At 44.9% G+C, this 72,089-nt stretch overlaps 1 long non-coding RNA gene across 1 annotated transcript; it reads left to right on the plus strand.

The window, feature by feature from the left end:
* Nucleotides 1–14,188: 14,188 nt before the first annotated feature.
* Nucleotides 14,189–44,927, plus strand: LOC140493965 (uncharacterized). The gene is made up of 3 exons (XR_011963809.1): nucleotides 14,189–14,384; nucleotides 39,191–39,318; nucleotides 44,740–44,927. It is a non-coding gene; the product is annotated as an uncharacterized lncRNA (long non-coding RNA).
* The last annotated feature ends 27,162 nt before the right edge of the window (nucleotides 44,928–72,089 follow it).

Raw genomic sequence — 72,089 nt, forward strand, 5'->3', positions numbered from 1 at the left:
ATCCCATCTCGAGTTTTTTCCGCACATTCACTCCCTTCATCAAGATCCCTTTGTAATCTCAGAAAACCTCCTTCACTGTCCATGATGCCACCCTCCAGCCTGCCAGCCCATCACACGTGGCTCTGGATTAGTGGTGCTGGAAGAGCACAGCAGTTCAGGCAGCATCCAAGTAGCTTCGAAATCGACGTTTCGGGCAAAAGCACTTCATCACACGTGGTTGTTAGTAGTACAAATACCTTTGCTACGGGCTCCACAATTTCTTCCCCAGCAACCCACAGTGTCCTGTGATACACTGAATCAGGTTCTGGAACTTGCCATAGCTTTGTGTTTTAAAACCTCCAGCACCACCTCTTCTATAACATGCACTCTTTTCAAGTCATAGAAATATACAGCATAGAAACAGAAACTTCGGTCCCCAACTCGTCCAGGCTTACCAGAAGATCTAAATAAATCCATTCCCTTTTCCAGCATTTGGCCCATATACGTCTACACCCTTACTATTCAGATGCCCATCCAGATACCTTGTAACTGTTGTCATTGTATCAGTCTCCATTACTTTCTCTCTCAGCTCATTCCATACACACATCACTATGTGTATGAAGAAGCTGTTCCTTCAGTCCCTCTGTTAACCATTCACCTCTATCCTTAAACTTATGCCCTCTAGTTTTGGACTCACCAACTTCTGGGAAAAGGCCTTGAATGTTTACCCTATCCATGCCCTTCATGTTCATATAAACCTCTGTCAGGTCACCCCTCAGTCTCCGATTCTTCAGTGACAGTAACCCCAGCTTATTCAGCAACAACCCGGGCAAAATCTTGTTAATCTTTCCTGAGCCCTTTCAAGTTTCGTGACATCCTTCCTGTAGCAGAGAATTGCAGAGAACTCCAATTGTGGTCTAACATATTATTCTTGTTCCCTGAGTTCCCCAGTCTTTCTCCACAGTAAGTTCTGGAGTGAAAAAATGTTTAGGATCTTAGCAAATATCCTGCAGTTCCAAACATCGATGGCCTCATTGATCTTTAATGGACACTATTTTGTCCCGAGTTACTTATGCACTCTTAATATACAGATACAATCACTTTTGGATTCCCCTTTCCTTCTCTGCTGAAGCTATTTCATTTAGCCATTCTCCATTCCTGTTTTCTACTCAAAGGTATTCCTACAGCCCCTGTATATCCTCAGGGATTCCCTTGATCCAGCTGGCTATACCTGACACGTGCTCCCTTTTCCTTGACCAGACACTCAATAGACAGCCAGTGTTTCCGAATGCTGTCAGCATTGACCTGCACACAAACAGGAACATGCTGGCGCTGATCGAACAGTTTATCTCACTTTTAAAATATTCTCACTTGCCAAACTTCAATTTCCCTGTAAATAATTCCCATCCCCAATCACATTTTGAAAGTTCCTGGCTAATACAATCAAGATTGGTCAGGCTCCATTTTATAACTTGCACTTGTGGACCAGGCCTGTCCTTTTCCAAAGCTCTTTTCAAACTACTAGAACTGTGGTCCCTTTGGCAAAATGCTTTCCCACTCACATCTCAGTCCCTTTTCCTACCTTAATTCCCAAGTGGAGGTCAGGTTTTGCCCCTTTCTCTTTTCAGGCCATTTACATATTGATTGGGAGTTTTCTGGAACACAATTACCAAATTCCTCCCTTGCAAACACTGAACACTGGCAGTCCCAGTCTAGGTTTGGAAAGTTCAAAAACCCTACCATAACAGCCCTATTATTCTGGTTGATATTTAAGATGTCCTGACATATTTGTTCCTCAGTCTGCCACAGATTATTCGGGGTCAGCAGTCCGATCGTATCAAAGTGATGACCCATTCTTATTTCTCTGTTCCACTAACATAGCTTCACTGGGCGATCCCACAGGAATATCCTCCCTAAGTACTGCTGTGATGATTCATGCAATCAAAACCCACCACCACACGTTCTCTCTTGCCTCCCCTTCCTGTAGCATCTCTACCTTGAAGCAATGAACTGCCAGTCCTGCCCCTCTCTCAGCTGTGTTTCTGTAATAACTATAATATCCCAGTCCCATGTTCCAATCCATGTCCTGAGTTCATCTTCCTTCGCTGTCAGGCCCTTGCATTGAAATAAATGCAGTTTAATCATCAGTTTTCCCCCATTCCCTGCTATGTTCTTGCCTGCCTTGTCTGCTGAAATTGCTGTCTTTAACTTGTGTACCAGCCTCAATCTTCTTTCTGGCCTTACGTCTATTTAAGGTCCAACACCCTGCCAGACCAGATTATATCCTCTCAAGCAGCTCTAGCAATTCACCCCACCAGGATATGGGTCCCTCTCCCGCTCCCAGTTGAGGTGCCTTTCCCACCCTGTCTCCCTGTGCTGACACCTTCAGGGATCTATGGACTTGTCCACCAAGGTCCCTGTATTCCTCAGTACTCCGCAAGGACCTACCGTTTATTACGTCTATCCTTCGCTTATCGTACCTCCCACAGAGTATTACCTCACTTCGATCAGAACTAAACTCTGCTTAGATTATCATCCAATCGACATCGGACTGCAGACAGAGACCATCCTCCTCACTGTGAACAACGCCCTCACTTTTCATGTCACCTGCAAACCGACTAATGATACCTTCTGCTTTCACATCCGTGTTATTAATGTTCAATGGTTCCTGCACAGATCTCTGTGGTACATCCGGTGGTGAAAATATTCTATCCACCAATTTTACATGCAATCTGCCAACTTGCCTTGGAACCCAGTCCTTTTGGACCAGCCTTCCATGTTGGATCTTGTTTAAGGACTTATTCAAGTCCATGTAAACCACATCATCTGCACTGCCTTCATCAATATACTTAAGCAACATTTTAAAAAAACTGAACTGAATTCCTCAGACAGTATCTCCCTCTGCCAAATCCGTGATGACTAAACCGAGTTGATTCTTACCTTTGCAAGTGTTGATTCATCCTCACAATTGTTTCCAATAATTTCCCTCCCCCCTGCTTTCAGACTATCTGCTCTGTAATTACCTGGCCTATCACTGCTGCCCTTCTTGAACAAAGGAACCACATTAGTGATCCTCCAGTCATTCAGCACTTCACCTGTGTCCAGCAAAGTATTATATTAATCCACCAGGGCCCCAACAATCTCTGGGTAATTTGCATGGGGTCAAAGAATGCTGGTCCAAGCAGTGACACTCACATCCCATGTATGAATAAATAAAAATACATATGTCCCTTCCTACCTCTGCAAACCCCTCCAGCTGCAGCAATTCGTCCTGGCTTTGTAACACCGTTCGGGCCCTGACCACTCTCTGTAACTCTCTCACCACCTCCAGCACCTTCACCTCTCCCTGTTCGTATCGTGTCAATAAACCCTGACAACGATTCTCCTTCCCATTGCCCTCCTCCTGCGAGCAGACCCATTGCAATCCCTTTAAAACTTACTCTAAAACTCTCTCTCACTTCAGGATTTTTTGTACTTTGTGGTGATCTTCTCAGCCTCATAATCTAATATGATCAATTTTGTCCTGAGTGAGGGACCGGTGGGGATTTCTTGCTGAGTTTTTGTCTGTTTCAGTGGAATGTCCTCTTGTTGAGTATTTTACACTGTTCCTTCAAATGTTTTCCACTGTTCATTTACAGGCACATGTTTCAGTCTGTTTAGCCTGTTTATCTTGGTCAGTTCTCCTCTCAAACTCATGTAATTGGCTATTTTTGTTTCTAGTTGTAGCTTGTCCTTTCTGTGATTCACTTTAAAACTTTACATTTCTTTAAACTGCACTTTATCACAATTTCCCAGAGGATCTCTCCAGGTGACATTACTCATTCACGAAGTTTTATCGCACAACAGTCGCTCTGAGACAGTTACGTCCCTCGCCAGTTGCACAATGTGTTATTCTAAGAAACACTGAAAAAAATTCTCTGAACTCCTCTTCCAAAATCACTGTTGTCAGTGTGATTGTCCCAGCCTTTGCGAATATTGACGTTTCACTCAGTGTTCACCATGCCTGTATTAAACATTCGAATGAATTCCTGTTTATTGCAGTGACGAGCCATGAAATGCTGTTCGGTGGGTGGTCGAAAACTGTTCTGCTGCTTGTGTCCTTGGCAAGTAGGAGCCAGAGTTTACATTCAGACTGACTCTACTTCATGATCTGATGCCAAATGCTTTCTCTGTCATGCCTTTCTTACCCATTATTGTTAGCATCGTCCATTTTGCCTGAATTTGCACAAGGTTGTGAACCATTGAATATTTACATTCCACCTTTTGTTCGCCCTGTAACCACATCTCTCTGGTGTCTAAATCTCTTTTATCTCTGTGTCACAAATCCATCTACCTTGTGCAGAGACTTTGTCCATTAATAAAAAACATAAGTTACTCGTTCCCACAATTTCCTGTCACAAATGGATTTGCTGATCGACAGTTTTAGTTAAACTTTGTCCCATCCTGTTCCTTTCTGTTGTCTTCAGTCACATTCCCACGCTGCTCTGATGCTTCATGTTTTCTCTTTGGATTTGGAAAGCTCCTTTCACCTGAAGCATGTCCCTGCATCCTCTCTGTCAGTTTAAAGCCCTGTCCATAAATCTACCAATGTGATTGGCCAGGACATTGTTCCACTGGAACTGTGCTGGGACCAATCTGAATGGATTTTTTAAAAAATCAGGTATGGGAAGTGGGTGTCTCTGTCTGACTAGCCTTTATTGCCCATCCCTTGCTGCCCTTGAGCGAAGCAGCTGGCTCGCCCATTTCACAGGGTCATTGAGAAGCAAACACTTTGCTGTGGGGATGTCCTGCAGACCACATGAGAGTGAACTGTTGTCTTTCTCTGTGTTTGGATTTTTATCAATACTTATTTATGGATTGTTAATTCCAATTATTAAAACATATATTCATTTAAAATTCCACATAGTTAGAAGTTAGAAAGAAGAAGGGGGGTGGTCACTTTGTTGGGACTGTATTGTAGACTGTTGTAGACCCAACAGATACCAAAGGAGCAGATGTATAGAGAGATTGCAGATAACTATAGGAATAATAGAGGAGTGCAGGCTGGAGATTTTAATATTCCCTGTATTGACTGGGCCACCTAGAATATAAAAAGACCTGGACGGAGAGCAATTTTTCAAAGGTGTCCAAGGAAGGTTCCTAAATCAATATGCAGAGGGCCCTACTCTACTCAGGCAGGTGCAACAGTGGACCTCCCCTCAGAAAACGAGGTCGGGCAAGTGACTGAAGTGTCATTCAGAGAGCACTTTGGGTCCAGTGCCCACAACTGTCTTCGTTTTAACATAGTTATGGAAAAAGATCAGCAGCTCCACAGATTGAAGAGGAATACTGGAACAGGGCCAGGTTTGGGGCCATTCTGCAGGATCTGGCCAGCGTCAATGCTGTGAAATTAAAATTGCACAACGCCCAGTTATAATCCAACTCGCTTTGGAAGCGCTGGTGATCACTGTAACAGATGAAAGGCTTAAACTAATTTTTTTTGATATTATGTTCTATGACACTGCCATCCTGTTGCTATAAATTCTGTACCTTAGGATTGTGCTCCACAACCACCTGATGAAGAAGCAGTGCTCTGAAAGCTAGTCCTTTCAAATAAACCGGTTGGACTGGAACCGAGTGTCGGGTGATTTTTAACTTAGTACACCCCCAGTCCGACACCAGCACCTCCACATTATGATTCCAATCGATTGGGTGAGTCCGTTTGAAGGAAAAGGAACAACTGGCAAATGGGAGGCTTTTCAAAGTGTGATTTGAAGAATCCAGGACCAGTCCGCCCCATTGGGATAAAGGGAAAAGCTGTCAGGGTTAGGGATCCTTGGCTGGTGAGGGATAATAAGGCTCTGGTCTTGAAATGAAGACTGCATACATTGGGTTTAAGAATTTCGTATCTATATATTCTTAAAGACACGATCAATCTGTGGAGACCCTACAATCCTCTCAGTCCCTGTAATACTCCCAATCTGCAGAAGTCATTCTAATGCCTGTGACTCTTTCAATACAGTTCCTCCAAGACCCTCTATCTATGTGATATCTTTTCATTGCCAGCACCCACCCTGTCAATGTAAGCTCCTCCAGTGTCTCCATCCATCTACTCATTTCCACAATCTTCTCCAGCTCTTCCATGTGTAAACATCACCCTCCCCTCCAACCCTTCCCACTCTGACCAAACTGGAGGAGGTTACTAACGCTCCCTAATCTGTGAAACTGTCTCCAACCAAAATTGCTGTCTTTGTCACTTGGAGAATCTGTCTGACTCCACACCCCCTTTATCTAAATAACCTGCAGCACCTAAGCCTTCCTGTGTCTATAAACATCTTCAGTGATGACTACCCTCCATACGTCTATTTGTTTTTCCAATCTGTACAACCCACTTTATCTCTGTACCCAGCTCCATTCACCTGAAACATTCCTGTCTGTGTAAAACACCCCATCCTACCAACATCCTTATCCCTGTAAACTGCTCCATTCCTCCCAACCTTCCCATCTCCATGTCCTCCTGTCGGCCCGACAGCTCTCCACATTTCTGTAACCTCCTGTAGCTCTATGCTCCTCCCTCCCTGTGAAAGCCCCTCCAGTCCCCACAATTCTCCCAGTCTGGTCATCTGCTCCAGATCAGAGCATTGCTGTCTCTGTTACCTCATACACCTTTAGCAACGCCTCCTATTTGTGTCACTTCATTCAGATCGCATCCTCTCCCGCTTCCCGAAACCTCTTGCTGCCATCATAACCCTTGCTATTTAAAGCATGGAATACCACATTCCAGTACAAGTCCTTCCGCCCTCAATATTGTGCTGACCTTTTATCCTACTCTGAAGATGAAACGAACCTACATACCTTACATTTTACTATCATTGATGTGCGTATCCAAGAGTTGCTTAGATGTCTGTAATGTGTCTGAATCTATTACCATGGCTGGCAGTCTATTCCACGCACCCACTACACTCTGTGTAAATAACATACCAGTCCCATCCATGCCGACAGGATATCCCAACTCAATCTAGTCCTACCTGCCAGCACCTGGCCCATATCCCTCTGATATCTGAGCTAAACCTTCCGCCAATTGCCTTAAACTTATGTCCCCTTGTGATAGCCATTTCGCCATGGGAAGTAGTCTCTAGTTATCCTCTCTATCTATGCCTCTCATTCCCTTGTAAACCTCTATCACGTCACCATTCATTCCTCCTTCGCTGTGATCAGAAAAGCCCTAGCTTCCACAACCTCCCTTCTATGGGCATGCCCTCCCGTCCAGGTAGCATCCTGCTCAATCTCCTCTGCACTGTCTTTAAAGCTTCCACGTCCTCCCTATAATGAAGCGAACAGAACTGTTCACAATATTCGAAGTGTGGTCTAACTGGGGTTCTGGAGAGCTGCAGCAAAATCTCACATCTCTTAAATTCAATCCCCCTGCTAATGAAAGCCAACACACCATCCGCCTTCTTAACAGCCTGTCAACTTGGGTGGGAACCTGAGGGACACAGGATCCCTTTGTTCCTGCACGCTGCTAAGAATCCTGCCTTTAACCACGTAAAGGTTTTCTGCAGAATCCTCCAATCTAAAACTATCCCTATCTTTGCAATTTCCTCCAGTCCCTACAACATTCATAAACTGTGAAACCTCCTCAAGTCCATATATTCCTAATGTCTGCAAAATCCTCCCGTCCTGATGTCCCTCCATATCTCTGTAACCCACACCATCCTCCAGTGCCCTTCTGGGGAACATTGCAGAGGAAGGAGGAGTTGGAGAGTCTGGGCCATGTTACGAGGTATGAAGGACTGCAGAACCTGGAGGATGGTACAAATGTCGGAAGGGACGTGGGACTTGCAGAAGGTTAGAAGTTCCGGGATTCATTGAACCTGCAGGATGGGACAGGGGATGGCTTGTGGAACCTGGAGGATATTATGATTTGAACCACAGGTAATTTTTGATTGGACCATTCAGCCAATCTTACAGTCATAGAGATGTACAGCATAGAAACAGACCCTTCATTCCAACCCAGCCATGGCGGCAGGATATTCCAACCCAATCTAGTCCCACCTGCCAGTACCTGGCCTATCTCCCTCCAAACCCTTTCTATTCATATATCCATCCAAATGCTTCTTAAATGTTGCAATTGTACCATCTGTAAGATTGGCTGAAAGATCCAATCAAAAATTACAGGTGGTTCAAATCATAACATCCTCCAGGTTCCACAACCCATTCATGGTCTCATCCTGTAGATCAGATACCCCAACCCAATGTAGTCCCACCTGCTAGCACCCGGCCCATCTCCCTCTAAACCCTTCCTATTCAGATACCCATCCAGGTGCCTTTTAACTGTTGCAATTGTACTAGCTTCCACAACTTCCTCTGGCACCTCTTCCGTACATACACTATCCTCTACGTGAAAAAGTTGCCCCTTAGTTCTCTTATATATCCTTCTATTCTTACCCTAAACCTCGCCCTATAATTCTGGAAACACATACCCCAGGAGAAAGACTTTGTCTATTTACCCTATCCATGCCCCTCTTGATTTTATAAATCTCTATAAGGTCACCCTCAGCCTCCGACACTCCAGGAAAAACAACCATCACCTGTTCAAACTCTCCCTACAGCTCAGCCCTGGCAACATTCTTGTAAATCTTTTCTGAACTCTTTCAAGTTTCATAACATCCTTCCGATATGAAGTAGAATAGAGTTGCATGCAGTATTCCAAAAGTGACCTCACCACTGCCCTGTACAGCCGCAACATGACCTCCCAACTCCTGTACTCAATACTCTGACCAATAAATGAATGTATACCAAGCGCTGCCTTCGCTATCCTAACTACCTGTGACTCTACTGTCAAGGAACTCTGTATTTCATTTGAAAAATTGCATAGACGGGTAGAGTGGCCCGAGGTCTTCTGGGTAATGCTAGTTCAGTCTAAGCTGGTAGGCAGAGCCAGTGAAATATTTGCAGCGCTGTCTGATGAATGGTCGAGAGATAATGCACATGTCAAACAGGCTGTTTTAAGTCCTTATGGATTGCTTATGAAAGGGAAGCCACTACAATTCCCTTTACCGTACCATCGCTATCTGTCAAAGCTCCTTCAGGTCTATATCCTCCGAATTGTTGAAACCTGCTCTTACCTTTGCAACTCCCATTATTTCCTAACATTGTTGTGTCTCTTAAACCACCCCTATCAGTTTAATCTCCTCCACTGCATACAACACTCCTAGTCTGTGTAATCTCTTCACATCCTTCAGTTTCTATATTCCTATGTATTGGTGTGATTGCTTTGTGGCCATTGTATTCTCGTTTATATCTGCAAAAGGCTCCGCTCACTGCAGTACATCCTAGCTCATAAGTGAATCTGGTCTCTTACAAGCTTCTCTACGACTCTCTCCTCCAGTATCTATAAGCTTCCCTATCCCTGTCGTAACTTGCAGCATGTACACCACTCTCTCTCTGACATACCTTCCAGTGCATAAACTCATCTCTCCTTCTAACTTTATCCAGTCTACAACTTCCTCCCTATCCGTGCAACATTATCCAGTCTATATCATCTTCCATGTGTTTGCAACATTCTGCAGTCCAGACCACCCTCCCTTTCCCTGTAATATTCTCCAGTCCATACCATCCTCCCTCTCACTGTGATATTCTCCAGATCCCACACCTGTTGTTAAATGTACGACATCCTGGAATCCTGTGAATGTTTCTACGCCCTGATCAACATAGTCCATGTAACAATCCACAACCCTATACACATCCCTCTCTCTGGAATATCATCAAAGACGCTTTATCTCTCTAACTTCCTCCAAGCAATAAAATGTTTTCTCCTGCGAACATTCTGTAGCAACTGTAACTATGTTTAACCCTGCGACATTGTCGCGCCCTCAAACTTCTCTCCCACTCTGTGGCCTCTATCCATCCCTCAAAGGCCCTCTCTCGGTGACACGTGCCATGCATTTGCAACAAGGCAGATGGAATGACAGCATTAACTGAAGGGAACAGATATGATCGAACTGTTATTGTGGAGGGGTGGCTGCAGAATGACCGTGGCTGGGATGTGATTATTGAGGGGTCGTAGGGATTTAGGCAGGATCAGCAAAAAACCAAACAAGGTCCTGTTTTGTTGTGAAGAAAGAATGCAGTCAGTGCATTAGTGAGAGAGCCAATTTAATCTGGGAATCAAAATATCGAGTCATTTTGAATGGACAGCTTCCAAATAGCAAGGGGGATCTGGAAGATCAAATCACAATCCATGCTCGTTGTTAAGTTGGTTGCAATATTTTCTTGGTGATAGTAGACAGAGGTACGTGGAGTGGTCAATTTCTGATTGGACGTCTGTGGCCAATGCTGTTTCACAAGGATCAGTGCTGCGATGTCTGTGTGTAATTTATATCTGTGATTCAGATGAAAAGGTCAGCAGTTTGAGTGGTAATTTTGCGGACGACATTTGGAAAGGCATGTAATGATTAGGGATAGTTAAGGGAATTGTGGATAGTGAGGAAGAGTGTTAAAGGTTGCAGTAGTATGTAGATCAGCTGGAACGCTGGGCAGAGATGTGGCAAATTGAATTACATCGGGACAGGTGTGAAGTGATGCATTTATGAAGCCAAATGGAAGAGAGTAGTACACTAATTGACTAGTTGGAAACATTGATAAACAGAGAGACATTGGAAGCAAATCCACAGCTCCCTCAAAATAACAACACAACAGGATGTGGTGATAAAGGAGGAGTATGGTAGGTTTCCCTTCATTGGTCACAGTATTGAGTACAGATGTTTGCATGTCATGTTGTGACTGAATGAAACTTCAGTCGGCCATGTTTGGAAGGTTGCTTGTCGTTCTCATCGACACACCATAGGAAGGGTGTGGAGGCTTTGGGGAGCGTGCAACAGAGGGTTGGCAGAATGTTGCCTGGATGAGAATGTGTTTACTGTTAGGAGGTTGGACGCAGTTGGATTGTTTTGCGTGAGTATCGGAGACTGAGGGGTGACCTGGTACAGGTATATAGCATTAGGAGAGACGTGAATAGTGTAGATAATTGGAATCCTTCTTCCAATGTAGAAATATCAAATATTAGGGCGCATCGGTTTAAGGTGAGAGTGAGAAGTTTTAAGTGAGATGAATGAGACCAGTTGTCTTTACCGAGAGGGTGGAAGCTGCTCAGGAGGTGGGAGAGGTGGAAATAAGAGCAAAGTTTTGAAGGGCATGTAGACAGAAACATGAACAGGCAGAGAATAGAGGGATATCGCCCATGTGCAGGCAGATGGGATTATTTAGAATAGCATCATTGTCAGCACAGCCATGGTGGGCCGAAGGGCCTATTACTCTGCTGTACTGTTCTAGTTTCTAACTTCACGGCATCTACCCTATCAAAGCCCCTCAGAGTCCTGGATGTTTCATTCAATTTCTTTCCCATTCTTCAAAATCCCATTCGGTTCAAGGGCAATCTACTCCACCTCTTCACATTGGAAAATCCCCCATCTCCAGAATCAGCCGAGTGAACCTTCCCTGGCCTGCCTCCAACACAAGAATGTCTTTCCTTAGGGCACACATACTATTCATTATAATCTAGGTGTGGTCTGACTTGTACCTTGCATCGTTTTAGCAAGACCCCCCTATTTTTAGACTCCATTCCCTTTGTAATAAATGACAACATTTGATTTGCCTTCTCTATGACCTGCTGATCCTGTAAGCTACCTGTTTCAGATTGATACACAACGATTCCCAAAATCCTTTGTGCAGTCAGTCTGAAACCAAACCTTGTTAGTCTGACAGTAAGTCGGGAACGTGCTGGAATGTGTTTAAAAGGATATGACAATAATTGATAACTGGATGTTTAGAAACAAAGGGAGCTGTATGATTTTATAAAAGTGGAATATTTTTAAATCTTTTGGATTCTATATTTTGGTGTGACCATAAATGCAGAATAGATAAGGTTGGGGGAGGCTAGTTGCGGTAGAGGGATATTTGAAATTTCAGAAGCATTTTGACAAGTTTTCACAGGGGCAAATCTTAGCTCGTGAGAGAATAGGGCCCCTGAAAGGTCAATGAGGCTGTCTGTGTGGAATCACTGCTGATGGGTGAGATACTGAACACATATTTTGTTTTTGGATTTACTGTGGTGAAAGACATGGAAGCTCGGAAACTTGGGAAAATACATAGTGATGTCTTGAAAAGAGTGCACATTGGAGAACAGGAGGTGCTGGATGTCTTAAAATGCAATAAGTTAGATAAAACCTTGGGACATGGTCAGATGTATCCCAGCGCCTTGTGAGAAGCGAGGGAAGAAATTACAGGGCCCCTTCCAGAGATATTTGTTGCATCGACAGCTACTACGGACCAGTGAGACTGATGGCAGGGTGATAAGGTGTTGGACGAGATTCTGAGAGAAACGATCATCGTGCATTTGGAAAGGTAAGGACAGATTAATGATCATCAGCATGGCTTTGTGCACGGGGAATCATGCCTCAAACCTGAGTGTGGAGGTAGACAAGTGAGACGTCAAAGCAGAGCAGTACACGATGTCCACATGAAGGTTATCAAGGCCTTTGACAAGGTTCTGCATGGCAGACTGGATCGTAAGTTTAGATCACACATAACCAGGGAGCGCTCACTAATTGGATACAAAACAGGATTGACGGTAGGAGACAGAGCATGTTCATAGAGGGTTGCCACTCAAACTGCAGGCCTGTGACCAACGGTGTACTATAGGGTTCGGTGCTAGGTCACTGTTGTGCATCATTTGTATAAACAGTTTGGCTGATAGTACAGGAGTCATGGTTAGCAAGTTTGTGAGTGAGACTGAAATTGGTGATAATGTGGACAGTGAAGAGGGTTATCGAAGAGTACAATGGGATCAACACTACTGCTGGACCAGTGAGGTTAGGAATAACAGGTGGAGAAATCCAAGAAGTTGTATTGTGGTAAAGCAGACCAGGCTGGACTTGTACAATTAATGTTTGGGCCCTGGGTACTGTTGTCAATCAGTGACCCAGGGACGCAGGTACACAGTTTTTTGAAAGTAGCGTCACAGGTAGACAGGCTGGTGAAGCAGGTGTTTGGGAGGGTTACCCTTCATTGGGCAGAGCATTGAGAGTAGGAGTTGGGATGTCATGGTGTATCTGTACAGGACATTAGTGAGGCCTCTGTATAAACATTGTTGATTATCTGGTAAAAATCAACTTGTTCACGTATGTCCTTTAGTGAGGGATATCTGACATTCTTACCTGGTCTGGCTCACATGTGACTCCAGTCACACAGCAATATGGCTGACTCTGAGCTGCCTCTGGGCAATTAGCAGGAGGGCAATGTATGCTGGTCCAACCGGTGACATCCTCATGCCGTGAATGAATCAATGAAAAAATACATATGTCTATCCCTACCTTTGCAAACAGCTCTAGCTACAGCAATCCGTACTGGCTTTGTAATGTTGTTCAGGCCTTTGCCCCTCTCTGTAACACTCTCACCACCTCCAACACCTTCAATCCTCCCTGTTCCACTACTCTGATTAAACACTGACAATGTTTCCTCTTCCTACTGCACTCCTCCACATTTCTAAATGTTAGTTACTTCAGAATTGATCGGTTCTTTTTCATCTCTTAATCAAATCGGCCAAGACCGTCTGAAGTGGGGAAAGAGCATTGGGAAGGTGTTGAGCACCTCGAGACTTTCTGTGGGGAAAACGGGAATCCAGGAGAAAACAGCACAAGGAGCGCGCTGTCACACCTCCACCCCACCCACCCCCTTTCCATGTCCACCTTCTGCCTCAACTGTAACAGAGTCTGTGGAAGGCCACATCGGTCTGCACAGCCAACTCCAGACTCCCCCATCCCCACTGAGAGTGGGAGAGAGTCAGCCTCATCTGTGAGCCACTGCCAAAGAGATGATGAGATCGGAAGGTTGAATCCCCTCACAATTATCCCAGTGTGTTTGTTACAAATTCAAATAATTCCCTGTTAATGCACTGTCTAATAATGTGCTATCACTCAGTATCTCTCCATCTGGTATCCCTCGCTGTGTGGGTCTATTTACTGCCTCTGTCAGCATTTCTCCCTCTTACAGATGGTCTGAGATCCTGAGTCAACAGAATTGTCCATTCCAGAGAGATGCAGCAGCACAGGCAAGGGATGGAGACTGGGATTATCGAGATCTCTGCTGCACTCAGCGCCACTCTGCATGTGTTCTCCTCATTGCATCAGTCTAATTTCCCATTCTGTCTATTTCTGTCTCATGCAGGTCATCAGGATGTTCCTAACTCCTGTCTCATCCATCACCTCATTGAAACTGGTTGGTCAGCCAGAGAGAGATGGAGAAGGAGATCTGGAACCTTCAGTAATTCCTGCAGTTGTTAAGATCGCTCACAGTAAACAGCACAGGGTGGAGGTAGTAGACTTCTATATTCAGACTTGGAAGACCGGACATAGATACAGAGCTGGGTAAGGAACAACAACATTCTAGGCTTCATTCCCACCATCTTGTGAGGGTCCTGCTTTCATCTCTTCTGTACTGGTCCTCAATGCGACAGCACAGGGGATCGCAGGCATCAATCCTGGCCTATGCTGTTTTAGTGATCTCTGTAATATTCTCCAGTCCCGATAATGCTTCCTCTGTTTGGAATCTCCTCTATGCCGCATCATTCTATGTGTCTTTGTCTCTGTCTCTGTCAGGTTCTCCAGTCCCTAACACCCTAATCCCTAACCTTCTGCAGTAGATACTAAATTCCTTCATCCCTGTAAACCCTAACAGGCCTGTCTATCCCTGTAAGCTTCTCCCACCAATACCACCCTCCATGTATTTGTCTTTAACCACCCCATCGGTACCTACCTATGTAACCTTCTCCAGCTCCTACAACCCTTCCTTAGCTGTGAAAAATTTGTAATCTCCTTATCCTTCTCCAATTCTTTGATCTTTATCTTGTTAAATTTCACCCTCATTCCCGACACCATACCCCTCCCGACCATAGGAACCTCTTTCAGTTTGTGCAACGCTCCCCATTTGTGTAACTGTCTCCAACCCAGTAACCTGGCATTCTCCATTGCCTTCCTATCTATGTAGCCTCCAGAGCCCAGAAGCCTTCTTATATCTGTAAATGTCTTCAGTCAAGACAACCTTCCATATCTCTGTTAGTATACACAATAATCTCCGAGATGAAACAGCCCCCTGTCTGTGCTTCTCAGTCTGCCTGCCTCTTCCTATCTCCATCCCTATCTCCAGAATCTAATCCAGCTCCCTCGATCTCTGTAAATTCCTTCAATCCCCAAATCCCTTTGTCCCACTGACATTCTTGAACAGATGTAACTCTGTATAACTCTTAACATGCTTGAGCCCCCGTAAGCCTCCCTATCTCTGTAAACTCTACTCTTCTGTTCAACCCCCCACTATTGAGGAATGACTCCCTGTATTCGCCATAAGGAAGATGGAATGACAGTGAACAGATATGATGGAACTGTCATTCTGGAAATGAAGCTGCAGAATGACCATCGCTGGGAAGTGAATACTGAAGGGTTGTTGGGATAGAGTCATAGAGTCTGAGAGATGCGCAGCATGGAAACCGACCCTTCGGTCCAACCCATCCACGCTGTGCAGCTATCCCAACCCAATCTAGTCCCAATAGGCAGACTAGGCAAAAAGCCAACACGTTATGAAGGAAGCATGAGGTTAATGCATTAATGAGACAGTCATGTAGATCTGAATATGAAAAGTAGAGCTGAGAATAAGCAAGTAGCAGCAACCTCTATCAGGAATTCTTTTGTAGGCTCCAAACAGTGATGGGAATGTCAATATAGTGACAGTCGGGACACTGAATGTACTTATGGCAAGGGCAATACAGTAACTGTGTGTGACAGTGGTCTCCATGCCGACTGATACAGCAACGAGCCTGTTGGATTGAATTTGTTGGTGTGAATATAAATGGCAGAATTGTAAGGGTGTACGAGGGGTGTACTGGTATAGGGGATATGGTGTATTTGAATTATCAGAAGCCTTTATGAAAGTTTCAATAAGGGCGAAAGAGTAACTTGGGAGAGAATAGGGCCCCTTAAAGATCAATAATGTCACCCATGTGTGGAACCAGAGGAGATGGGTGAGATATTAGACAAAATAGTGTTGTCAGTATTTACTGTGGAGAAAGACATGGAAGCTCGGGAACGTGGGGAAATAAATAGTGATGTCTTGGAAAGAATCCTCAACAGAGAAGAGAAAGTGCTGGAATCTTAAAACAAATAAAGGTAGATCAGTCCTCAGTAGCTCATTAGGTCGATCCTAGAATATTGTGGGAAGCTAGGGAAGAGATTGCAGTATCCCTTACAGAGATATGTATATTATCAACAGGCACAGATAGATGTTGGAAGTCTGGAGGTTGGCTAACGCTGTTCCATCACTGAAGGACTGCAGGGAAAAGCCAGGAAATTACAGCTCAGTGAGCCCAGTGATGGGGAAGTTGTTGGAGGAGATTCTGAGGGAAAGGACCTCCTTACATTTACAAAGGCAAGGGCTGATTCGAGATGGTCAGCATGGCTTTGTGAGTGGAAAACCACGTTTCCCAAACAGGATTGACTCTTCGAGGAGGTGGCCAAAGATAGATGAAGGCAGAGCAGTCAACGTTGTCGACATGGACTTTAGCATCTAATCAAGAGGAAGAAGGAAGCTTACTTAAGGTCGAGGAAGCAAGGATCAGACAGGGTTCCAGAGAGTTACATTGGATGGCACGGTGTCTCAGTGGTTAGCACTGCTACCTCATAGCACCACGGACTCCATTTCGATTACAGCCTTAGGCGACTGTCTGTGGGGAGTTTGCGCATTCTCCCTGTGGGTTTCCTCCAGGTGCTCCGGTTTCCCCCCCACAGCCCAAAGATGTGCCAGTTTGGTGGCTTAGCCTTGCTAAATTACCCATAGTGTTTAGGGATGGGTAGGTCTGGTGCATTAGTCAGTGCAAATGGAGAGTAATAGGGTGGGGGAATGGGGCTGGGTTGGATATTGTTTGGAGGGTTGATATGGAGGTGTTGGGCCAAATGGCCCGTTTCCACACAGTAGGGATTCTCTGAAGGTACCAGGAAAGAACCAAGAGATGGACTTAGGGCAACTAGAAGGGTGCATGAAAAAGCATTGTTGGGAAGGATTAAGGAAAACCGTGAGGCATTCTCCATTTATGCGAGGAACAAGAGCAAGGCCAGAGTGAGGATAGGGCCGGTCAGGGATAGTGAAAGGAACTTGTGCCTGGAGTCACAGGAGGTAGGGGAGGTCCTTAATGAATACTATGCCTCAGTATTCACTGCTGAGAAGGGTCTTGTCGTTTGTGAGGACAGCGTGAAACAGGCTAATGTACGTGAACAGGTGGATGTTAAGAAGGAGGATGTGCTGAGAATTTTGTAAAAGATAAGGACAGATAAGTCGCTGAACCAGACTGGATGCGTCGAAAGTTACTACAGGAACCGAGGGAGTGGATTACTGAGCACCTGGTGATGACCTTTGCAGCCTCACTGTCCACTGGAGTCAGACCAGATGATTGGAGGCAGGAAAATATTATTCCCTTGTTCAGGAAAGGGAATATCCTGGGAATTGCACACCTGTCAGTCTTATGTCTGTGGTATGCAGATTATTGGAGAGGTCTCTGGGAGACAGGATTTATTATTCCTTGGAAAACCATAGTTTGATGAGAGATAGTCAGTATGGATTTGTAAGGGGCAGGACATGCCTTACAAGTCTTATTGAATCTTTAGAGAATGTGACAAAACATCTTTATGGCTCATTCAGAAAGTATAGAGGCATGGGGTACAGGGAAACCTGTCTGTCTGGATACAGGATTACTGGCCCACAGAAGACAGAGGGTGATGATAGATGGAAAGCATTCATCCTGGTGCTCAGTGACCAGTGGTTTTCTGCAGGGAGAGGTTACAGGACCTCTGCTGTTTGTGAGTTTAGGAATGACTTGGACGTGTGATTAAAAGAGGGGTTAGTAAGTTTCCCAATGACACAAAGGTTGGTGGAGTGGTTGATCGTGTGGAGGGCTGTTGTAGGTTGCAACAGAACATTGACAGGATGCAGAGTTGGACTGAGAAATGGCAGATGGAGTTCAATCTGGGAAAAGTGTGAAGTCATTCATTTTGAAGATTGAATTTGAATGCAGAATACAGAGTTAAAGGCAGGATCTTTAGCAGTGTGGAGGAAAGAGGGATCTTGGGTTCCAAGTCCATACATCTCTCAAAGTAGCCACCCAAGCTGATTGGCTTGTTAAGAAGCAATATATTGTGTGGGATTTCATTAGTTTGGGGATTGAGTTTTAAAGCTGTGAGGTTATGCTGCAGCCCTATAGAGACCTAGTTCGACCCCACTTGGAATATTGTGTTCAGATTTGGTCCCTTCATTGCAGGAAGGATGTGGAAGTTTTAGAGAGGGTGAAGAGGAGATTTACCAGGTTGCTGCCTGTACTGGAGGGCATGTCTTATGAAGAAAGGTTGAGGGAGCGAAGGCTTTTCTCATTGGAGTGAAGAAGGATGAGGGGTGACTTGGTAGAGGTGAACAAGGTGATGAGAGTCATAGATAGAGTCAATAGAGAGAGATTTTTTTAACCCTCATATAAATAGTCATTACAAGGGGGTATAATTTTCGGGTGATTAGTTGATGGTGAAGGGGAGAATTCAGATGTAGGTTCGTTACATACAGAGTGGTGGCTGAGCGGAATGCACTGCCAGCGGTGGCGATAAATTAGATGCATTAGGGACATTTAATATACTTCTGGATAGGCACATGGATGATAATAAAATGAAGGGTATGGAAGTTAGAGTCGTAGAGATGTACAACATGGAAACAGTTCAGTCCAACCTGTCCATGCTGACCAGACATCCCAACCCAATCTAGTCCCACCTGCCAGCACCCGGTCCATATCCCTCCAAACCCCTACTATTCATATACCCATCCAAATACCTCTTAAATGTTGCAATTATACCAGTCTCCACCACTTCCTCTGGCAACTCATTCCATACACATACCACCCTCTGCATGAAAAAGTTTCCCCTTAGTTTTTTTTATATCTTTCCCCTTTCATCCATAACCTATGCCCTCTAGTTCTGGACACTCCAAACCCAGGGAAAAGACTTTGTCTTTTTTTCCCTATCCATGTCCCTCATAATTTTGTAAACCTCTATAATGTCACCCCTTCGTCTCCGACGCTCCAAGGAAAACAGCCCAAGTCTGTTCAGCCTCTCCCTATTGCTCAAATCCTCCAGCCCTGGCAACTTCCTTGTAAATCTTTTCTGAATCGTTTCAAGTTTCCCAACATCTTTCCGATAGTAAGGAAACCAAAATTGCACGCAGTATTACAACAGTGGCCTATCCAATGTGTTGTACTGTCGCAACATGACCTCTCAACTCCTGTACTCAATACTCTGACTAATAAAGGAAAGCATACCAAACGCCTTCTTCACTATCCTATCTACCTGCGACTCCACTTTCAAGGAGCTATGAACCTGCACCTCAAGGTCTCTTGGTTCAGCAACACTCCCTAGGACCTTACCATTAAGTGTATAAGTCCTGTTAAGATTTGCTTTCCCAAAGTGCAGCACCTCGCATTTACCTGAACTAAACTCTATATGCCACTTTTATTTTTGATCTTATGGTCGGATAAAAGATTGGCATGTCATCATGGCCGAAGGGTCTTGTTCTGTACTGTTCTGTGTTCTACATGTCGGATGGTAAGCTGGGTAATTAGCTCAGATGAATGTAAAACGTTATAGCGTTCAGGAGGAGTTAGTCAACTGGACAGAAAATTGGGCTTGATGGTTGTAGACAGAGGGTTGTGGGAGAGCTGTTGTTTTTCTGACTAGAGGCATGTGACCAGCGGTGGAGTGGTTCCACTGTTGTTTGTCATTTGGATAAATGGTTTGGATGGGAATATTGTTAAGTAAGTTAAATAAGTTTTTTGGGTGACACAGAAATTGGTGGTAAACAGGACAGTGATGAAGGTTATCTGTGATACAACAGGATGGACAGTACTGCTGAGATAGTGAGCTGAAGAATAGCTGATGGAGTTTAATTAGATAAACGTGAAGTGTTCCATTTTGGTGAAACAAACCAGGGTGGGACCTGTACAGTTAATGTTCGGGCCCTGGGTAGTGTTGTCAGTCAGTGACCCAGGGATGCAGGTACACAGTTCTTTGAAAGTGGTGTCACAGGTAGACAGGCTGGTGAAGCAGGCGTTTGGGGTGGTTACCTCCATTGGGGAGAGCATTGAGCATAGGATTTGGGATGTCATGTTGTATCTGTACAAGACATTGGTCAGGTCACAATAAAAGCGTTGTTGATCAGTGGGAAGAACACATCTGGTTCACTGACCTCCTTTTGTGTAGACCATCTGACATTTTAAACTGGCCTGACTAACATGTCACTCCAGACCCATTGCAATATGACTAACTCTGAGCTGTCCTCTGGGTAATTAACAGTGACTCCCACATCCCATGAATGAATAAATAAAAATACATATGTCCCTCTCTACCTCTACAAACCCCTCCAGCTGCAGCAAACTGTACTGGCTTTATAACATCGTTCAGGCCCTGACCACTCTCTGTAACACTCTTACCACCTCCGGCACCTTCACCTCTCCCTGTTCCATTTGTGACATTGAACCCTGACACTGATTCCCTTTCCCACTGCTCAACTCCTGCTGGCAGACCCTTTGCAATCCCTTTAACTCTTACTCCTAAAACACTCTCTCACTTCAGGATTTTAAGTACTTTTTGGTGATCTTCTAAGCCTCATAATCTAATATGATACATTTTGTCCTAAGTGAGGCGCCAGTGGGAATTTCTTGCTGAGGTTTTGTCTGTTTCAGTGTAATGTTCTTTTGTTGAGTGATTTACACTGTCCTTTCAAATGTTTTCCACTGTCCATTTACAGGCACATATTTCAATCTGTTTAGCCTATTTACCTTGGTCAGTTCTCCTCTCAAACCCATGTCACTGGCTGTTTTTGTTTCGAGTTGTAGCATGTCCTTCTGTGATTCACTTTAAAACTTTATATTACTTTAAACTGAACTTTATCACAATTTCCCTGAGTATCTCTCCAGGTGACATTACTCATTCAATAAGTTACATCACACAACGATCGCTCTGAGATAGTTATGTCCCTAGCCAGTTGCACAATTTATTATTCAAAGAAACACTGAAAAAAAAATTCTCTGAACTAATCTTCCAATATCACTGTTGTTAGTGTGACTGTCCCAGATTATGGGAATATTGAAGTTTCCCAAAATTATCACAAAGTGTTTGTTAAAAAATTCCAATGAGTTCCTGTGTAATGCAGTGATGAGAAATGGAATGCTGTTCGATGGCGTAAAACTGTTCTGCTGTTTGTGTCCTTGGCAAGTAGTAGCCAGAATTTACATTCAGACTGACTCTACTTCATGATCTGAGGTCAAATGATTTCTCTGTACTGCCTTTGTTATCCATTATTGTTAGCGTTACCCATTTTCCTGGGTTTCCACAAGGTTGTGATCCATTGAATATTTATGTCCACCTTTTGTTCGCCCTGTAACCACGTCTCTCTGGTGTCTAAATTTCTTTTATCTCTGTGTCACAAATCAATCTACCATATTGAAGAGAGTTAAAAATCACACATCAGGTTATAGTCCAACAGGTTTAATTGAAAGCTTTCAGAACAACGCTCCTTCATCAGGTGAGAGTGGAGGGCTCGATCGTAACACAGATTTATAGCAAAAATTTACAGTGTGATGCAACTGACATTATACATTGAAAAATTGATTGTCTGTTAAGCCTTTCATTGTTTAGAATACAGTGACAGTTTCACTTCTTTCATGGGTAAATCACAAAACATTTTTTTAAAGTTGCATTCTCGGGTTAGCTGTTAACAATGGTGATAGCTAGACAATATGTTGAAGGTGTTAGCCCCCTGTGTTCTCTGTCTATGCCCTGATATTTAGATTGATTCTAATCTAAAAAGTGAGATAAGAGTTTGACATAAATTCATGCAGTTTTTGAGCTCAGAGTTCTCCATGAATGCATGCAGTTTTTGAGCAAAGTACAATGTAATTCTGCAAGTACAAATTCACCCCACAAAATATGTGTGTCTGTGGGTCTTTGTCTGTCTGTGTGTGTCTGTCTGGGTGGGGGCTGTGAGTGTGAGAAAGTGTGTGTGTAGGAAGTGCAGAGTGTCTTAAGTCTGTGAGAGTGGGAGTGTGTGTGGGTGTCTGTGTACCCGTCTGTGTGTACCTGTCTCCGTGTGTATGTGAGTGTGTGTGTGTGTGTGTGTGTGTGTGTGTGTGTAGGAATATCTGTGTGTGTCTCGTGCAATCGTGATCACCTGTAATGTGACATGAACCCAAGGTCCCGATTGAGGCCCTCCCTATGGGTACCGAACTTAGCTATCAGCCTCTGCTCAGCCACTTTCCTGTGCTGCCTGTCCCGAAGTCCACCTTGGAGGATGGTCACCCGAAAGTCCGAGACTGAATGTCCTGGACCACTGAAGTGTTTCCCAACTGGGAGGGAACCCTCCTGTCTGTTGATCGTTGTGCGGTGCCCATTCATCCATTGTCGGAGCCTTTGTTTGGTTTCCCCAATGTACCATGCTTCCGGGCATTTTTGCCTGCAATGTATAAGATAGACAATGTTGGCTGAGTCACATGAGTACCTGCCATGTCCAAGGTGGGAGGTGTTCCCACACGTAATAGTGGTATCTATATCCACAATCTGACACGTTTTGCAGTGTCCACCGTAACAGGGTTGTATGGAGTTGTCCTGAGGGCCATCCGCTTTATCCTCGATTACAACGTCTTCACTGTCCACTATGCCACCCTCCAGCCTTTCCAGCACATCACACATGGCTATCAATGGGACAAATATCTTTGCTCGGGGCTCCACGATGTTCTGTGATGCACTTAATCAGGTCCTGGGTTTTTCCATAGCTTTGTGTTTTAAAACCTTCTATAACATGCACTCTTTTCAAGTCATAGAGATGTAGAGCATGGAAACAGACCCTTTGGTCCAACTCGTTGATGCTGACCAGAAGATGTAAATAAATCCATCCCATTTACCAGCATTTGGCCCATGTACTTCTAAACCGTTATTATTCATATACCCATCCAAATATCTCTTAAATGTTGTCATAGTATCAGTATCTGCTACTTTCTCTCTCAGCTCTGTGTGTATAAAAAAGCTGTCCCTTCAGTGCCGTTTAAACCTTTCCCCTTTAACCTTAAACCTATGCCCTCCAGTTTTGGACTCTCCAAACCCTGGGAAAATACCTTGAATGTTTGCCAAATCCATACCCCTCATGTTTATATAAACCTCTGTCAGGTCACCACTCAGTCTCCGATGCTCCAGGGAAAATAACCCCAGCTTATTCAGCAACAACCCTGGGAACATCTTGTAAATCTTTTCTGAACACTTTCAAATTTCACACCATCCTTCCTATAGCAGGGAGACTGGAATTACAGAGAACTCCAAATGTGGTCTAATGTATTACTCTTGTTCCCTGAGTTCCCCAGTCTTTGTCCACAGTAAGTTCTGGAGGGAAAAATGTGTTTAAGGTCTTACCCATATCCTGCTGTTCCACACATCAGTGGTCTCATTGATCTTTAAGAGACAGCATTTTGTCTCGAGTTACTCTTTTACTCAATATATTTATACAATCACTTTTGGATTCTCCTTATCATTCTCTGCATGTACACTTTCTGCAATCCTGATTTCTACCCAAAATGTATTCCTAAAGTCCCTGTGATCCTCAGGGATTCCCTTGATCCAGCTGGCTAGACCTGACACGTGCCCCCTTTTCCTTGACCAGACCCTCAGTAGACAGCCAGTGTTTCCGAATGCTGTCAGCATTGACCTGCACACAAACAGGTGGTGATTGCTCAATTTATCTCACTTTTAAAATATTCCTCACTTGCCAGACTTCCCTTTCCCTGCAAATAGACTCCCCAATCACCTTTTGAGAGTTCCTGGCTAATATTCCTGGCCCCATTGTATAACTTGAACCTGTGGACCAGCCCTGTCCTTTTCCATCGCTATTTCCAAGCTAATAGACTTGAGTCACTTTGGCAAAATGCTTTCCCACTCACACCTCAGTCCCTTTCCCTACCTTAATTCCCAAGGGGAGGTCAGGTTTTGCCCCTTTCTCTTTTCAGGCCATTTACATATTGATTGGGAGTTTTCTGGAACACAATTACCAAATTCCTCCCTTGCAAACACTGAACACTGGCCGTTCCAGTCTAGGTTTGGAAAGTTTAAAAACCCCAACCATAACAGGCCTATTATTATGATTGATATTTGAGATCTCTTGATATATTTGTTCCTCAGTCTGCCACTGATTATTCGGGGTCAGTAAGACAATCGTGTCAGAGTGATGACCCATTCTTATTTCTCAGTTCCACTAACATAGCGTCGCTGGGTGATCCCACAGGAATATCCTCCCTAGGTACTGATGTAATGATTCACGTAATGAAAACCCACCACCACGCGTCCTCTCTTGCCTCCCCTTCGATGCTTCCTGTAGCATCTCCACCTTGAAACAATGAGCTGCCAGTCCTGCCCCTCCCTCAGATTTGTTTCTGTAATAACGATAATATCCCAGTCCCATGTTCCAATCCATGCCCTGAGTTCATCTTCCTTAGCTGTCAGGCCCCTTTCATTGAAATAAATGCAGTTTACTCATCAGTTCCCCCTCCCCCATTTCCTGCTATGTTCTTGCCTGCCTTGTCTGCTGAAATTGCTGTCTTTAACTTGTGCACCAACCTCAATCTTCTTTCTGGCCTTATGACTGTTTAAGGTGCAACACCCTGCCAGATTAGATTATATCCTCTCAAGCAGCTCTAACTATTCGCCCCATCAGGATGTGGGTCCCCCTCCTGCTCCCAGTTCAGGTGCCTTCCCCACCCTGTCTACCTGTGCTGACACCTTCAGACATCCAGGGACTTGCCCACCAAGGTCCTGGTGTTACTCAGTTCTCCAGGAGGACCTACCCTTCATGATGTATATCCTTTGCTTATGAGACTTCCCACAGTGCATTACCTCACAGTGATCAGAGGTAAACTCCATCTGCCATTACTCAGTGTGTGTACAACTCTGAGTATGACTAACTTCATCCAGTCTCCCCAACCGTCCCTACCTGTAATTGTCGAGAGAATGCACAACCCTCCCTATTGCGTTAACCTCCTCCAGTCCCTCTCATGGACACCATCATCTATAAAGCTTCTCCTGTTCCTGACTATAGTTTCCTCCTGTTCCAAAAAACCCTTGTGAACTTTGTGACCTCGTCCAATCTCTGCAGTGCTCTGCATAATCAGCCTCACTGTGACTGGAATCTGGCTTCAATTCCAGCCTTGGCCAACTGTCTGTATGGACTTTGCATGTTCTCCCCCCGACTGTGTGGGTTTCTTCCGGGTGCTCTGCCATAGTCCAACATTTGCATGATACGTGGATGGGCCGTCATAAATTGACTGTAGTATTCAGGCAAGTGTGGTTTAGGTGAGTTCACCATGAGGAATGCAGGGTTTATTGGACAGGGAGAGGGATGGGTCTGGTTAGGATGCTCTTTAGAGGGGTTGGTGTGGACTTGTTGGGCCGAATGGCCTATTTCCAGACTGTGGAGATTCTATTCAGTTTATTGTCCAGTCCTGTCAACCATCCCTGTCTCTTGATCCTTGCCTCATCCCCAATACTCGAGGAGAAAGTGAGGACTGCAGATGCTGGAGATCAGAGCTGAAAATCATTTCCTGAAGAAGGGCTGATGCCCGAAAGGTCGATTCTCCTGTTCCTTGGATGCTGCCTGACCTGCTGCGCTTTTCCAGCAACACATTTTCAGCTCATCCCCAATACTCTCCTTATATGTGTAATCTCCAACAGTTTCTAAAACATTCCTTGCTGATGTAAGCTTCTCCAGTCCTTACCATGATTGCTATGACTGTCATCTCTTCCTGCTTTTAGAACCCTACCTATAACTGTTGACATTTGTTACAGCACTCCCAATCACTGTTCCATCCTGAAAACCCAAAAACCTTTATCTCTCTGTAAACCCATCTGGACTGTCTGTACTTCCTTTTGACAATCCCGTTCTGAGACTTTCTCTATATCAAAAAAGTCATTAAGTGTAGGTAACCCTTATTATTGTAACCTCCCTCCAGTCTTACAGCACTGAGGATCTGTAGAACCTCTTTTCAAACCGACAGCCATCTCTGTGTCTGTAATCTCCTCCAGTCCCCATAATACATTCTCTCTGAGCTCCTCTGTAGCCCGTTGAACACTCCCTAACACTGTCTGTATCAGTGTAACCTTCTCCAAAAACACAACCTTCCCTATCTGTGTTAATCCCTACACCAGTCCCTATCCCTCTAAGCTCCGTCTAACAACACAACCCTCCATGTTTGTGTATTCACCTTCAGTCCGTACTCACCCCCCTATCTGTGTAACCTTCTCCATGCATTTTTTGCTACAGTCTCTTCAACTGCCCTTTTAAGTTTAATATTTTCCAGTCCCGAAAACTCCCCTCTCTTTAACTTTCTCAGGCCACACATCCCTCACTATCTGTGACCTACTCCTGTTGGAGAACCCTCCCTCTGTGAACTGCTCCAACTCTTCAACTCTCCATAAGCTCCTGCAGCTCTTCCAGCCCTCCCTATCGACCAAACCTCTTCCAGTCCCTAAAACGCCATCAGTCTGTGGAGACCCTACCACCATCCCTATCTGTGTTATCCTCTCAGGTCTCTGCAACACTCCCGATCTGTAGATCCCACTCCAATGCCTGTGCTCCTCCCAGTCCTGTTCCTGCAAGACTCATTAACAATGTAACATCCTCCCGTCACTATCACCCACCCTGTCAATGTAAGCTCCTCCTGTATCTCCAAACGTTTACTCATCCCCATAATCTTCTCCAGCTCTTACCCCCATCTGTGTAAACATCACTCTCCACTCGAACCCTCCCTACCGCAGGAACTTCCTTCTGTTTGTGCTATGCTCACTTATCTGTGAAACTGTCTCCAACCAAACGTGCTACTCAATCTCAAAAAAAGAATCCAGATTCCACAGCCTCCATGTCTAAATAACCCCCAGAACCCATGCATTCCTATATCTATAAACATGTTCAGTCACGATGACCCTCCATATCTCTTTTTGATCTGCCAGGTGATACACATCTTTTTATCTCTGTAATCTGCTCAGCTCCCTAAAACAGTCCCTGTCTGTGTAATACAGCCCTGGCCTACAAACATCATTATCCCTGTAAACTTCTCTATCCCTCCCAACATTCCCAACTCCATGAACCCGTCAGCCCTACAGCGCTGCATATTCCTTTAGCCTCCGATGGCTCTATGGTCCTCCTTCCCTGTTAAACCACCTCCAGTCCCCACGTCCCTCCCAGTCTGGGTCCTCTGCTCCAGATCAGACCATTGCTGTCTCTGTAAACACCTCCACTCCTGACAACTCTTCCCATTTGTGTAACTTCGTTCAGACCACATACTCTCCAGCTTCCTGAATTCTCTTCCTGCCATTGCAACCAAAACCACATGTTTATGTAACAACCTCCAGTGCTTAAACCTCCCCGACTCAGTAACCTCTTGAACTCTTAAGGAAACACATAAACTGTGAAACCTCTCATTTCCCTACAATCCTCCCTCCCTCCTGAAATGCCTTCATCACCACGAAAACTCACAATTACTGAAGCCTCCTTTTGGCACTGCAACCCTCCTAATGTCTGCAAAATCCTCCTGTCCTGATATTCCTCTCTATCTCTGTAATCCCCACCAACCTCCAGTGCCCTTCTGGGGAACATGGCAGAGGAGAGAAGATTTGTAGCGTCAGGACCATATTACAGAGGTAGAATTCTGGGAATTACAGATTTAGTCTAATGTTTGTGGTGTGCAGATTATTGGTGAGGACTCTAAAGAAAGGATTTTTGACAACTTGGAAAGACATAGTTAAATTAGAGACAGCATGGGTTTGTGAGGGGCAGGTCATGCCTCACAAACCTTATTGAATTCTTTGAGGATATGACAGAATACGTTGATGGCTCATTCAGAAAAGAAGGATGATTGGGATGCAGGAAAATCTGTCTGTCTGGATACAGGATTGGATGGCTCAGAGAAGACAGAGTGTGGCAGCAGATTGGCAGTATTGAGTCTGGAGCTCAGTGACCAGTGGGGTTCTGTAACAATCAGCTCTGGGACTCTGCTCTCTGTGATTTTTGTAAATGACTTGGATGTGGATCTTGGAGAGGGGGTTAGTACGTTTGCCAATAACACGAAGGTTGGTGCGTCGTGGGGAATGTGGAGGGCTGTTGTAGGCTGCAATGGGACATTGGTAGGACGCAGAGCTGGGCTGAAAGTGGCAGATGGAGTTCAATCTGGAAAAGTGTGAAGTGATTCATTCTGGAAGGTCAATTCTGAATATAGAATCCAGCGAAATACTTGGCATTATGGAGGAACAGAGAGATCATGGGGTCCATGTTCATAGATCCCTCAAAGCTGCCACGCACGTTGATAGGGTTGTTAAAAAGGCATATGTTGTGTTGGCTTTCCTTGGCAAGGGGATTGATTTCAAGAGCCGTTGAGTTTTACTGCATCTTTATAGCGACCTGGTGAGACCACACTTGGAATATTGTGTTCAGTTCTCGTCCCATCTTTACATGAAGGATGTGCAAGTTTTAGAGAGCGTACACAGGAGATTTACCAGGATGCTGCCTGGAATGGAGGGCATTTCTTATGGAGAAAGTGTGAGGGAGCTAAGGTTTTTCTCATTGGAGTGAAGAAGGGGGTGGGGTGACTTGGTAGAGGTGAACAAGGTGATGAGAGGCACAGAGAGAGTGTATAATCAGAGACTTGTTCTCCTATGGCATAAATGGCTATTACAAGGCGGCATAATTTTAAGGAGATTGGAAGATGGATAAGAGGATAGAGAATATTAGGTGGTTGGATGGACTGCCAATGGTGGTAGTAAAATTAGACACATTCGGGACATCTAATAGACTCTTTGACACACACATGAATAGTAGTAAAATGAAGGTATGTAGATTAGTTTGATCTTACAGTCGGATAAAAGGTTGGCATAGCCTCATTGCCAAAGGGTCTTGGGCTGAACTGTTGTGTGTTCTGTGTTTTGTCGAGTAAACTGGGTAATAAGCTCAGATCAGTGTAAAAAGGATATGGCATTCAGGAGGAGCTAATGAACTGGATACAAAAATTACTTGATGGGAGGAGACAGAGGGTGGTGGGAGACATGTTTTTCTGACTGCAGGCAAGTGACCAGCGGTGGAGTGGGTCCACTGTTGTTTGTGATTTGGATAAATGGTTTGGATGGGAATATTGGTTTCCTGGTAAGTAATTGTTTTGGGTGTCACTGAAATTGGTGGTAACGTGGACAGTGAAGAAGGTTATCTATGATACAACAGGATGGACAGTACTGCTGGGATAGTGGGCTGAAGAATAGCAGATGGAGTTTAATTAGATAAAGGTGAGGTGTTCCATTTTGGTGAAACAAACCAGGGTGGGACTTGTACAGTTAATGTTCGGGCCCTGGGTAGTGTTATCAGTCAGAGACCCAGGGATGCAGGTACACAGTTCTTTGAATGTGGTGTCCCAGGTAGACAGGCTGGTGAAGCAGGCGTTTGGGATGGTTACCTTCATTGGGGAGAGCATTAAGAGTAGGAGTTGGGATGTCATGTTGTATCTGTACGAGATATTTGTTGGGCCACCATAAAAATATTGTTGATCAGGAGGAAGAACTCCTCTCGTCACTTACTTGCTTTAAGGAAGGGCATTAAATATTCTAACCTGGTCTGGCCAACATTTGACTCCCGACCCACAGCAATATGGCTGACTCTGAGCTAACCTCTGGGTAATTAGCAGTTGGGTCAAAGAATGTTAGTCCAGGCAGTGACACCCACATCCCAGGAATGAATAAATAAAAATCCATATGTCCCTCCCTACCTCTGCAAACCCCTCCAGCTGCAGCAATCCGTCCTGGCTTTGTAACACGGTTCAGACGCTGACCACTCCCTGTAACACTCTCACCATCTCCAGCACCTTCACCTCTCCCTGTTCCTATCGTGTCAATAAACCCTGACCGTGGTTCCCCTTCCCACAGCCCTCCTCCTGCGAGCAGACCCATTGTAATCCATTAACATTTACTCCTAAAACACACTCTGACTTCAGGATTTTAAGTACTTTTTGGTGATCTTCTCAGCCTCATAATCTAGTATGATTCCTTTTGATCTGAGTGAGGGATCAGTGGGAATTTCGTGCTGAGGTTTTTACTGTTTCAATGGAATGTTCTTTTGTTGAGTATTTTGCATTGTCCCTTCAAATGTTTTCCACTGTTCATTTACAAGCACATATTTCAGTCTGTTTAGCCTGTTTACCTTGGTCAGTTATCCTCTCAAACTCATGTCATTGGCTATTTTTGTTTCTAGTTGTAGCTTGTCCTTTCTGTGAGTCACTTTAAAACTTTATATTTCTTTAAAATGCACTTTATCACAATTTCCCGAAGGATCTCTGCAGGTGACATTACTCATTCACTAAGTTTCATTACACGGTCGCTCTGCGATAGTTATGTCCCTTAACAGTTGCACAATGTGTTTTTCAAAGAAACACTGAAAAAAAATGAACCGAAGTCCTATACCAATATCAATTTTGACCGTGTGATTGTCCCAAATTATAGAAATATTGAAGTTTTCCAAAATTATCACAATATCTTTGTTAAAAAATTCCAATGAGTCCCTTGGTAATGCAATGATGAGCAATGGAATACTGTTCAGTGGCTAAAACTGTTCTGCTGCTTGTGTCCTTGGCAAGTAGTAATTTACATTCAGACTGACACTACTTCATGATCTGCAGCCAAATGCTTTCTCTGTAATGTCTTTGGTATCCATTATTTTTAGTGTTAATCATTTTTCCTGAGTTTCTGCAAGATTGGGAACCATTGAATATTTTTGTTCACCCTGTATCCATGTTTCCCTGATGTCTAAATCTCTTTTTTCTCCGTGTCACAAATCCATCTACGTTATTACAGTGACGTTGCCCATTAAAAAAACATAACTTACTCTTTCCCACAATCTTCTGTCACAAATCTTTTCGCTGATATACATTTTTAGTTAAACTCTGCCCCTTCCTGTTCCTTTCTGCTTGTCTTCAGCCACATTCCCATACTGTTCCATTGCTTCGCCTTTTCTCTTTGGATTTGGAAAGCTCCTTTCACCGGAACCCTGTCCCTGCATCCTCTCTGTCAGTTTAAAGCCCTGTCCATAAACCTACCGACATGATCAGCCAGGACCCTGGTCCCAGCACAGTTCCAGTGGGACCATCCGAATGGATTATTTATTAAATCAGGTATGGGATGTGGGTGTCTCTGGCTGACCAGCCTTTCTTGCCCAATCCTAGCTGCCCTTGAACTGAGTAACTTGCTTGGTTTTTGAAGAGGGTAATTGGGAGTCAAATACTTTGCTGTGGCTATGTCGTGCAGACCACGTGATGATGGGCAGATGTCCTTCTCTGAATGACATAGCAGCCTGGGATACCAGCAGCGGTGTTTGTGCAGTGTGTCCAGGAAGCTTTTCCAACTCAGTATGTAGATTGTCCGACCAGAGGGGAGGCCATATTGGATTTGGCACTTGGTAACGAACCGAGACAAGTAATGGGAGAGTTAGTGTGTGAACATTTTGGTGATGGTGACCACAATTCTGTGACTTTCACCTTGGTTATGGAGAGAGATAGGTGTGTGCAACAGGGTAGGTTTTACAATTGGGGGAAGGGTAAATACGATGCTGTAAGACAGGATCTGAGGAGCATAAGATGTGAACATAAGCTGTCAGTGAAGGATGTCGTGGAAATGTGGAACTTTTTCAAGGAACGGATATGACGTGTATGCACCTGTCTGGCAGTGAAGAGATGGTAGTGTGAGGGAACCTTGGTTGACGAGGGAGGTTGAATGTCTTGTAAAGAGGAAGAAGGAGGCTTACATAAGGTTGAGGAAACTAGGTTCAGACAGAGCGTTGGAGGGATACAGGATAGCCAGAAGGGAGCTGAAGAAAAGGATTAGGAGAGCTAAGAGAGGGCATGAAAAATCTTTGGCGGGTAGGATCAAGGATAACCCCAAGGCATTTTATGCGTATGTGAGAAAGATGAGAATGACGAGAACGAGGGTAGGTCCGATCAAGGACAGTAGTGGGACACGGTGTATTGAGTCGGAAGAGAAAGGAGTGGTCTTGAATGAGTACTTTTCTTCAGTATTTACAAACGAGAGGGACCATATTGTTAAAGAGGAGAGTGTGAAACGGACTGGTAAGCTAGAAGAGATACTTGTTAGGAAGGCAGATGTGTTGGGCATTTTGAAAAACTTGAGGATAGACAAGTCCCCCGGGCCTGACGGGATGTATCCTAGGATTATGTGGGAAGCAAGAGAGGAAATTGCAGCACCGTTGGCAATGAACCTTTCATCTTCACTGTCAACAGGGGTGGTACCAGAGGACTGGAGAGTGGCGAATGTTGTGCACCTGTTCAAAAAAGGGTATGGGGATAACCCCGGGAATTACAGGCCAGTTAGTCTTACTTCAGTGGTCGGCAAAGTAATGGAAAGGGTACTGAGGGATAGGATTTATGAGTATCTGGAAATGCACTTCTCGATTAGGGTGAGGCAGCACGGATTTGTGAGGGGTAGGTCTTGCCTTGCAAGTCTTATTAAATTCTTTGAGGAGGTAACCAAGCATGTGGATGAGGGTAGAGCAGTGGATGTGGTGTACATGGATTTGATAATGGTAGGCTCATGTGGAAAGTCAGGAGACATGAGATAGAGGGAAATTTGGCCATTTGCGTAGATAAATGGCTAACCGGTCGAAGTCAGAGAGTGGTGGTAGATGGTAAATATTCAGCTTGGAGCCCAGTTACAAGTAGAGTTCCGCAGGGATCAGTTCTGGGTCCTCTGTTGTTTGTAATTTTTATTAATGACTTGGAAGAGGGTGTCGAAGGGTGGGTCAGTAAATTTGCAGATGATACGAAGATTGGTGGAGTTGTGGATAGTGAGGAGGGCTGTTGTCGGCTGCAAAGGGATTTAGATATGATGCAGAGCTGGGCTGAAGCGTAGCAGATGGAGTTCAACCCTGTCAAGTGTGAGGTGGTCCATTTTGGAAGGACAAATAAGAATGCGGATTACAGGGTTAACGGTATGGTTCTTAGTTAGGTGGAGGAGCAGAGGGATCTTGGGGTCTATGTTCATCGATCTTTGAAAGTTGCAACTCAGGTGGATAGACCTTATAAGAAGGCCTATAGTGTATGAGTGTTCATGAGCAGAGGGATTGAATTCAAGAGTCGTGAAGTGATGTTGCAGCTGTACAGGACCTTGCTTAGCCCACATTTGGAGTACTGTGTGCAGTTCTGGTCGCCTCACTTTAGGAAAGATGTAGAACCCTTGGAGACGGTGCAGAGAAGATTTACCAGGATGTTGCCTGGAATGGAGAATAGGTCGTACGAGGATAGGTTGAGAGTGCTAGGCCTTTTCTCACTGGAACGGTGAAGGATGAGGGGTGACTTGATAGAGGTTTATAAGATGATTAGAAGAATAGATAGAGTCAGAAACTTTTTTCCCGGGTACAACAAAGTGTTACAAGGGGACATAAATTTAAGATGAAGTGTGGGAGGTACAGTAGGGATGTCCGGGGTCGGTTCTTTACACAGAGAATGGTGGGGGCATGGAATGCGCTGCCTGTGGGAGTGGCAGAGTCAGAATCATTGGTTACTTTTAAGTGGCATTTGGATAGGTACATGGATGGGTGCTTAAGCTAGGAAAAATGTTTGGCACAACATTGTGGGCCGAAGGGCCTGTTCTGTGTTGTATTGATCTATGTTCTATCTATGTTCTATACATTTCATTGGGAACTGGAGATTTCTCCACCTTTCTGCCTGTGAAAACATTTAATACCTCCTCCTTATTGATCTTAACATATTCTGGAACCTCAGCATCCCAACTGAAATCCCCAGCTACAATGCCTTTCTCCTGTGTGAATACAGATGGGAAGTATTCTTTGAAGACCTCACCTGCTTTCTCTGGCTCCATGCACAGATTGTCCCTTTGGATTCTCACAGGCCTTCCTCTTTCACTGGGAATCCTCTTACTCTCACGATGCTGATAAAATGTCTGTGGCTTTTCCGCAATCGTATCTGCCAAATATATTTCATAACCATTGTTTGTCCCTCATTTTCCACAATCCCCTTGCACTCTCTATATTTGTGAAGGGCTTCACCTGATTTTATTGCACTGTATTTTCTTTATCAAACTCACGATATCACTTGATCAGTATTCCCTGGACTTGCTGCCTTTAATATTCACTCTTCAAGGAGCACACTACCCCAGCGTTCTCACTGCATCACTTTAAAATACTCCACTTTTCTAACATGGACCCAACTGCAGGGAGTTCCTCCCAGTCTATGTTTGCCAGATCCTCTGTAATGATCGTGATACTGATAGGAGGCACAGTTGTGAGGGGGACAGACAGGAGACTGTGTGCCTCCAGAGGAGAGCTCAGGATGGTGTGCTGCCTCCCAGGTACCAGGGTCAAGGATGTCTCTGAGTCATTATTGAACATTATGAAGGGGGAGAGTGAACATCCAGAGGTCATTGTGCACATTGGTCCACATCACAGAGGTAGTCAAATGGTTGGGGCCCTGTGAAATGAGTACAGGGAGTCAGATGAGAAGTTAAAAAAGCAGGATATTGACCTTAATGATCTTCAGATTACTCCCAGTGCCAAGTGCCAGTGAGGATAGAAATAGAAAGGTAGGCCGGATGGATGTGTGGCTGAGGAGCTGGTATAATGGGCAGGGTTTTCAGTTCTTGGGTCATTGAGATCTCTTCTGGGGTAGAGGGGCCCTGTACAAAGGGGATGGTTTGCACTTGAAGCAAAGGGGCACAAGTATCCCAGGGAGGAGATTTGCTAGTGTTACCCAGGAGGATTTAAACTAGTTTGGCAGGGAGTTGAGACTCTGAGTGAGAGAGGGACCATCGAAAAGTCAGGGGAAATACATCAGCCATCAAGAGCAAGTTACCTATTCAGGATATCCAGGGGTACAGTCGAGGGAGGAGAAAGATATCTAGTTTAAAGGGCATTTATTTCAACACACGAGGCCTGACTGGTAAGGCAGATGGGCTCAGAGCATGGATTAGCTCTGGGGACTGGGATATTATAGTCATAATAGAAACATGGCTGAGAGAAGGGCAGGACTGGCAGCTCAGTGTTCCAGGATAAAGAAACTACAGGTGTGACAGAAGGACAAGTAAGTGAGGAGGGGAGTTGTCCTTTTGATTCGGAAGGACATAACAACTGTTCATCAAGACAATTCTGATAAGCAGTCATCAAATGAGGCCATAAATTTAAAAGTTAGAAACAAAGAGGGGATGATCAGTCTGCTGGGATCATGTTCTCGACCCTCAAATAACCAGCAGGTACGAGAGGAGCAAATGTGTAGTGAGTTTGCAGGTACCTATAAAAATAATAGAGTAGTATTGGATGGAGATTTTAACTTCCCCTGGATTGACTGGGTCACCCAGAGTGTAAAAGGCCCGTACTGGGTGGAATTTGTAAAATGTGTCCAAGAAGGTTTCCTCAATCAAGACGTAGAGGGCTCTATGCTACTCAGGCGGGTGCAACACTGGACCTCTCCTCAGAAAACCAGGCAAGTGACTGAAGTATCTGTCGGAGAGCACATTGCGTCCAGTCACCACAACTGTCTTTGTTTTAACATAGTTGTGGAAAAAGATCAGGCAGGTTGACAGATTTAGGTCTTAAACTGGAACTGGGCCAATATTGGGGCCATTCAGCAGGATCGAGCAGGGGTTGATTGGGTGAAGGTAAAACTCACACGACACTAGGGTATAGTCTAGATGGTTTACAGAGGAACCTCAATTATCTGAACGAGATGGGCGGGCACTATTTCGTTTGGTTAATTGATTATTCGGTTAATCGATTCAATACCTTTCCTCTGGGGCTCGGTGTTTTCAGTTCAGTCTGCTCCCTGTTCAGATGACTAGGCAGCAGCAAGCCATGAGTGAGCCCCCACACCCTGTCAGACCCCAAAAACACACCCCGCTCACCTCCAAACCCATCCAACACCGCCCCCACCCGACTCTCAACGTCACCGACCCAACAGCAAATCCTGCCCCCAAAACCATCTGATCCCACCCTCCACCAGCCACCTGCTCCCACCTGCCAGACACATCCTACATCACCCTCAGCCCATCCCCAAATCCGTTCAACACCGCCCTCCCCGCCCACCACATCCATCGTCCAATCCATGTCCACGCCCATGCCCCCGTAAGTGTTACCTCGGTAAGCGGATAGTGAAGAAGGTGTTTGGTATGCTTTCCTTTATTGGTTAGAGCATTGATTGTAGGAGTTTGGAGGTCATGTTGCAGCTGTGCAGCACACTGGTTAGGGCACTTTTGGGATATTGCATGCAGTTCTGGTCTTTTTCTTATTAGAAGGATGTTGTGAAACTTGAAAGTGTTTAGAAAAGTTTTACAAGGATGTTGTCAGGGTTGGAGGATTTGAGATATCGGGAGAGGCAGAAACGACTGAGACTGTTTTCTCTGGAGCGTCAGAGGCTAAGGGGTCACATTCCTGAGGTTTATAAAATCATGAGGGGCATGGATAGGACAAACAGACAAGGTCTTTTCCCTGGGGTAGTGGAGACCAGAAATGGAGGGCGTAGGTTTAAGGTGAGAGATGAAAGATTTAAAAAGGACCTAAGGGGCAACCTTTTCACGCAGAGTGTGGTTTTGTAGGGAATGTACTGCCAGAGGAAGTGGTGGAGTCTGGTACAATTCCAGCATTCAAAAAGCATCTGGATTGGTATATGAATAAAAAGGGTTTATTGGGATATGGGCCAAGTGCTGGCAGATGGGACGAGATTAGGAAAGGATATCTGGTCGGCGTGGACGAGTTGGACCAAAGTGTCCGTTTATGTGCTGTACGTCTCTCGGTCTGTCTGGCTCTAAATGTTTTCCACTGTTCATTTACAGCCTGACATTTCAGTCTGTTTCCCCTGTTTACCTTGGTCAGTTCTCTCTCAATATCATATAATGGACTTTGTTACTGATGCTCGGGTGTGATTTATGGTCACTTTAAAATGTCATAATCTCTTTGAATTCCGGTATAATTTCTTGGAGGATCTCGGTGTGATATTACTCACTCACTCAGCTTCATCACCCAATGGTCGATCTGAGATAGTTACATCCCTAGCTATTTGCACAATGTGTTATTCAAAGAAACACTGACAAAAACATTCAAGCAGGATTTCGGATAATATCACTCTTGCCAATGTGTCTGTCCCTGATTATACAAAGACTTAAGTCTTCAAAAATTATCACACCTCCTTTGATACAATTTCTAATGAATTCCTGTTTAATGCAGGGATGAGCAATGAAATACTGCAAGGCAGCATCTCCGAGACACCACACTCTGCGTGAAAAGGTTGCCCCTTAGGTCCCTCTGAGACTCCGAGGCAGCATCAATCAACCAAACGACCCCGTGGCCCAACATTTCAACTCCCCCTCCCACTCTGCCGAGGACATGGAGATCCTGGGCCTCCTTCACCGCCGCTCCCTCACCACCAGACGCCTGGAGGTAAAACGCCTCATCTTCCACCTCAGAACACTTCAACCCCAGGGCATCAATGTGGACTTCAACAGCTTCCTCATTTTCCGTTCCCCCACCTCATCCTAGTTTCAAACTTCTAGCTCAGCACTGTCCCCTTGACTTGTCCGGACTTGTCCGTCCTGCCTAGCTCCTTTTCCACCTATCCACTCCACCCTCTCCTCCCTGACCTATCACCTCCATCTCCTCCCCAACTCCACATTGTGCTCTATGCTACTCTCTCCCCACCCCCACCCTCCTCTAGCTTTTCTCTCCACGCGTCAGGCTCACTGCCTTTATTCCTGATGAAGGGCTTTTGCCCGAAACGTCGATTTCTCTGCTCGTTGGATGCTGCCTGAATTGCTGTGCTCTTCCAGCACCACTAATCCAGAATTTGGTTTCCAGCATCTGCAGTCACTGTTTTTACCAGCATAAAAACTGTTCTCCTGCTTGTGTTTTTGACACATAGCACCCAGAATGTGTATTCAGGCTGATTCAGCTGCATAATCTGAGGCCAAATGCTTTCTCTGTAATGCCTTTGTTATCCATTAGTGTCAGGATTCCCATCTTGCTTTTGCATTCTGCCTGAGATCCTGTAAGATTGTTTACTGTTGAATACTTATGTTCTACCTTTTGTTCACCCTGTAATCACGTCTGTCTGGTGACTAAGTCTCAATTATCTCTGTGTCACAAGGCTATTACGTTATTGTAGATACTTTGTCCATTCCAAATCAAAACAACATTATAATTACCTCTTCCCCACGATGTCCTGTCACAAACCACTTCATTGATGTACAGTTTTAGTTAAACTCTGCCCCTTCCTGTTCCTTTCTGCTTGTCTTCAGCCACATTCCCATGCTGTTCTGAGGCTTCACATTTTCTTTTTGTATTTGGAAAGCTCCTTTCACCTGAACCCTTTCCCTGTATCCTCTCTGTCAGTTTAAAGCCCTGTCCATAAACTCACCGAAATGATTGGCCAGGAAACTGCTCCCAGCAGTGTTGATTTTAAATCACTCATGGGATATTGCTGTCTCTGGCTGGCCAGCATCGCATGCCCACCCTGAGCAGCCTGAGAGCTGAGTGCCTTGCCGGATTATGACAGTGGGCATTTGAATGTCAGTCCCATTGCCCTGGGTCTGGACTCATGTGTAGGCCAGACTGGCAGCCGAAAACAGAATTGCTTACTGAAAGGGTATTATTAAGCGGTTAGATGTGTATCCCTGACTCTGGCATTAAATTCTGGATGAACTGTCTAGTGAGAGTAACACGAGGTCATTGCCTGGTCAACTGATAGCTCCCTTATCCCTGAGTACTGATCCCAGTGCACCTTCTTCCTGACCATGGTTTGATCCTGATACCCCCCTGCTCTCTGGTGATATCACACAGTCTCTCTCCATGTGGTATCTGTCACTGTGAGGGTTTAATTGATGCCGGTGACTACACCTTTTGCAGCTACTCCAGATCCTAAGCCAACAGAATTCTCCACTCCAGGGAGATGAGGCATCTCAGACCAGGGATGGAGACTGGGATTTTCCAGATCTCTGTGGGACGTGGTGCCATTCTCCATGTGTAACCCTCACAGCATCAGTCTAATTTCCCATTCTGTCTGTTTCTCTATCTCCTGTAGATACTCAGGATGCTCTTGACTCAACAGAATTCCCAATTCCTGTCTCGTCCATCACCACACTGAAGACAGTTGGTCAGCCCGAGAGATGGAGAGTGAGATCTGGAGCCTTCAGTAAATCCTTCAGTGAGGTAAGATCACTCACAGTGAACAGAGCAGAGTGTATTTAAGGGATTGAACTTTAGTCCAGAAGACATGACACAGATACAGTGTTGAAGGGTAAACACAGAGCATGATGGTCTCAGGCTCAAACCCCACCGTCTTGTTAATTTACATCTCTGCTGTACTGAGCCTTCCTATGTCAATACAGTAAGTTGACAGTTATCAATTCAGGCCTGTGCTGTCTTAGTGAGGATCAGTACAACAGAGGGGAAAGCAGGCCTCCCTCAAGGAGATGGTATTGAAACCTGGGATCTTTCTGTACTATATTCTCCCTCTCATACTCTCTCTTGTCATGTGATAGAGTCATACAGCAAGGAAACATGCCTTTCGGTCTAACTTGTTTCTGCCAATGTAATTGTAATGCTTGTAATTCCCAGAAATTTTCCTATTTCTGTCACCTCCACCCCTCCCAAATTCCCGCTGTATATTTGACACCTCCTCCAATGCTGACGACTCTCCCTGTATGTAAATTGCTCCAATGTCAATAACATGCCCAATCTCAATGATCTCATCCTGCACTCAGTACAATAATTCCCATTTCTGTAGTTTTGCACAATACTTACAGTAACGCCGTCTATGTAAAATCCTCCAGCCTGGAGCAAAATACCCATCTGTGTACTTTCCTCAAGCGCCAAGAAAACATGATATCACTGTAACCTTCTGCAGGTCCGATCACACTCCTGCCTCCTGGCCGACAGTACCACACGACCACAGTAACCTTCTCCCAACCCTACCGACCTCCTTACCGATATGAACACCTCCAGACCCTGTTCAAGTCACAGCAGCACTCCACATCACTGTTTGCTCGTCCACTCCCTACAGTCCTCCCAGCACCTCAAACACTCTCTCTTTGTGTAATTCTGCAATTTGGGCAGCATGGTGGCTCAGTGGTGAGCGATGGTGCCTCACACTGCCAGGGACCCAGGTTTGATTCCAGCGTTAGGTGACTGTCTGTCTGTGTGGAGTTTGCACCTTCTCCCTGTGTCTGCGTGGGTTTCCTCCAGATGTTCCAGTTTCCTCCCACAGTCCAAAGATGTGCAGTTCAGGTGAATTGGCCATGCTAAATTGCCCATAGTGTTAGGTGCATTGTCGGAGAGAAGTGGGTCTGGGTGGATTACTCTTTGGAGAGTTGGTGTGGGCTTGTTGGGCCGAAGTACCTGTTCTCATGCTGCAGGGAATCTAATCCAAACTCTCCCTCTGCATTCCATATTACTGTCCCTAAATGTATCCATCTATCCATAATCAGCCCTAACCCCTTCAAACCTCCGGGTCTCTGTGAACTCCCACACTCCAACATCCCTCCTTTACTGTGCAACCTTTTCCATTCCTGAAACACTCTGAAAATGTGAACATCCTACAAACCTCCCTATCTGCGTAATCCTCCCAGGACACTGTAAAACCCCCGATCTGTGGAACCAGCTCCAATGCTTGTGACTCTCCCGATCAGTTTCTACAAGACCTACTATCTCTGTAACATTCTCCCGTCACTATCACCAGCCCTGTCAATGTAAACTCCTCCGGTCTCCCCATCAATCTAATCATCTCCATAACCTTCTCCAGCTCTAACACCCCTATCTGTGTAAACGTTACACTCCCCTACAACCATCCCTAAAGCAGAAAGCTCCTCCAGTGTCTGCAATACTCCCTATCTGTGTTTGTGTCTCCAGGATCTATTGCTGTTCCTGTCTCTGTAAACTCTGACAGATTGTACAGCTTACCAGTCCGTATACTTTCCAGAACTTCAGCATCTGACATCAACAAAAGTCTTCATTAACTGCAGCCTTCCATATCTCTGTTCTTTCCTCAATCCTATACAACTCTTTTAATCTCTGTAAGTAGCACAATTCCATAAAATACCCCATGCCTGCGTAAACTGACCCAATCCGACAGTGAGAAGCCTCACTGTCCTTTTGATCACCTCAAGTCCCTTCAGATCTCCCTGTATCTTCCCTGACTCCATTGAATACAGCCCATCTCATGTTATAACTCCGCTAACTCATATGTTACTCCCCATCTCTGTGATATTCTTCAGTTACTGTAATTCTCATTCTTTATCTCCAGAGTTTCCAATCCCCCTGATCAATGTAAGGTTATTGATCCCTTGCAGCATGTTTAACACCTGTAGCAGCCATCAACTCCTCAATGCACCCTGTCGCTGTAACCTCCTCAAATACTACAGCTCACTCTCTTTGTAATATCTTCCAGTATCTGCAACCCTCTCGATTTTTGTAACCCCCTCCAGAACAGCATTCCACATCTCTGTGTAACTGATGGGAATGCTGCAGACCTGCTTTCACAGTCCTCAGTAACTGTCTGAACTCCTGCAGTTCTACAACCCTCAGTATCTCTGGCTCCTCCAATCCCTACACTTCTCCCTGGCTGTTTGAACTGATCCAGCCCCTTCAACCCTCCCCTCCACTCTTGTCCATGTCAGTGTAATTCCCAGCACCAACAATCCTCCCAGTCTCTATAAACTCCTGCAGCTCCAACTACCACCCCAATCCGTGTAATCTCCAGTCCCTCCAGTCCTTCCTTTTCTCTATAAACTCCTGTAGCTCCAAATACCACCCCATCTGTCTATTCTCCAGTGCCTATAACCCTCCCTTTCTCTAAAACTTTTTTGTAGCTCCAACTACTACTGTGTAATCTCTAGTCCCTATATTCCTCCCGATCTCTGTAAATCCTTCAGAACTGATAATCCTGTAACTCCACTTGACATCTTTCAGCCCGACAACCACCTGATCTCTAATCACCAACAGTGATCTCAAACCACTGAACTCCGTAACATCCTCCAGTCTCTACAGCCCAGCTTTTCTCTCTTAGCTTGTCTGGTAACTGTATTCCCCTTCATCTCCGGTTACAGACCCTTGCACAGTGAAACAATGTCTCAGTATCGAATCTGTAAGAACACAAGAATCTTTGGTTTATCAATAAATTTGCGTCATTCTTCTAAATTTTAACGACTGCAAGTTCAACCTTCTCCACCTCTTCTCATCAATATCCCTCCATTTTGAAGACCAGCCTGGTGAACCTTTCTGCAGTTGATCTGAAACCAAGAGCTGACAGTAATAATCACGAAAGTGCTGGGATGTATGTTAAACGATATGCCAGAAATACTAACTGCACACTTAGAAACCTATGTAATAAGCGCAATCCATAAGACCATCATGTATAGGGGTAGAATTAGACCATTCAATCCATGAGGTCTATTCCACTATTCAATTGCGTATGAATTGTTTCTCAACCCTATTCTCTCACTCCCTGTAACCCTTGATCTCTTTATTCATCCAGAACCTGCTTATCTCTGAGTAAGATACACTGAATCACTTAGCATCCACAGCCCTATGAGGCAGTGAGTTCCACAGATCCATCACCCTCTGGCTGAGTAAATTCCTCCACATCTCTGTTCTAAAGGGTGGTCCCTTCACTCTGAAGCTGTGTCCTTGGCCTCTGGTCTCTCCTGCTCGTGGAAACATCTTGCCCACGTCCACTCCATCCAGGCCCCTCAATATTCTGTAAGTTTGAATGAGATTCTGCCGTCGCCTCTGAAACTTCATCAAGTGCAGACCCAGAGACTTCACCTGCTCCTCATATGACACAAATTTCATCCCTGAGATCTTTCTTGGAAACCCATTTCTCGTACCCCTTCACATCCTCTGTCCAGACTCTGAATGAATAACGTGTTGAATGTAGTCCCAACACTGACCCCGTGGAGCTCCCCCATCACCAGTTCCCATCGTGAAAAAGACCCCTTTATTCACACTCTCTGCCTTGTGCCAATCAGACAAATCCTCTATCCATGTTCAGCATGTTGTTCTGAAACGGAAATGTCATTTCACACCCACTGCTGGATTTAATTTTCTGTCTGGGTGTAAACAGCAGAGTTTCCCCATTACCTTCCCATCTGTAATTCCCTGGAGAAGGTGGTGGGGAGCTGCCTTCCTGACCCATTGCAGTCCTTTGGGTGTAGGGACAGACACAGTGCTGGGAGGATGGAGCATGGCCTGGAGGGTACCTTGGAAATGTTGGTGTTCCCGTGCACCCGGAGCTCCTGTCCTTCCAGGGAATAGTGGTTCCAGGTTTGTGAAGTGTTGTTGAAAGATACTTCCTGATGGATCTCAGTGCTACTTGTAGATATTTTATTCATTCATTCATGAAGGTGAGATTTGTTGGCTGAGCCAGCATTTGTTGTTGATTTGGAGTTGTCCCTGAGAAGGTGGTGGGGAGCTGCCTTCCTGAGTCACTGCATCAGCAGTTGGAACTGTTATTATCTGTGTCCCCTCCAGCAGGCGCTACAACACTCCACACGTCTGTAATTGCACACAGACAATGCAGCTCTCCCTTTTATATCTGACATCCATCCCGACTTATAACTCTTGTAGTTCCTCACAATATCTCACCTCATCCATTCCCATCTGTGCCTGACATCTCTAAAATTTCTTTATTCTTGTTTAAACTTCTGATCACCTCAACTCTATCCCCTTTTAAATTTGTAAACCCTTAAGCTTCTGTAACTCTCCACATAACTGTATTCAATGACAGCACAGGTTCCCTTCCTAAATCTCTATAATTACAATGGTTGTGTGTGCTAAATTGGCACTTTTCATCCTCCTTATCCATCTAAGAACTTCCAGCTCCTATAATCCCATATTTGGAATGCTCCCATTCTCTGCACCTCCTCATGTCCTTTTTAGATTACTTACAGTGTGGAAACAGGCCTTTAGGCCCAACAAGTCCACACCGTGCCACCGAAGCGCAACCCACACCATATCCCTACATTTACCCCTTACCTAACACTACGGGCAATTAAGCACAGCCAATTCACCTGACCTGCACATCTTTGGACTGTGGGAGGAAACCGGAGCACCCGGAGGAAACCCACGCAGAGACGGGGAGAATGTGCAAACTCCACACAGTCAGTCACTGGAGGTGGAAATTGAACCCGGGTCTTTGGTGCTGTGAGGCAGCAGTGCTAACCATTGTGCCACCGTGCCACCGTCCTGAGGGTCCTTGAACATCACAATTGCTCCAAAAGATTATATTCCGCCCAGTTGCTGCAAGTCTTCTAACTCTGTAACATTCAACAGTCTCCAGTACCTTACACCACTTGCTGGCTGTCATTTTGCATTTGTTGAAGTCTACACATTTCTGTCAGCAGCTCAAAAAAAGCCTTTTCGGCTCTACAAAGCACCGTCATGAACAAGCCACCATCTCTCTATTTCCTTTGCCTTCTTCAATGTCTGAAACTCTCACTGTATCTTTCAGCAAACTTCTTTAGTTGCTACAGGTCTGCCTAGCTCCCCAGATAACATGTTCCATCCCATACAGCTCGCTCAGTACTGTAACACCCTCTGCTCTGTCTAATCCTCCTCTTTTCCACTGTCTGCCAGGCACAACAGCAATCCTATAAGAGAGCAGTTCGGAATGGGGTGTTATAATCCTCAGCTGAGGCTTGAGGCCTACCATTACCTGGGAGTCACAAATGGATGGAACCTGAGAGAGAGCAGCTCAAACCGGGAGAATATACATCCGTAATGAGGATCGAGGCCAACTGGGACTTGGAGTTGGAGAAACAGCAGAGCAGGAGCCTCGAAATCACCACCGAATCACAGAGGGAGTGACCATGTGATAGAACAACTTGGAGCAGGAGCATGAGGCTAACTCACACCTGGGAGTTAGAGAGGCAGCAAAGTGGGAGGATATAAATCAACACTGAGGATCAAGGCCTAATCGTGCCTGGGAGTCACAGAGACGCTGACCCTGTGAGGGAGAAGAGTGGAGTGGGAGATGGAAGATTACACATACCTGGGAGTCACAGAGATGGTGACCCTGTGAGGGAGCAGGGTGGAGTGGGAGCTGGAGGATTACACATACCTGGGAGTCACAGAGATAACTTTCTGCTGCTGGGACCTGCCTGCACTGAGTTTGAAAGAAGTGCAAGAGCCATCACAGAAAAATCTGCAAGTTCATTGGCTGATAAATACACCGGTATTAGCAACTGTCAGTTAATTGCTGTAAGTTAGCATTTTTTTAAACTTCTGAAATAAGGGTTGAGCACAGAAATAAGAAGGAGAAGTGAAATTGTGAGCCAATAATAAATTCAAAGTTTGGGAGAAGATTTGTAGCTCGGGTGCTCGTTGTTGTGTTTCTGGTTTAGGTAGATGAGAGTGTGACTGGAACGATGGTGCAGCAGGAAGGGCTTCAGCTTCCTGGGACATTGGGACTGGTTCTGTGGAAGGCAGCAACTGGACAAGCTGGATGGGCTAACGTGACAGAGCTGGGACTGAATTCATTGTGGTCTGTGTGGGAGGGATTGAAAATAACTTGATGTGTGCTTAGGATCCAAAAAGGAATAGTAGAGGAGACTACCAGGATTCTCAAAATAATGGGAGCCTCAGTTGGTACTAATTTACAACAACAAGTTTATCAGTGGAAGATGGAGTAAGAAAGGAAGCCTTAATCTGAGGTACTCTGCATGGACATGAATATTCGGAATGTAGGGAGTTCCAGATGTAGATTAGTGTGTGGAAATCTGATGTACTGATCACCAAGAGCTGGCTCAAGGAATGGCAGGACTGTGTGTTAAATATTGCTGAATATAAAGGATTCCAAAATGATTGAAGGGAAGTGAAAGAACGAAGGTAGAAGTATTGGTTTAGATTAGCATTAGTTAAGGCGTCCAAGAGAAAGAGGATCCGTCCAAGGACAGAATTTGGCTGGAGCTACAGAACAAAAAGTATGCAATTAAACTGTGAGGTACAGTCTGTCTGCCAGGACCAAAGAAATGATGGAGACAATAAATACACAGGGTCATTTGAGAGCGATAACAATACTACAGATTAGTTATACTGAGAAAATTAATGTTTCCAGATACAGACAGGGATACTGGTGGTGAAGGGTCACGAGGGACAAGTGTTCCTGGATTACATGGAGGAGAGCTCACTGCAGGAGTATGTATCCAACCCAAGAGAGCATGTACTATTGGATCTGGTCCTTGGGAAAGAGGTGGGGCAAGTGGATCCAGTGTCAGTAGGGAGTGGTTTTGGGGCGCAGCAATCATTTTATTGTAAAGTTCAGGATATTGGTAGCGAATGAAATGCAATAATTGAGAGTGAGAAACATTAGTTGACTGACAGCAGTCTTCAACGGGGCAAGAATGAAGCTGGGAACTTTTCAACAAAGCCAGTGAAATGGTAGCTTTAAATAGTGTGAACCAGATCAGATGGAGATGGGGCTGTAGTGTGACCACGACAGACCTGGATAATCAAATCTTTTCCCCATTTCTACAGGAAGGATAAACAGGCCAACACAGTGAAGTAGCAATGTGTATAAAGGATGGGATCAGTATTATTGTGATGCTCATCAATTTACACACTGCTCCTCTCTGCCCTAACCCCTCATCCCTGCGTATTAATCCTATCAGATATTGGTCACCTTTGCAAACTTCAGAAAATAGCACAGTATAGAGGAAATACCTCTGTCCACTGTCTGCGTTGGACAAGATGTAACGTTATTTTTTAAAGCCCAAGTTCTGTCTCCCCAGACAGTGTAGGACTTCAGGTGCAGATCCCAACACCTTTTTAAAATGGTTTGAGAGTTTCTGCCTTTACTCCGCTTCCATGTGTGACTCCCAGATCCCGACCATACTCTGGGTGAAATCACAACTTTCCTCATCACGTCTCTACTATTTCAACCACATACATTAATTATTCGCCACAGGTAACTGAGCTCTCCAACAGGAACAAGGTATTCTCTCCCTTTCTATCCAGACTCCTGACATTATGTGCACCCCAATCAAATCTACGCTCAGGATCCTCCATTCCAATCTTTCCCCATAACTGCACTTCCACTGTCACAGGGTAACGGATCTCCTCTATTCCCTTTCCAGTACAATTCCATCCTCCCATGTGATGGAGTGACCAGAAATGCACACATTTCCCAAGCTGTGACTCATTATTTATACAATTCCTGCATAAGCTTCCTGCTCTGAAATTCTGCCCTTTGGCTGACAGAGGAAATGATGCCATTTGCTCCATTAATGAGATTATTGATGTGTCCAGCCTACTTCATTTACCTGCTCACACTGACCATACTCTCATTTATTGTGTATTCCTCTCTCTTGTTGATGTCCCCAAATGCTTTGCCTTGCACTTCTCTGGGTTATTTGCTCCATTCCCCTGGATCCTGTAGTTTCTGTTTTTAAACAGTCTGCCATGGGATCTCTCGTCAAATCCAAGGAAGTCACATGCAGTTATGGGTTAGTGCCTCAAACCGACACAGTCAGATTAATTACACATGATATTCCTTGAACAAATCCAGACCGACTGTCCTCGAGTCCCTGGGACTTCCTCAGTGATCGTTTATCCACTGTCTCAGAATTCCAGCCGCGACCTATTCAGTCAGTCCCTTGCTCTACATTAAACAAAGCTGCCGTGTTAGCCATTCTCCAGGCCTCCGGCACCATCCCTGCATCCAGTGAGGATTGGATAATGTAGGTAACTATAAGGCTGGGGATTTTCCCCGGCTCCTTTTAACAGTCTGGAACATTGTGTTGCCTCTTTCTAAGGATTTGAGTCTCCTGTATATTTGTCCGCTCCAAGTTTGTTGCTCCCAATATTTCATCCCTATTTTGATCCAGACAGACAAAGGCCTAACCCATCTTATGATTTGGTCAAGTCTCATTTTAATCAGGTTTTATGGAGGGTTTCTCTCCGCAAGGTGAATTGCATTTTCTCATGATACCAGCCCCAATCTGCCTCATTAATGACTCTCCCTGCTCGCGTGGTCTTCCTCTCATCTGACACTAACGCGATGATTTTTACCCTTTGTCACAACAACTGCCCTCTGCCTGGATATCCCAGAATGCACCGGCCTCCCTGTTTCCCAGAGCCATCTTTAAAAAGTCATTTTACTCTTGGATTGTGAATCTGAAACTGTCCTGGACATGGCAAAGGGGTAAAACTGGGGCCCGACTTTGTGGCCAAGCCCCTGAGTTTCTGGTGAATGGCATGGTACAGGAGAGGGACATTATCTTCCTAAAGGGCTGGCAGGGGAAGCTATGACACCAGACCCTTCCAGCTTTGTCCGAGGCTGACCCCTAGGTCAGTGAGGTACCAGACTTCTGGGTGAATACCTAGCAGTATAGGAAGGAGGTCAGTGACCTTCTCCACTCCACCAGGATAAGTGCCACCATCTGAAATTTGTGACTTCACCCTCACTCTCTCTCTGTTTCTGCACCCACCTCCCACCAAGGCTCATTTTCTTCCACCGTCAGTGAATGCAGCACCTTCTCTCAGTCTCTCTGTAATCTCTTCTCTGCCCCTCTGCCCAACTCTGCCTGGTGTCTGTGCTGCCCCCTCCCTCACTCAGAACACCTCGACACCTTCCCCCCAGCTGTGCTAGCACTAACAGCTGTACCAACTACTTACATTTCCCTAATCCTACTTGGTAATTCTTACATTCCAGAAGGAACCATCACACACTTGGGCACAAAGAGCGATGAGGGATATGGGTCAGCCTAACATTCATCTCCTCACCCCCTCATAGGGGAAGGATCCTGACCCTAACAACCACGAGAGGCTGACTGACCTTGTCCAAGCTCCTGCACTGGGATCTGAGACTCCCCCTGACTCACTGTCCTAGGCACCGTGACTGACCGTGTCCAAGCTCCTGCACTGGGATCTGAGACTCCCCCTGACTCACTGTGCTGGGCACCGTGAATGACCGTGTCCAAGCTCCTGCACTGGGATCTGAGACTCCCCCTGACTCACTGTGCTGGGCACCGTGAATGACCGTGTCCAAGCTCCCGGACTGGGATCTGAGACTCCCCCTGACTCACTGTGCTGGGCACCGTGACAGACCGTGTCCAAGCTCCTGCACTGGGATCTGAGACTCCCCCTGACTCACTGTGCTGGGCACCGTGACTGACCGTGTCCAAGCTCCCAGACTGGGATCTGAGACTCCCCCTGACTCACTGTGCTGGGCACCGTGACTGACCGTGTCCGAGCTCCCAGACTGGGATCTGAGACTCCCCCTGACTCACTGTGCTGGGCACCGTGACTGACCGTGTCCAAGCTCCCAGACTGGGATCTGAGATTCCCCCTGACTCACTGTGCTGGGCACCGTGACTGACCGTGTCCGAGCTCCCAGACTGGGATCTGAGACTCCCCCTGACTCACTGTGCTGGGCACCGTGACTGACCGTGTCCGAGCTCCCAGACTGGGATCTGAGACTCCCCCTGACTCACTGTGCTGGGCACCGTGACTGACCGTGTCCGAGCTCCCAGACTGGGATCTGAGACTCCCCCTGACTCACTGTGCTGGGCACCGTGACTGACCGTGTCCAAGCTCCCGGACTGGGATCTGAGACTCCCCCTGACTCACTGTGCTGGGCACCGTGACTGACCGTGTCCAAGCTCCCAGACTGGGATCTGAGACTCCCCCTGACTCACTGTGCTGGGCACCGTGACTGACCGTGTCTAAGCTCCTGCACTGGGATCTGAGACTCCCCCTGACTCACTGTGCTGGGCACCGTGACTGACCACGTCCAAGCTCCTGCACTGGGATCTGAGATCTGAGACTCCTCCTGACCCACTGTGCTGGGCACCGTGACTGACCACGTCCAAGCTCCCAGACTGGAATCTGAGATCTGAGACTCCCCCTGACTCACTTTGCTGGGCACCATGACTTACTGTGGACAATGATATCAAGCTTCCTGGATTTGTGTCTCTGCTAAACATCAAGACAACACAGCAGATGGGTGAGCCTGGTAGATGTAGCTGAGGAGAAAGGCTGCTAAAGGCAGTGTATGGCAAGGCAATAATTCGGTGAGCATTCACGTCAGTTCAAAGTGAATGTGTACAAACATGGATTGGGCAGCCCATGAGCGGAGTGGGTGTCCCTGAGCACAGTGTCCTTGCAGCAGGATTGCGTGCGTACAAACACGGAGTGAGCAGCCCAAAGGGACAGCCCATGAGCTGGGTGTGTGTCTCTGAGCACAGTGCCCTTGTAGCAGCATTGCAATGAGAGTTGTCAGTGCAGCCTGAGCTGCAGCATTGAAGTACAGAAGTGTACTGTCAGTGGGTTGGAGATGTGCTGGCATGGCATGGTGAAGTTGGCATGTGTCAGATGATAGCATTGGTGGGTGTGGAGGACATGCAGCTTCTGTCAGTGCAGTGTCCCCGGAGACGTTGGTGTCCAAGACAGAAGTCTGCAGGAGCGAGGGTCAAGGTGGCTTTGTGGGCAGCACGGTGGCACTGCTGCCTCATAGTGCCAGCGACCCGGGTTCAATTCCCGCCTCAGGCGACTGACTGTGTGGAGTTTGCACGTTCTCCCGTGTCTGCGTGGGTTTCCTCCGGGTGCTCCGGTTTCCTCCCACAGTCCAAAAATGTGCAGGTTAGGTGAATTGGCTATGCTAAAATTGTCCATAGTGTTAGGTAAGGGGTAGATGTAGATGTAGGTGTATGGGTGGGTTATGCTTCGGCGGGGCGGTGCGGACTTGTTGGCCTGAAGGGCCTGTTTCCACACTGTAACTAATCTAATCTAAAAAAAACCAGGTACCAGCTCTGACATTCATGTCAAATTCTCAATATTCAGTTTCCCCACATTGGGAAACGATCTGAAGCTGCAAGATGATGAGGGGAGGGATCCACAATAATGTGGCTGTTGATAATCAGTAATCATTCAATGAGCATTTCGCCACTCCCGTGCTCAAATCTTGTCTTAAAGAACAGTCCAGCACAGGAACAGGCACTTCAGCCCAGCAAGCCCGCATTGACACAGGATGACCTTCTAAAGTTAAAACAAAAGGTTTTGCTCCAATACCTTCTATGTCATTCTATTCCCTTTTTACCCATATTTGTGCCAAGATCCCTCTTAAACCTTGCTATATTGGCTTCTTCTCCTCTATCAGTGCATTCCAGGCACTTTCACATTCTGTCTGGAACAGCAAAAAAAAACCTTACCTATCATATCGCCTGAACTTTCTCCCTTTTACCTAAAACCTACGGTAATTGATATTTGTACTCTGGGTGGGGGGTGTGTTGGGGGGGGGGGTGGTGTTGGGGGGTGGTGGAGGGAAGCCTCTACCTGTCCTTCTATCTATGCCTCTGATAATTTTGTAAATATCTATCAGGGAGCCCCATAGCCAATGATGCCCAGGTACAAATAAACCATGTGTGTTCAATTTTTCCTTCTGGGTAATACCCTCCAAACCAGACAATATGCTGGTAAAACTTTTCCATACCCTCACCAACACTTCAGCATCGTGTGGCAACTAGTACTGAGCACATAATTCTAAATGTAACTCGAACTAAGTTTCTCTCCAGCTGCAGTATGTCCTGCTAATTTTCATACTGCATGCTCCGATGCCTGTCTGCAAGTTTGCCATCAGTCTTCTTGATCACCCTCTCCACCCGTGTTACCACTTTCAGGGAACTGTGGAGCTGTACACCAAGATCCTTTGGAAATTGATGCAATCAGTAGTTTTTCCATCCACTTTATACTTCTCTCCTGCATTCGACCTTCTAAAATGTATCACGTCGCAACTGTCCAGATAAAGTTACATCAGTGTTTTCTCTGTCCAAGTCTGCAGCTGACCTGCACCCTGCTGTATTCTCTGGCAATCATCCACACAATCTGCAACTCCGCCAATCTATTTACAGATCTCCAGTCACAAAAACACTGTTCCACCACTACTCTGTCTTCTATGACCAAGCAGTTCTCTATCCATCTTACTAACTGACCGCTGATCCCATTTCACTTCATCTTCTGCATGAGCCTGCCATAAGGAAACATATCAAAGGACTTGCTAAAGTCTAATTGACCAACATTCAGCCCCACGCCCTCACAAATCAATTTTGTCACTTCCTCAAAACATTCAATTAAGTTTGTGAGACATGACCCTCCCCACGCAACTGCGTTGCTTGTTGCTAGTAAGTCCATACTAGAGTACTGTTGGAGCTGCACTCATTCAGACAATTGATTATTCCATCACATCCCTGACTTGAACCTTGCAGAGTAGATTAGATTCCCTACAGTGTGGAAACAGGCCCTTTGGCCTAACCAGTCCACATCAACCCTGTGAAGAGTAACCCACACACACCCAATTCCCTCTGACTAAAACACTTAAAAAGTTAGCATGGCCAATTCACCTGGCCTGCGGGAGGAAACCCATGCAGACACGGGGGGGAATGCGCAAACTCCACACAGACAGTCGCCCGAGGCCGGAATTGAACCCAGGACCTTGGCGCTGTGAGCCACCATGCCACTCTTGATGGTTCCCGTAGAGTGGGACATATGATGGGCCGTGATGGTTACTGTACAGTGGGAAGTATGTTAGGCCGTGATGGTTACTGTACAGAGGGAGGTCTGTCTGGCTGTGAGGTTGAAGAGTGAATGAGCTGTACAGAGTATGATTCTGCTGCTGCCGATGGCCCTCTGCACCTCAAGGCTGCATCATCATTAATTATTCAATCTGTTTACAGTCTGTCCCATTCAGTACTCAACTGGCGAGGAGGGTCTGCAAAATGTGAAGGTAGCCCTTGCTCCCCATTGTGGAGTGACCATTCTGACTGATATTTGAAATGGAGAGGCGTATCTGCAGCAGGCAGATCGGTGATGATGTGGTCAATGATATGTTTTCCTTTTATTGATTCCACCATAACCTGCCACAGAGCAGTCTAGCAGCCACAGGATCCAGCATCAATGCTGAGCACTATCATTAGATTGGATTCCATACAGTATGGGAACTGGCCCTTCGGCCCAACCAGTCCACACTGACCCTCCGAAGAGCAACACACGCCTCTCTGACTAATGCATGAACACTTTGGGCAGTTTACCATGACCAATTCACCAGAGCTGCACATCTTTGGACTGTGGGAGGAAACCCACGCAGACACAGGTAGAATGTGCAAACTCCACACAGGCAGTTGCCTGAGGCTGGAATCAAAGCTGGGACCCTGGTGCTATAAGGCAGCAGTGCTAACCACTGATCCGCCATGCCACCCTATATTGACTATATACCAAGGAGCTGTCCCCCTCTGCCTGGCTGTGTCCTGTCAGTGGGACAGAACCTACCAGCGAGGGTGGTGATGTTGCCTGGGACATAGTCCTGTTCACAGAATCCTGCTTTACAGACAATATCTGGCAGTTGCTTGATTGGTTCATGGGAAATATATAACAGGTCACTTTCACATTTTCTTTAATGAAGAGCTAATATCACTTTATTTCTTGCATATTTTAAAATAAACCAAACATCATTATTTTTCAGTTGAGAACTGTTGAAGTGAATGATAATTGAATTACCAGAGCGCATGCCTAACTATTACACGATTCAGTGACTGTAGTAAACAGCCGATTCATGTTCAGATCAGTGAACACACCATCTTGCAGGCAGCAAAGCTGTTGAAAATGACTTTGAGGAAAAGCCTGAATTCAGACACAGTGTTATTGGGCCTCACCACGACCTCCAAAACACTGGCCATCTCCAAAATCTGTCCAGAGAGCTCCCAAACTGGAGCTGGGCAGTTACTCACACAATCCCTCACAATAGACTGGTTAGAGACAGACCTGAACAACAGGGAGATGTGTGTGGGGCAGACTGTTCAATGGACTCGCACATGGTGCTGGTCCAGATGCAGTTCAATATTTATAACAACGACCTGTAAACAGTCATGTCTTGCAAGTATATCTTTTCTGTGTGCCACCCAATCTCGATAATTCTGCACCTTGGACCTGATCCTGAATGAAGGTGTTATAAAGGTGATGGGCTCCTGAAGCACATGGCATCGTACATTGAATCCCTCATAAACCATATCCAGTGTATGTTAGCCCCAAAATGTCAGTATCCAAACAGAATTGTACAGCTCCATTGATGGCCAGCGTGATCCCAGCCCAATGTCCTTGTGTGTGACCTAAGCTGGAAATCTCTGTGTAAATGTTTGCAGCATTGTTTTAACCATTAACAGCCATTAAGTAAAGTCTCTTTACTGAAGTTCCGATATCCTTTCATAATACCAACTTTTAGATTGTTCTATAAGCACAAAATTCACCCATTTATTCAGTACACTGTTATAATAACAATATGATGAAAACTCACAGTAAGTAGCATTGAAATGATGAGTCTCATTGCCACACCCAAGACCAAATTTTTATTAAGTACAAGGACTTTGAAAATACACAATTATTTTCCCTTGTATTAATATTGTATTAATATCCCTTCAGCTGTTCACAAAAAGCAATGTACTGCCTGGACCAAGCAGCCTGAGCTCACAAAATTCAAAACCATGTCCTGCATTGAACAGGTCTAGACAATACTGTTATGTTAATTTATTCATGAAATGTGATTGGGACGGCATTTATTGATCGATAGGGAACTTGAAACAGTGACACTGAAGGAACGGCAATATACTTCCCAATCAGGATGGTAGATGGCTTGGGACAGAAGCGAACATGGTGGAGGTCCCGTGTATCTGCTTCCCTTGACCTTCTCGATGGTCGGGTTTCAGAGGTACGTTGTAAGGAGCCTTGGTAAATTTCTGCAGGGCACCGTGTAGATGGCAGGGATTGCTGCTGCTGAGCGTCAGTGGAAGAGGGGTGAAGCTGCACTCACAGAGGCAAATGGAAGTATTTAATCACACACACATTCAACATGTGTCTGAGCAATAGGGGGCAGGCTTTCAGAAATTTTGAGGTGAGTTATTCCTGAGGAATTTCGAGCCCATGAGATATTCTTGTAGCTAAAGAATTTATATGCGTCAAAAAGTGGCGCTGGAAAAGTAAAACAAGTCAGGCAGCATCTGAAGTACAGGAGAAGGCAATGTTTTAGCATAACCCTTTCACAGGAATGGGTAATGAAATCATATGGTCAGTCCAGTTCAGGTTAACAATAATCCCCGCGATATTGTTTGGTGTGTGTTCAGTGATGGTGGTGGAAATGAACGTTAGAGGGTGTGTCTCAATTTTCCATTGATATCAGTAATCGTTGTCTGGCACATGTGTAATGGAAATGGGATTGTCACTGTTAAGCACAAACCTGCATATTTCCAGGTTCTGTTACATTTGGACAAGGACTGCTTCAGTATCTGAGTAAATCATGAATGGTGTTGAATACTGTCCAATCATTGGCAAACATCCTCACTTGTGATTTTACAGTCATTTATGAAGCAGCTGAAAATTAGAGGGCCTAGGGCAGAGAGCACTCTTACAGCTCACTGATGCTGTCCCTCTCTCTGAGCTAGGAAGCTTGCTTCTTGTTCCACCTGCTCCAGAGGTGTCCAACAACATATCTGAATGGAATAATATTTCAATATCTACCACAGAAGGCTGTGTTAGGATTTGGTTAGCTTAATCAGTTGGATGGCTGGTTTGTAATGCAGATTAATGCCAACAGTGTGGGTTCAATTCCTGGGGTGACTAAAGGACTGTCCTACTCAATCTCTCCCTTACTTGAGGTATGATGACTATCCAGTTAAACTACCGCCAGTTGTCTCTATCATCCTGTAGGAGTATGGTGCCCTACCTTTACATTTCTGATCTACAGGCTTACCCAGAAACCCCGCCCCTGGGGAACTGCGGCGAAACTTAGATGGCTGCTCCCCACCAACCCCAGCCACCTTCCTTTGTACGAGGTATAACTTATGCCAATGCAGACGATTCCTATTTGCTCCAGGTTTGCCGTTAATCCTGGATACGACATTTGGTCAAATGTAGTTATGATCATGTTAAAAGTTCAGTCACTGTCACCTCACCTCTCGAATTCAGCTGTGTGTTCTCTTGTTGTATATCATTAAACCAAGGCTTCAATGAGCCCAAACTGAGCTTTAGTACTAACCGAGCATTTTAGTACTGAGGAAGTGCTGCTTGACCCCACTGTAGATGACATCTGCCATCCCTTTATTCGTGACAGGGATTAGAGCAATGGGGTAGTCACTGATTGTCTAATGTTTTGTCTGTGTGTGTACAGAACACACCCGGATAGATTCCAACATTGTCAGGTAGGTCCCAGTGCTGTATCCCAGCAGGAACAGCCTGAATGGAATGTTATCATGGCCCACAGCCTTTGCATTTTCCAATCCCTCCAGCTGTTTGTAGATACCACACAAAGTGAGTCGGATTAGCTGAAGACTGCCATCTGGAGGAGACTAAAATAGATCATCCCATCGATATTTCTGTCTGAACATTGCTGTGAATGTTTCAGCCTTAGATTTCTATTATTGTGCTAAGCCCTTCCATCATTCAGGAAGGTGGTATTGGTGGATTCTTCTCCTCCAATGAATTGTGCGATTGTCCACCACCACTCACCCAGATAGAGATTAGGTCTTATTCACTGGTTACATCTGTGTCTCATTTGCTATTTATACCATGTGGTGAGTAAGTGGCCCAATTTAGTAACTTCATCTCATTCTGAGGTGTATTTGATGCTACTATAGTCAGGCCTTCCTGTTTTCTCAATTTATCAAGGGTGTATCCCTGGCTTGACGGCCAGGATAAAGTGGAGTATATGCCAGGCAGTGATAGTGAAAATTATACAGGAGTACAATTCTGATGCTATTGGTAATGACTGGAACCGCCTCACACAGGCCAGTGCAAAATTCCAAAATCTATTGGAAATCTGCCCTGTTTAGCACAGTGATGATGTCACGTATACACAGGGGGTCTTCACGATGTAAAAGTGGAACTTTGTCTCCAGAAATACTGTGTGTGGTAGTTCACCATTCCCAATACGGTTATCGAACAATGTGTCTGCAGCCAGTAGGTTGGTGATGGTGAGGTCAAGGATGTTTCTCCCTATCAGTCGTTCCCCCCAACCTGGTGCAGATGCAGTGAAGCAGTTATGTCCTTTTGGACCTGACCACCTCGATCAGTAATGCTGCTGCTGAGCTCCTCTTGGTGGTGGGTTTCAAATGGCCCACCCAGTTGACATTCTCCAGCTCTGTCACTCTCTCAGTGCTTCCTCCAAGTGTTGTTCAATGTAGAGGGACACTGATCCACCAGCTGAGGAGGGGTGTCAGCAGGAGGTTTCCGTGTCAGTGTTTGATCTGACACCGTGAGGCTGAGGGAGGGGAGTCAGCAGGAGGTTTCGGTGTCAGTGTTTGATCTGACACAATGAACTTCAAACTTCCTCCAAAACTACCCCCTTCGCTATCTCTCTCTCCTTCCCCAAACCCTACACTCCTCTCTATCTCTTTACTCTCCTCCAAACCTTCCACCCATCCCATCTATGTAACTTCCTCCAGCCCCTACCGCCTTCACTATCTCTATAACACCCTCCATGCACTGTACCCCTTTTATATATCTCTAACTTCCTGCAAACCCGACACCCCTCCCTATCTCCTTAACCCTCTCCAAATACTGCACCCCTCCCTAGCTCTCTAAACTCCTCCAAACACTACTCCTTTCCCTATCTCTTTAACCTACTCTAAACCCAGCACCACACTCTATCTCCTTAACCCATTCTAAACCCTGCTCCCCTCACTATCTTTCTGACCTCTCCAAACCCTATATCTCTCCCTATCTCAACCTCACCAAACCCTGTCCCTATCTATCTAATCCCCTCCAATCCCTACACCCTTCCCTATCTCTCTAACCTGCTCCAAGCCCTATGCTGCTCCTTATCTCTCTGAAACCCTGTATTACCTCCCTATCTCTCTAACCCCCTCCAAACCTATACATTTCACTGTCCGTCTAACCCCCTCCAATCTGTAACCCTTCTCTCTCTCTCGAACCTCCTCCAAACCCTATACTACTCCATAATTCTCTCAAACCCTGCACGCCTCCCGATCTCACTAATCCACTTCAAACCCGACACCCCTCCCTATATCTCTAAGACCCTCCCAAATCATATACTACTCCCTATCTCTCTCAACCCGCTCATACTACCCGCTAATGTTTTATCACGCCTCATATTTACGCTTCTACTGCCGTTTTAAGTTTAGCCCTACACATATGGTAGTTGCCTCCATTGACCTGCTCAATGTGTACCTGCTTTAAGCTTCTCTTTCCGATTTAATTCCCTTCTTACTGCAGCAACTGACTCCATAACTAATAATGCATCACCACCTCCTCCTTTACCCCTCTCCTGTGCTGCCTATAGTTCTTGTACCGCACAATATTGAGTTGTCAGCCCTGACCTCCTTCAAACACATCTCTGTAATGGCAAAAATGTCACAATTCCACGTGTCAGCTCGTTCCCTTATCACATCTGTCTGTCCGATAATATACCCAACATTAAGGGAAAGCACATCAAGCCTGGAATATATTACCTGGAATACGATGTACCACAGCGTTCTTCAGTCATTGACTGCTCGTTATCAAGCTGCCTAATTCATGAACCAAAACTGTAACTCTGGGACTGAATGAATATTTGTTGTAATTTCATTTTCAGTAAATGTATTCATCAAATGCAATTTTCCAGAACTGAACAGTCAGCTCTAAATACAACGGGTTTCTGCTGATTAATTGCCTGCTCAGTGTGCAGAGGGGACAGCCCTTTGTAATGGAGAAAGTGAGGACTGCAGATGCTGGTGATCAGAGTCGAAATGTGTGGCGCTGGAAAAGCACAGCCAGTCAGGCGACATTTGAGGAGCAGGAAAGTCAAAGCTTTGGGCATCAGCCTTTCATCGGGAAGGCATTGGTGCCTTCCCATGTTTTCCATTCCATGATTAACAGGTTATAGGGAACCATATGTGTTCAGGAAAGCAGCACTGTATAGAGCCCTGAAATGGAAAGCAGTCAATCAGATAGTTGGACAGTGAGTAGACATGGTGAGGTGAAGGACAGACTGATTGAAATACAAACATAGGGATAGATAAATCTCCGAGGAAGAGACGGAAGAGATTACTGCACCTTTGGAGATGATCTTTGCGTCCTCACTCTCCAGTGGAGTAGTGCCAGATGATTGGAGGGAGGCAAATGTTACTCCCTTGTTCAGGAAATGGAATAGGGATAATCCTGAGAATTACAGACCAGTCAGTTTGCATCAGCATTGGGCAAAGTTTTGGAGAGAATTCTGAGAGACAGAATTTATGATTACTTGCAAATCATAGTTTGGTTAGAAATAGTCAGCATGGCTTTGTGAGGGGCAGGTCATGCCTCACAAACCTTACTGAATTCTTTGAGGATTGGATCAAACACATTGAAGAAGCAAGAGTAGTGGCTGTGGAGTACATGGTTTTTAACCAGGCGTTTGGTAAATTTCCCCATGGTAGGTTCATTCAGAAAGTAAGGACGCATCAGATACAGGGAAACCGGTCTTTCTGGATGCAGAATTGACTGGTCCATAGAAGACAGAGGGGGATGGTAAATGGCAAGTATTTAGTCTGGAGCTCGGTGTTCATTGGTGTTCCATTGGGATCGGTTCTGGGACCTCTGGTGTTTGTGATATTTATAAATGACTTCGATGCAGAAGAGGGTAGGTGGATTAGTAATTTTCCTCAATTTAACAAAGCATGGTGTAATTGTGGGTACTGTGGAGGGCTATTGTAGTTTGCACAGGACATTGACAGGATGCTGAACTGGGCTGATAAGAAACAGTTGGAGTTCAACCTGGAAAATTGTAAAGCGATTCAGTTTGTAGTATTCATACGTTGTGGAGTAACAGTGGGATCTGATGATCCATGTCATAGCTCCCACAAAGTTGTCACCCAAGTGGATAAGGTTCTTAAGAAGCCGGATGATGTTTTCATTAGCATGTGGGTTGAGATTAAGTCGTGAGGTTATGCTGCAGCTCTATGGAACCCTGGTGAGATCACACTTAGAATGCTGTGTTCTGTACTGGTCGCCTCATTATATGAAAGATGTGGAAGCATTGGTGGGTGTACTGAGGAAATTTATCAGGACGCTGCTTGGACTGGAGGGCAGGTCTTGTAAAGAAAAATCAGGGAACTAGGTATTTTTTCATTGGAACGAAAAAGAATGGAACTTGACTTGATAGAGGTGGACAAGATGAATAGAGGCAGAGATAGAGTGGATAGCCAGAAACTTTCACCCAGGACGGAAATGGCTATGATGAAGGAACACGGTTTTAAGGTAATTGGAGGAATATTTATGGGAGATGTCCGAGGTAGGTTCTTTACACAGAGAGTGTGGGTGTGTGGATAGGCACATGAATGATCGTATAATGAAAGGTATGTAGGTTAGTCTGATCTTAGAACAGGATAAAATGTCGGCAGGACGTCAAGGGCTGAAGGGCCTGTACGATGATTCCTGTTTCACCAAGCTTGTAGGTTCTCATCAATTCTTGAGTGTGTGAGGGAGTGATGTGTTTGAGATCAGGAAGCTTTGACGAGGTGTTAGGTCAAAACTTACATTTACGTTGTGCATTGTTACAGTCATCTGAGTGTCAGTACAATATGTGTATGTCACCACACACCAAACAGAATCCGCCAAGTTCAGTTATTAACGTGCTTCTTGGCCTGCCATTTGCTGCTGTTTTCTTCAGATATATTCTGTTTCGTGAACCATGTATTCATATCTGGCCATCCACAGAGATGTAAAATTTCATTTTAATACTGGTGATAATGAAGGTGACATTTATTGGGTATGGTTTCAGAGGTTTCTTTGTGAGACTCATGATAGTGCATCAGACTGTCAAATTTTTAACGTCTTTTCCCAGCATCAGGTCCAGGGTGCAGATGTATGGAGTCTGGGAGGTAGGCCAGGTGTCAGCCCCATCAGGAAGTTGTGCGGTGTGATTCTGACACTGCATGGCGACACATCTGCCCACTGGGCCAGGCTCTGACTGAAGATGGTTTTTTAAAACTTGGTTGCTGGTCAGCCATTGATATCTAATTTGGATATTATTTGTAGCTACACTGAGACCAGTGATAGTCTGTTAGCGAGCTCCCACCTTTCCCAGGGTGGATTCCAAATTATTTGTTGTGAAGAAATGTTTGACTGACTGCCCTGACCCAGGTTAGAAACTCTTTGCACAGATTTAGGAGCAGGTCAGTGTGTCACTCAGCATCACAGGCAACTGTGAATTCCAGTAACACTGTAAATGATTCCAAATCTTTTGGAAGCCATTTTTAGCGTAGCTCATTGCAAGGTGTTGAGTTTACTGACCCGAACAATAATCAACTGTTAGCTATGTTTCGTGAATTGGGCAAAAATGAGATATGAAGTATGATTATTCAACTGAACTATAATCTCTGAAAACAATTAGGTCGATTCTATATTTATGGGAGTAAAGGATAAACTCCTATCAATTTTTTGTAACGCAAAAATAAAGAATGCACATTTTATTTTACTTTGAATAAAGAACATGGTACGTAACTGTTATGATCTGAATTATACATTCAATGTCAGGATTCAAAACAATGCATTGCCACTCCAACATTTTGAAAATGGTCGGCTTCTGAATGATTACATGTTCAGAGAGAGTAAACGATTGGACAATCAAATAGAATTAGCATTCATATACATTTATATATAATCAATCAGTTAAATTTCTCAGTGAAATGTACGAGCTTCAGCTAATAGCCAGCAATTTAGAAATGGCAATAATTAAACATGCACTGTGAATGATTACATTATCAAATTTTAGCGAAGAATAATTTCCAAACTTCCGATTTTTAGAAAGAATGCGACTTAATATGAAATGTGGACAGTGAAAAGAAAAAGGACATATTTTGGCGTGAGGGAAAAGTCAGACATTTTCAAAGACATTTGTGCCAAAGCAATGATATATTTGTTTTCGTTATCAGACCATAACATTTAAAATATTCATGTTCTGAGAAATAAATAGACTACATAATGAGACTGACCTTGTAATTTTTTTTGCATTTTAAATGTTTATCCTGCACCAAATAATCAGATATTTGCGAGCACTTAAAACGGGAAATAATCCGATACTGATTTTTATTTGCATCAGACACATGATAGAGTGCAAGCCTTTAAAGTACAGGACGAGGCCATTGGCCGCTGTGTGTGCACCAGCTCCAGTAATGTTTCCCAAGCACCTTCCATTTTCCAGCCCTATCTCTGTAGCCCATTAAATTTATAATTTACAAATATATATCCAATTCTTTATTGAATCGTCATCTACAACTCTCCCAGGCAGTCTAATCCAAATCCTAAGAACTCTCTCAATAAAGAAGTATTTATGTATCTCAGTCCCAGCTCTTTTGCTGACCATATTGAAATTAGAACTCCTTGATGCTGTAATGCCAACTAACGGAAACAGAGTTTTCCTGTTTTACTCTGCAACTTTCTTCATACTTTTGAGCACCGCGATAAGTTCGCATCTTTGTCTGTTCTGCTCCAGGAAGAATAAGCCTTGCAAGAACTGTAACAAGCACTACGTCGGAAAAACAGGCAGAAAACGAGCCATCTGGATGCATGAACAACAACTAGCCAGAAAAAAGACATGACCCACTATCACTAGGTCCTAACATACGGATGAGGAAGTATATCATTTTGACTGGGTCTGCACATCCATCTAGAACCAGCCAAAGAAAGACACGCACGAGAATTCTTAGAAGCATGGCAATCCAACCGGAACTCTATAAACAAACACATCGATTTTGATTCCATCTAACACTCTCTGAGGAAAAGGACCAGGCATGAAATCACCAATCCTGGAAATTACATCACTGACTCAAGGAAACCTAAACACTTAAATAGCAAGTGGGACATAACATTTCACCGGAGTCTCACTGATAATGTTCACGAGGATAGTGATGATCCATCGGAAAATGAACTCTCCAACTCAAACTGACATCCAGAAGAAATGCAATTTCTCTCGTCCTTTCTTTAACTAAATCCTTCATTCAAGTTATCATTCTGATTATTTTTAAAGTTATTGGTATTCTTCTGCAAAGTAACATTGAGTCTGTCTTATTGTGTGTGTGAGTGCGTGAGTGAGAGAGAGAGAGAGAGACAGAACAATCCTCTGTAATCTCTGAATTACTCCCCGTGCCATATGGAAAAGAGGTAAGGATTAGGACGGCGGTATAGTTTAACATGTTGGTAAAAAGCTAGTTCAGGGTTGATGGTTTCAGGTTATTGGATTATTGGGAATTCTTCCAGGACAAGTGGGACTTGTACAAAAAAGACAGAATGCATCTTAACTGGAGGAGCAACAACATCCTTTTGGGGAGCTTTGCTCGTGTTTGTCGAATGGATTTAAACTAATTAACCAGGAGTTTGGTAACCAAAGCAGCGGGTCAGAAACTGAGTAGAAAGTCGAGATGAATAGCCAAATCAGGCATGGCCAGTCGAATGACCATGCTGAGGGAAGGAATCCTATCAGTTCACATTGTGAGATGGAAGTTGGAATAAATGATAGAGATGAGGCTCAGGTTTATCAGCGATTAACAAATGAGGATGGAGAGTATGGGGTATGTGAGGGATTGAGGTGTTAGAGATCAGGAAGACAATGTACAAGAAAATATTAAAGGGTAAATATTGAAGGGATGGAGTGGAGTGGGGAATTCTGTGATAAATAACTGGCAGCAAAACACAGGAAAACTTGCTTTTCATCAAAGTGAATATCTGGGAAGTAATTTATTATGCTTCAGAGAAATAGCACCCTCATTGCTAGAAGTCTGCATTATATTGAAGAAAAATCTGTGTCCATGACATTGCTGTAGCTATAATAGTGGTGGTAAACAGCTGGAAAAATGCTCGTGTTGTTGTTAGACAATGCTTGCACTGAGCATGTGAATTACCCTGGATGTTCCCAGAGATGGCTTGGATGCTGGAACTCCATGAGATGATTCTGGTTTGTGATCGCGCCACTTACTGTGTCTAGTTAAAGGAACAAACCAGCAACTGCCATTGCTTATTGCTTCAGAATATATCAGAGCATTCATGGCTGCCAACGCATAGAATCATGAAACGAATTAAAGGTATGTCATGTCTGCACCAGCAAGTGCACATCCAAAGGCTTTTTAAGTGTTTGTGCGGTTACCTCTCTCAACGGCCCTCCTAGACAATGCATTCCAGATTCACACCACCCTCTCAGTACGAAACACATTCCACAAATCCTCTCTCTAATCCCTGCCTTTCACTTCAAAAATGCGTTCCTTTGTTTTTGACCCTTTGACGAAGAGAAACAGCTTCTGATTGTTCATCTTCTCCATACCCCTATACTCCAGTATACCTGTAGCAGATTCCCTCCTCAACCTTCCCTGCTGCAAAGAAAAAACGAGCAAATTTAGCCCTCCCCATTCATAGTTTGAGTACTCACTTGTCTTATTACATCTGACATGCATCATCCCACATTTATTAGTGTTACATTTCATCGGCCATTCATCTGGCTATCTGAATAATCTATTTATATTCTCCTGATTGTGAGCCACTCAGCTCAGCTTTGTGTCATCCACAACATTGGTCAGCATTCCACTGCCCCCACCCCGCATTTTCCACATGCTCACCATCGTCATTTATGAATAACACAAACAAAACGTGATTTCCTTCCTGTTTCCCAGATGTTATTCAGAGGAAGATTTGAGAATTCCAGTCTCTGTTTTTTTCTTATTTTGGTCAATTTACAGAGTGATTTGGTTAACATCTTTTATGAGGAAGCCAGAAATAACCAGTTTGACACAGAGTTGAATTCATCTTTTACACTTTGCATGTTTTATACATAAAGCTTGGAAATAATTTAGGATGAACTAGGTTTTGGCATCTTGCGCTGGAACATTAACCTTTTGGAGGCACTGCAATAGCCAGAGCTGGAGACATTTTTCATCTGCAGGATGGACACAGACTAATTCATTGTTTGTTTAAATCAGCTAGTGTGATGAGGATAAATACTCAATTAAATTCTATGTTATGGACAAACTGAAGGAGATCAAATCATATTCTCATGTCTACCTTGAATTGGAAGCAAATACATACTGTAAAGAAAAATCAAAAATGTTGAAACACCACACAAGACAAGAAAAAAAAATCCTCTGCACTTGATTCGGAAAGATAGAGTACATGTATCATCTTAACAAGAATCAAGTGATAGAAAAGAAAGAACATGAAATCTTTTCTTAATTTTGAATGGAAACCTGATCTCGATTTTCCTGAACAGTGATGTTTTCGCATCCAATCCCGCTTCCCCAAAAACAAGATTTTCCTTGTCACTAAAACTTCATCCGTCATTCTTCCTCCTTCGTCCTATTCTTTCCTCACACTCCTACTTCCCTTGCACTACCCCTTCTGCTGGTACATGCTCTTCCACTGATTATTTCCCTTTACACCATCCTTCTGTCACTTCCACCGTAAGTTACACCAATTCCCCAATTACTCCCACTTCATCTGACCATCGCATTCCCTTTTTGATTTCCAACTGGGAGGATGGGAGCCACTGGATTCTGTTCTGCTCTTGATCATCAGTGAATGTTGAGCTTGGGATGATCAATGTCCAATTGGAACAGACAATAGTGTGTGTCTGTCACTGTCTGATGCACCATGAACAGGATGGTTTTGTTCCCCATGGTCCAGATTGGAGTATCTTTCTGTCTCGGTGTCACAGTGCATAACCAAACAGCCTCATCACAAATAGGATGAACCTTTCCTCAAAATCAGAAGTCCATGCATCAGTTTTCCCTTAAACATTGTGAGTACAGTGAGCACATTGTTCAAACAAGCCGTGTTTTACACTTTTGCTTCTTATTATTTTAACGGTTTACCTCTTTGAAGGTGAGATCAGAGTAACTTCCCTTGCATCAAAGTATTATTTGATTCATGTGGCATCACGGACCTTGAGTAAACAGGGGTCAATGGGAATCGGAGGAAATTCTGTCCTGGTAATTTCCTCACTGAACGATGACACCTTCCCCAGAGCTTTTGAGAATAACAAATAAACTCTGCCCTTGCTAATACCTTCCAAAACCATGAATGACTTTGTCCTGTTAATAACATCAACATTTATTATGTTTTCACAGTTTTGTCAAAAATCTCAGAAAAGTAAGACTTTGCTGATTGAGTGTCACTCCAATGAAATCAGGGCATTACAATAAGATTACGTTCATTTTCATTCAGTTACTTCCTGAGGACTGATCATGTGATTGCAGTGCCAGTGGTATCAACATTTTATCTGTGCAACAGCATCACATCTCATTGGCTCAAGGCTGCACCACTCCCCAATTCTATTTCTTTCTCCAGCTCATTCGCCATGCTCACCAGATCTATGAGGCACACAAGATGCAATAACACAGAGATGCCTATGACCCCTTGGAACCTGACTCCCCACCCTTGCCCTGCACTCTGACTGCATCCCCTCCCCCAAATGCACCTCCTGTCGTACCTTCACCCTCCCTCCTACCCTTCCACACTCTGATGTTGAATGTTCTGTACTTAACAATGGTCTCAGCGTTATCCCACTGTGCCCCATCTTCAATGAATTTCGGTACGGCATGACGTTGAACTCTTCTCCCAGCATCTTCTCCTCGGTGCCCATTTCTTTGGGCAAAGGTTCTGTTCCCTGTTCCACAGACTCTTCGCCGAGCTCCAATACTCTTCCTCCACCTGGACCTCTCCCTCTGTGGTTTACTTGAACTCAATCTGTTCATTGAGAATGTTCGATGTGACATTGGTTGTCTTAATTTCTCTGCATCCCCTCACCGAATCCAACAAATCACCCTCTGAATAGGCTGTATGCCGTGTGCGTTGATCCAAACCTGACTTTGTCATTCAGCCTGTGCTGGTAAGGGTGATGCTGCTGTAGTCTGGTGGACTGACCTCTACATTGCAGAGACTGAGGGCCAGCTCTCAGTTATCTCCTCATATCACCTGCTGGTCCCGACCATGGCACATCAGGCCATTGTATCAACAATGATAATTGCCCCCACCTAACGGTCCCCAAGCTGATGGTCCTCTGATAGCAGAGCTCACTTCTATCTCCTCCTGAAAATCCACAAACAGAACTGCCCGGGCAGACCCATTGCTTCAGCCTACTCCTGCCACACAGAGGGGGTGCATGGATACACTCGTGGGCTCCAGTCATACCTGTTTCTTCAAGGGGTACATAGACTATTCCCTGTTCCACTTCTATTCCAGACCCATCCACAACTCTTTCTCCAATGCATAGATTATATCATCGATTAAGCTTCTCTGTCTTGTCCTGAATTTGAAAAAAAAATCATTGATCTCACTTCCAATTTGCATCCCTCCCTCACTTTCACCTCGTCTTTCTCTGACTCATCACTTCCTTTCCTCGGCATCTTTGTTTCCATTTCTGGGGATCGACAGGCCACTAATATCCAGTATTAACCAACCGATTGTCACTGCTACCTGGAGTATACACCCTCACAACCTGTTTCTTGCTAATACTCCATTCCATTCCAATAATTTTACTGTCTCCACCGCATTGCGTCTGATGATGTCAATTCCCAAAATGTCCATCTTCTTCCTCAACTGAGAATTTCCCAGCACTGTTCTCGAGAGGGCCCTCAACCAGGTCTGACCCATCTCTTGCATTTCTATTCTCACCGTCTCTCTACCCTCCTGCAACAGCGAGAGAATTCCTCTTGTCCTGGCCTACCATCCCACCAGCATTCAAATGAAGTGGATCATCAGCCGCCATTTCCCCCACCTCCAGCAAGGTGCCATCTCCAGATACATATTTTCCTCCTCAAAATTGTCCGCCTTCTGGAGGGACGAGGACACCCTGGTTCACTCTTTATTCACTCCCATTACCCCACCCTCACCCCCACCACAGGCCCACTTCACTTGCCCCTGCCAAAAGTGTAACATGTTCGCACTTCTGTCCTCCTTTCTCACTATCCAAGGGCCCAACCACGCCATACCGATGAAGCAAAACCTTACTGACATTTCCCACAATTAGTCTACTCGATTCGCTTCTCACAATGTGGTCTTCCCTACGTTGGGGAAACTAACAGTAGCCTGGGTGACCGCTTCACTGAACATCCAAAGTATACCTATACAAATGACCCTGAGCTTCCAGTTGCCTGCCAGTTTAATACCGCATCCTGTTCCCTGGCTAATATCTCTACGTCAGGCTTGCTGCAGTGTTCCAGGAAAAGTCTATGCAAACTGGAAGAACAACGCCTCATTTACCGTGTGAAGACCCTACAGCCCTTCAGACTCAAAATCAAGTTCAATAATTTTCAGCCCAGAACTCCCGAATGTCCTCGCCCCCGACCAATAATACACCAGGCCTAGTTCTCACATCGCCTTCCATTACACACCCTCTATGTTTAGCCACTAACAATCTCCATTAAAAGCTGTCCAGCCCCTTCTGCATATCAACCAACATTTTCCGAGCTCCCATCAGTTCTGATGAAGCGTCACTGAACCTGAAACGTTAACTGTGATTTCTCTTCACGGATGCTGCCAGACCTACTGAGCTTTAGAAGCAACTTCTGTTTTTGTTTCAACATTTTCATGGCACGTTTTCACAATCCAATACGTCATCAATATTTAGAGCCTTGTCAAACATAGGAACTTTGTAATTTTTCATTTAATGTCCATAACAAATTACTCGAGATCCAAGTGAGACAGGGGCTTTGCTGTTAACATTCAGATCAGACAATTTGTCGCAGTTCAGAAAGAAAAAGAAATCGAAAGAGCTGGAGCAAAACTCAACAAATATGGCAGAATTTGAGCAGAGATGCATAGAATTAACCTTTGACTTTTCAGAAATGTCACATCGTAATCAATATGTTAACTCTGTTTCTCTCTGCAGATACTTCTTCATGTTTTTATTTCGTTTCTCCACCATTTTCTGTTTGTATCTCATGTTTGCATATCATTTTATCTCATGTTTCTTGACAGGTCCATACACTGACCTTGGTTATATTTGGACACTGTGGTCCTATTACAGTTGGTGTGTCTGTGACACGTGTCTTAAGGCCGAAATCTGTTTCTTCTATAAGATTCAAAGAGAAAACAAAAACATGTTTCTGAATATCCTGTAAATCTCAGAAAACCACTGTATTAAAACACTTTTCCTTGCAACTGAACTTCATGATATAATAAGAATCGATTTTTGTTGATGGAACAGTCTGTGTCCTTTATTGACCAAGCTTGTCTCCCCCCCCCCCCCCCCCCACCCCTACCCCCACCCCCTCCATAGGGTTTCAATACATATCACAGAATTATTACAGCAAAGGTTGAGGAAACACAACACATTGTCTCTTCCAGCTTAGAATGAGCTGTATCTCTACTGTTATTCTGCATACTGGCAACTGAAAGCATTCTATTCGTGTGATATGGTAACTGCTCTGCCCAGGACCATAAAAAACTACAGACGGTTGTGTGCACAGCACAGACCATTACGGAAGGCAATCTTCCATCCATTTATACTTCTTGTTGTCACCGAAAGGCTGATAGCATTAAAAAAATCTCTCCCAAACCGGTAATGATCTCTGACAACCTATTCCAACAGGAAGAAGATAGAGAGGCTTGAAAACATGGACCAGCATACTCAGGAACACTTACTTCCCTACCGTAATTAGACTGACGAATTGACATCTCTAACTTCAAATAATACTAGTCTTGCTAATAGCGATCTTGTTTTGCACATCTCCTGTGCAGCTGTAACCTTATATGCCTCACTCTGTTGAAGTACCTCATGAGCTGTGTTTTTTTGTCTACTATCATGTTCCTGCGCTACTCACAAAACAAAGCTTTCCATTGTACATTTGACTAAAATAAATCAAATCAAATCAAATAAAACACGTGGACTACAGTGGCTCACGGTCTTCTCAAGAGCAGCTAGAAAAGTGAAGTAATGCTGGCCCAGCCAGTGATACCCATATCCCATCAACGAATATAAGAAGATGACCACCGTTCAGGGCAGAGAGACAGGGAGATAAAATCGCTTTAAACATTGTCTTAGACATATACAGGTTTCCCTTTATTGAACAAGCTTGTCTACCCCCCTCCATAGGCTTTCAATACATATCACAGAATTATTACAAGCAAAGGTTGCGGAAGGTCAACCCATTGTCTCTTCCAGCTTAGAATGAGCTGTATCTCTTACTGTTATTCTGTATACTGGCAACTGAAAGCATTCTATTCGCGTGACATGTTAACTGATCTGCGATTTGAAGTACAGTATTCTTTCATAAGCCGATATGGTGTAAAGTGAAGAAGCATTCATTTGTATGGGAAAAATTTCGGCAATCTTCGTCAAAGTGAAAATCCTCTTTGGATTTGTTTTGATTAGCGAAAACAGGTCCGAACGTAGGTCATTTGGAAAGGGAAGCGGGGAAAAGCGAACTTTTTAAAAGCACGATTTACATGGGCATGTCATCAGCGAACTTGCAGCTGGCGTTATTTGGAATTTGTCAACACAGCCGCGTGTGGACAGGGAGTACAGTAGGGGGCTGAGGGACACAGCCGTGTGTGTACAGGAAGTACAGTAGGGGGCTGAGGATGCATCCTTGGGGTATCCAGTGTTGAGTGTGAGTGTGGTCGAGGTGCAGATACCTCTCTTCAAAGATTGTGATCTGTGGGTCTGAAACCGGGGGATCAAGTTGCAGAGGGTGAAGCCGCGACTAAGGTCACGGAATTTTGAGATTAGTCTGAAGGGGATAACGATATTGAAGGTGGAGCTGTAGTCAGTGAGCAGGAGTCTTGTGTAAGTGTCCTTGTGGTCAAGATGTCCCAGGGATGAGTGCAGGGATTGGGGTAGGGCATATGTTCTGGACCTGTTACATCAGTAGGCAAATTATAAGGGATCAGGTCAGGCTGGGAGACTGGAGCTGATGTGGGACATAACCAGCCTTTCAAATCACTCCATGTTTATTGAGGTCAGAGCCACTGGGCGGTAGTCATTAAGGCACGTTACATGTGCTTTCTCACTTACGAGGATGATGGTCGTCTTCTCGAAGCAGGTTGGGACTTCAGCTTGTAAGAGGGAGAAGCTGTAGTTGTATATGAATACCTCTACCAGTTGGTCCTCATAGGCTCTGAGTGCACAGCCGGGAACATCGTCCAGGTCTGTCGCTTCCCTTGCCTTGACTCTCAGGAAGACTGATCATGTCTGCAGCGGTGACAGCGGGCACAGATACATCCGGGGCTGTCGGGACAGGTTTCATCCTGGCAGTCACACAATCATTCATCTTAGACATTCCTTCCCCCACCTCCCACTATCGTCATCAACACACAGTTTGTCCAGACAGAATGCCATCAATAGACTGGGATTGTGCACAATAATGAAGTAAACTCACCACAAAACGGGGCAGGGTGTGCTTCTACTGAGAGTCAGTGGATCAGGGAGTGAAGACTTTGCAGGTGTAATTCCACTCAAGCCATTGCTTCAACGTGAATGGAGTCAAGCACCTTGAGTGTTGTGCCTTGTAGATGGTGGACAGTCCTTAGGGAGCCAGGAAATGTATTATACATGGACAAACTGGAAAAAGGACCTGAAGGCAGCTTTGCTAAGTTTGAAGATGATGCCGTGATGGTTTGCTGGGAAGATGATATTGAGGAAGTGGGGAGGGTGCAGAAAGACTTGGACAGTTTTGGACTGTGGGAAAACATGTGGCTGATGGAACACACTATGGAATCGTGTGAGATTATTCACTTTGATAGGCAGAATAGAGGCAGACACTATGTTCTAATAGGATCCATTCAATCTGAAGCACAAAACGATTTTGAAGCACTCGTCCTCCCTTATGGTTAATATGCAGGTTCAGTTGGCAGTTACGAAAGCAAATGCAAAGTTCGCATTCATTTCAAGAGAACAAGAATACAAGAGAGGAGACATACTGTTTAGAATATAATGGGCAATGGTCAGACGGCATTTGGCATAATTTGAACTGCTGAGGGATGACGGC

The sequence above is a fragment of the Chiloscyllium punctatum genome, chromosome 23 (genome assembly GCF_047496795.1).
Source record: "Chiloscyllium punctatum isolate Juve2018m chromosome 23, sChiPun1.3, whole genome shotgun sequence".
Classification (NCBI taxonomy): domain Eukaryota; kingdom Metazoa; phylum Chordata; class Chondrichthyes; order Orectolobiformes; family Hemiscylliidae; genus Chiloscyllium; species Chiloscyllium punctatum.